This window comes from Mobula birostris, chromosome 8 (genome assembly GCF_030028105.1).
Source record: "Mobula birostris isolate sMobBir1 chromosome 8, sMobBir1.hap1, whole genome shotgun sequence".
Lineage (NCBI taxonomy): Eukaryota > Metazoa > Chordata > Chondrichthyes > Myliobatiformes > Myliobatidae > Mobula > Mobula birostris.
In genome coordinates, this window is record NC_092377.1 from 111,788,941 (window position 1) to 111,849,888 (window position 60,948).

At 46.0% G+C, this 60,948-nt stretch overlaps 1 protein-coding gene across 2 annotated transcripts; it reads left to right on the forward strand.

Annotated features, from left to right (window-relative positions):
* Positions 1-12,942: 12,942 nt before the first annotated feature.
* Positions 12,943-60,735, forward strand: LOC140202281 (solute carrier family 22 member 2-like). 2 transcript variants are annotated; one of them, XM_072267168.1, is made up of 11 exons: positions 12,943-13,436; positions 18,702-18,805; positions 18,900-19,054; positions 24,531-24,699; positions 25,277-25,391; positions 26,146-26,252; positions 34,074-34,288; positions 40,303-40,411; positions 43,820-43,932; positions 48,624-48,723; positions 58,366-60,735. In XM_072267168.1, exons 1-11 carry the CDS (start codon positions 13,026-13,028, stop codon positions 58,451-58,453), a joined length of 1,686 nt encoding a protein of 561 aa, XP_072123269.1. In that variant the 5' UTR covers positions 12,943-13,025; the 3' UTR covers positions 58,454-60,735. The 2 variants fall into 2 exon arrangements, with proteins under 2 accessions (XP_072123269.1, XP_072123270.1); XM_072267169.1 differs by lacking the exon at positions 48,624-48,723.
* The last annotated feature ends 213 nt before the right edge of the window (positions 60,736-60,948 follow it).

Sequence of the window (60,948 nt, forward strand, 5' to 3'; positions counted from 1 at the left end):
TTAAAACTCTAGTTGATTTATACTCCTGGTTAACTCCAATGTAAGGCGAGAGACGGACACTGGAGTTAGGCAGACAGATATGGGGCTTTTGAAAGAAAGGTAAGAAAGGTCATTTTGTGAGGAAGGCAAATGCAATGTTAACATTCATTTTAAGAGGACTAGACTATAAAAACAAAGATGTAATGCTGAGGCTTTATAAGACATTCGCGAGACTTGGAGAATTGTGAGCCCTTATTCAACAGGGCATGTGCTGACGTTGGAGAGAGTTCAGAGGAAGTTCACCTAAGTTATTCCAGGAATCAAAGAGTTATTGTATGATGAGCTTTGGATGTCTCTGCGCCTGTACTTGCTGGACCTTAGAAGAATGAAGGGGAATCTCATTGAAACCTATTGTGTGTGGAGAAGATGTTTCCTTCTATAGTGAGGGGTTCTAGGACCAAGGGCACAGCCTCAAAATAGAGGGACATCCATTTAGAATAGAGATGAGAAGAAATTTCTTCAGTAACCAACCATTCCTACAATGGTCAATCTAACTACCCCCCAGCAGAAACACGAACACTTCCAAATATGGAATTAGCAGTCGTTAGCTTTTTTAATCTCTTACCATATTTACCTCCATTACCCTTCCTTGCTTCACTCTTTATTTAAAAAAAACTTGCCCCACATTTCCTGAGAACTTTTCCCCTCTAACCTTCAGTGCATGCCCTCTAGGTTTGGACATTTTGACTCTGAGGAAAAAACTACCTGCTGCCTACTCTGTCTATGCCTCTCATAGTTTAAAATTTCTCGCAGCCTCTGCCACTCTAAAGAAAACAACCATATTTCATCCTATCTCTCCTTATAGCATTCTAATTTGGGCAGTGTCTTGGTAAACCTTTTCTGCACCTCTTCACCTCCTCCATAGCCTCCACATCTTTATTATAACAGGGTGACCAGAATTGAATGCAATACTCAGATGTTTACAAATGGAAAAAGGAAAGTGAAGATGTTAAGAATCTGAAATAAAATCAGAAAATGCTGGAAACTCAGCAGATCAGCACCTGTGGAGAGAGAAAGATTCATAAATTTGGCTCTGTTTTTCTATCAGTATAGCCTGTTCTGCTGGGTACATGCTGCAGCCCTATGATAAACAATGCATTGCACAGACAAAGTGTAATCTGCCTCGAAGTGCTACTTTACAGAATTTGGTCTTGCCCTATCAGAGATATTACCTTTGTTCAATCTATTCTCTCCCCTCATTTTCTCTGCTGATGAAAATGATCTTCCTAAGTCTGTAAAAGGGTTTATGGGTCCGCATCATGTACTGTTTTTCCCTCTACAGAGGCTGGCTGACGTGCTGAGTGTTTCCATTCCGTTTATATTGGAGTATTTATAATGAGGTGTTAAGTGTGTTTCTACACACAATCTGCTAAAAGTGGAACAGCAAACACTTCAGTCTACAGGACTATCTAACTGGCCTTATGCCAATCTGACCTCAACATCTGGTACCAGTGAAGTGGCAAACTGGGGCATTTTCACGTCTGGCACCAAATACTAACCAATGCAGCATCTGGGTGCATTAACAGACACACAGTCCGGAACTTATAGAAAGCAGTAAATAGAACTGAGGCTTTTAAACACATGTTGAAAATAGAATAGCATAGAGTTCCTTCAGCTCTTGATGTTGTGCCAAACTAATTAAGCTAATGACTGCTAATTCCTCCCACCTGCATGTGGTCCACATCCCTCCATTCTCTGCAAATTCATGTGCCTCTGCTTTTGTTCCCGTGTATGTACTGTACATATCAGTAGCCTGACACTTCTCTCAGAAGTAGAGTTGCTTCAGTAATTATGTGTATGAATCAACCTGCTTACCTAATTAAAGCAACATACCAAAGTGAAACTGGCTATTGATCTGTTTTGTTAAGCCTTACTTGGCTTAGCAGTTTTAGTTGGGTGAATCTCTGCAGGCTTCGAGTTGTGACTTTTGGGTTTCACACCTCAACCAGACACCAGTTACCCCTCACACTCCTCTCACTCAATATATCTGTTGTTGGAACTGGGAGGACTCAACATCAACAAATTGTTTTCTCCCAAAAGGAGCTGCAACAGGGTCCAGATGATTATCTTGAAACAGCCTGTGGATTGCAAACCTTGTACGAACATAATGTAACACACAGTCGCAGTGTGGCACGCGATGAGCCAAAATGGTGATGAGCCCACCCCATACACGATCCCAACATGGCACATGACCCCACCAGCATGGCAATGACCTGACACAGAGCTCCTGATCCTCTCATGCCACCCTGCCCTGTTACCTTTGCAGTGTCCCTGACCCCACATAAAGGGTGTAAAATCCAGGAGCAGAAGTGTCCTTCACAGCAGTGATGACCGCTGGCAGTAGGAGACCAGCCACTGGAGGGCTAGTTCGTGAAGGACGCCTCTGTCCCAGGGGCTCCTATCACTGTCCCAGTACTGGTTCTGGGTTCTCTCCCAGCCCGATCACATGACTATCCCATCACACTTCCCACTGGGGCTCCTACACCCAGTTCCATCACCCCTTGCTGATCCCCACACCTCCCCTAGTGGTCAGGGCCTGCCTGGCCTCTTGGCTGACTGTAGCATATGCCTTTCCGTTCATGCAGCCCCTCCCCATTTTCAGTCAGCCTTCGTAGGTCCTTTCTCCCCTTTCTGGAATAATCCATTTGGCTAGTTTACCTACTCAGTCTGCACTGTTAGACCTGCCCGTATCTGGAACCTAGATCATGGCCTCACTTGTTTTCTTTGAAGCACTACACTCATTTAATCACATTACAATGACAGTTAGATAACATTCACAAAATTATCCCTCATTACACAGTCCGAAACTTAACGAGGTGGGGGATGCAGGGAGAATTCTGAAGACCCTCCAGAAACTCACCAGATGGCTTTACTCTTGAGCAACACACAAAGAATGCTGGAGGAACTCAGCAGGTTAGGCAGCATCTATGGAAAAGAGTAAACAGTCGACATTTCAGGTCGAAACTCTTCTTGGTTGGTGCAACTGTAACAAAACCCAATTTCCCTCGGGATCAATAAAGTATGACTATGAGTATGACTATGACTATGAAGAAGAGCATTGGCCTGAAACATCGATCTCATTTTCATTGATGCTGCCTGACCTGCTGAGTTCCTTCAGCATTTTGTGTGTGCTGCTTTGGATTTCCAGTAACTGCAGTTTTTCTCTTGTTTTGCATTATTCTTGTTGATCCCCATCTGCACCCAGTGGCCACTTTGTTTTGTGCCTCCTGTGCCTGATAAATGGCCACTGAGTGTATGTTTGTTGCTGTAGCCCAGCTTCTTCAAGATTTGACATGTTGTGCATTCAGAGAGGCTCTTCTGCACATCACTGTTACAGTGCACGATTATTTGAGTTACTCTCACCTTCCTTGAATCAGCTTGAATCAATCTGGCATTCTCCTCTGACCTCTCTCATTAATAAGGCATTTTTGCCCACAGAACTGCCACTCACTGGATGTTTCTGGTTTTCACACCATTCTCTGTAAACTCTAAAAACAGTTGTGTGTGAAAATCCCAGACAATTCACAGTTTTTGAGATACTCAAAGCACCAGGTCCAGCACCAACAATCAACCATTCCAGGATCAAAGTCGCTTAGATCAGGGGTCCCCAATCTTTTTTGCACTGTGGACCGGTTTAATATTGACAGTTTTCTTGTCAATATTCGGACCGGCTGACCGGGGGGTAGGGTTGCCAACTTTCTCACTGTGTTTACCCCAAGAAAGACTACCATGACCATGAAGCCTTGCGTGGGCACCTGTGTGCGCATGCGTGACGTGCACATACATTACGTGCGCATGCGTGTACGTGCTGATTTTTTTCTACAAATGGTTTTTGGCGATTCTGCTCAGTGAAACTACACTGTACATACATTATTTCTACTTTATATGGGCTGTGTATTTATCGTATCATTCCTGCTTTTACTATATGTTGGTGTTATTTTAGGTTTTATGTGTTACTTGGTATGATTTGGTAGCTTATTTTTTGGGTCTGGGAACCCTCAAAAATTTTTCCTATATAAATCGATGGTAATTGCTTCTTCACTTTACGCCATTTCGACACAAAAGGTTTCATAGGAACGCTCTACCTTAGTGAGGGAAGTACGGGACAAGGGCGGTCCCATATAAGACAAACCAATTTAGCCCAATATACGGGATGTCCTGGCTAATACTGGAGAGTTGTAACCCTGGGGAGGGTGTTAATCACGACCAGAATATAGGTGATAAGTCAACTATAAGTCACTTATAAATTGCTAATACACTCAATTTCGTTTCTAAAAGGGTTTATCTAAGGAATTTAATATTAAACACACCACATATTTTCCCCGTATGAACATATAAAATCATTGCAACACACCAATATCGCTGAATCAGTGGGAGCCCTGGGTTTGTTTCCCTGCAACAAGACGGTCCTATCAAGGGGTGATGGGAGACGGCGATACTCGAGGGGGGTTCCTTATGTCCAGTCTATTCCGCAATTTAGTTTTCGTTGCATTCATTGCAGAAAAGCCCACTTCACAGAGATATGTTGGAAATGGAAGCAATGTTTTCAGTGCTTTTGTGGCTATCTCAGGATATTCAGCCTTGACATTTGATCCAGAATCCCGGCAGAGATGTTATGTCAAACATACTTTTCAGCCCTCTGTCATTTGCAAACTCGAGGAGTTGATCTTCTTCCCGCGCTGACATGAATGACACATGCGTAATGACCTTGCGTGCGTTCAAGTTCAACAGTGGGCGTGGCAGGGAATGAGGAAAGGTGCAGCTGACTCATATCGCCAAATCATACCGTTTCCTCGTGGCCCGGTAGCGCATGCTTTGCGGCCCGGTAGTTGGGGACAACTGACTTAGATCACATTTCTTCCCCATTCTGATGTCTGATCTTAACAACATCTTGACCATGTCTACATGCTTTTATGCATTGAGTTGCTGCAACATGATTGGCTGATTAGATTTTTGCATTAACTAGCAGGTGTACAAGTGTATGTGGAAGATGAAATTCCACACAGGAAAAAAAATCATTTGCTTGCCTTTTCCATGGTTTTGTTTCAACATTTATACACTCTACCACTTCACAATGCTGCCAGGGGCTGGTACACAGATTGCAGTTCCCTTATTTATCACATGCTCATTGGAACGTGCAGTAAAATGCATCATTTGCATTAACAAGTAATACAATGTACAATACGCTGGGGGCAGCCCACAAGTGTCGCCATACACTCCGGCACCAACGTAGCACGCCCACTGTGTTCAGCACAACAATACAGCAGGAAAACAAGCCCCTTCCCACCTTCCCACCCACAGACCGTCCCAACTTCAAGACAAGCCAGGCCTCCACACTCCATTGGACTCGCAGACTTAGACTTCTGACTTCCCCAGTAGACTCACACAGTTCATTCCAAACTTTCCTTTCATTTATACCATCCTCAAAATTCCCACCTTCTCTGTCATTTATTTATTTATTTTTATTTAATTTGAGATATAATTCAGAACAGGGCTTCTGGCACTACAAGCTGAGCTGACCAGCAACCCACCTATTTAACCCTAGCCTAATCACAGGACAATTTACAATGATCAGCTAACCTACTATCTGGTATGCTTTTGGAGTGTGGGAGAACTACGGAGCACCTGGAGGAAATCCACGCGGTCACAGCAAAAATGACAAATTCCTTACAGGTAACAGTGGAATGAAACTCCAAATTGTAATGACATCACGCTAACCATAACGTTACCATGGTGTCCAATCTTTAGGTTTTTTGGGCGGAAAGGAGTTATTGGTGTTTCAGGTAAGTGCAGCAGTTATTGCTGATCGCTAATACCCCTGGATAAAGAAAGCACTTCAGAGGTTAGTTCCGAGTCAGCCAGGTCAGTGTACTCTGAATGACACCTTGGCCAGTTTGGATAAGGATGGCAGATTTTCTTCCCTAATGGAGGCCAGAGATGTGCCTACCATCTCACAAAACACAGGAGGAACTCAGTTGGTCAGCCTACATCTGTGGAAGGAGATGGACCGTCAACAGTTCGGGTCAAGACCCTGAAAGATAGATGGGAGAAGGTCAATATGAAGATGTGAGGGAAGGGATAAGTGGATTCTGGTGAAGAGGGGTAAGAGAAAGGTGGAGGTGGTGAGACTGAGCAGTGATCAGAGGAGGCAACAACAGACTACAAGGTCCAATCTGGAGGTGGGCAAATGGAAAATGCAAGAAAATTGATACATTAATATTCCCAAGGGTTACGGACTTCAAGCAAAACTCAATGGGATGAGCAGCACCCAGTGTGACAGGGCAGGGTAGGAGGAAAATGTTGATGTTTAGGTCGAGACATCAGAACTCCCTTCTGTCGTTTTTACTTCCCTGCTTGGCACCTGCCGTGGTGATGAGGCATTCTGCCAAATGCCTTTGATAATCAGCTGGGAAGTCACCCCACAGGATGTACCCATATCCTTTACCTGCAGGGCGTTCTGCACCCAGCATACTTGATGAACTTGTGATCAAAGGTGTTTTGCCAAAAATCGTTTCTGCAAATGAGAGGCTGTGTGTCAAAGTCCAACTGGAAGGAACATGGTGCAGCGGAGCTCAAGCCCATGAGGTAGAACCCTGGCATACGGTGACACTTGGAGTTTGTGTACTTCACTTCCACTCACAGCTTGGCACATAAAGATGGCCATCAGGGCAAGGTACAATTCTTCTCCCATTCTCTGGACTCCAGAGTCAGGAGACTTGTGTGATGGCATTGCGTTCTGTGTCCATCAAGCTCTAAACTCAGAAGAAGACTGTAAGCCCTAACTGTTATAGGACCTTCTCTATAGGGAGGTTATACTGTATCACCTACTCTTCAAGGACTAGGTTACTTCCCAGTCTGCTCTGTAGAGCAAGGTCTCACTGCTAGTACCCAATATCTGAGTGGTGGGTCTCTCCTTCCTACCAAGGAGGGTGTACTTCCAGCTAATGAGGTAGTGTAAGCGCAGTTTATTTAATTTTTTAACGACGCACATTTAAGCTTAGAAAAAATAATTCTTGACGCACACTTGAAATTCAGACGATTTCTAACATGAAGTATTTCTGAATTGCAGAAGATTTATAAACTACAAAGGACTGCCAAACGCAGGTCAAATTCTCACAAATGAGAAGGACATACCAGTGTGCTTCAAATGAAGGAGCCGTTGTTGTCGGTCCTTTTTGCACTTTGTGGCATATCTGGCAGGATTGTTTGCTATTTCCTAAGCATTTGTCTACTTTTTTAAGAGGCCGAGTTGCTATCTTGATGCTCAACCTAGCACGGATGGAAGGCGTGCAAGGGGCCGGCCAGATCCGAACCTCTGGCCCACTCGCCTCTAAGTCCCGTGCTGATATCGCTACATCACCGGTCAGCGAGATGCATGAGTCATCTGTTGCAAAAACCCAAAGGCGGAGGAATAAATTCGTGTTCTTGTCTCTGGCATTCCTAACATTCTTACTTGTTTTTCATCTAGCTGATATCAGCTGCATGTGATGTTTTTCAGTTCCATTCTCAGGCCAAGTGAGTACAATGTTTAATTAGGTTGGAGTGGGCTCCATTGCTCTCTTGATTAAATCATGGGTTAATGAGAACCTTGTTGTTTACATATTTACAACAAGAGGCTGAGCAATCAATATTGGTTAGAATCACCAAGCAGCTCTTTCCCTCCCAACCACTTTCTGCTTTCCACAAGGATCACTCCCTGTGCGACTCCCTTGTCCATTCGTCCCTCTCCACTGATCTCCATCCTGGCAAGCAGAACCAGTGCTACACCTGTCCCTACACTGCCTCCCTCACTATCATTCAGGGCCCCAAATAGTCCTTCCAGGTGAGGTGGCACTTCACCCGTGAATCTGTTGGGGTTATGTACTGAGTCTGGTGCTCCTGGTGTGGCCTCCTATATATCAGTGAGACCCGACGTAGATTGGGAGACCTCTTCACCGAGCACCTACACCCTAACCCTCTGAACACCAGAAAAAGCAGGATTTCCCAGTAGCCACACATTTTAATTCCACTTCTCATCCACATTCTGATATGTCAATCTATGGTCTCCTCTACTGTTGCAATGAGGCTACACTCAGGTTGGAGGAGCCTCACCTTATACCCTGTCTACATAACCTCCAACCTGATGACATGAATGTCAGTTTCTCGAGCCTCTAGTAAAGGCCACGCCCCCTTCCCCATCCCCTTTTCCCTCTCTCACCTTATCTGCTTGCCTCCCTCTGGTGCTCCTCCCCCTTTTCTTTCTTTCATGGTCTTCTGTCCTCTCCTATTAGACTCCCAATTCTCCAGCCCTGTATCTCTTTCACCAATCAACTTCCCAGCTCTTTAGTTCCCCCTTCTCCCTCCTAGTTTCACCTTTCACCTTGTGGTTCTCCCTCCCCTCCCCCACCACCTTCTTACTCTGACTCCTCATCTTATTTTCTCCAGTCCTGCCGAAGGGTCTTGGCCCAAGATGTCGACTGTACTCCTTTCCATAGACGCTGCCTGGCCTGCTGATTTCTGGTCTGCCTGGTTGCTTGGTTAGAACTATAAGTTGTTAAAAACTTTCACCGCTGGATAGCTCATGCTGCTGTGCTCGAAAGCTGAGGTTTGCAATAAACCCCTTGGGCCCCGCAAAGTGAACATTGGTGACCCATCGGATGTGCTCACATGAAACAACAGATGGCTTGGCTGATGGTCATGCCATGGTAGATCGGAATTCCCACACCTATAACCAAATGCAGCTCACGCCAAGACCAGCTCATATTTGATTACCGAGTATTTGCCTGCCTCTGAGAAGGAATGTCACCTCCATGGTCCCAGCCTTTTGTCTTAGCTTGGTTATCCATCCCAGTCAATTCCCCAGCTCTTCTGGGCGAGATTCCCAGCACCTTCCGACAGTCATACTTAGTGGTGAATGGGACAGAGGATTGATTGGGCCAGTTACTGAAGGACATGGCTTCACTCTTCCTGTATTGCGCTGTGGCCCCCAAGGTCAGCTCAAGGTGACCATAGATGTTGAATCAATGGCCTAACCATGGGTCTGAGGGGAATTTGGTGATGTCTCTCATATACAGCAAAGCTTTTGATTTGAGTGTTGCCCTCTGCCTGCAGTCTTTTTTTTCTTATCTTAGCAATATCTTTTATTCATAATGATATTTACAGAAAATATCAGTGACATGTTTCCCCTGTGCATTGTGCATTGTTCCCTTGTTGAGTGTAGTCACAGAATTGTTCAACAGTCTCTACAGTCAAACTGACCAATAATTGACAAGGAGTCTCCAAGAATTAAACATTAATCTCGAGTAGAATGTGGTACAATTATTACAATATTGTTTTCAATATATTTGAAAAATTCTGTTAATTATAAAAGATTGGGGGTGGGATGGGATGGAGGATGTTTGCAATGTCTGTCAAGAATCACCCAATCAGGTGAAGAGAGGTGAAGATGGATGTAGTGGCTGACCAATGTATGGCTGTGAGGTGGGCTTGTTGGAGGCAGAGAGCTGGTGTAATGAAGTCACTACCAACCAAGAGTTAGCAATAGTAAATGCCAAGGTTTCAGAATTAACTGCATGGAACAAGTGCAGAATTTACAGCTGAGGCCAGAATGCTCCCCAAACTCTCTTACTGCCCATCCCCGCCTGATCTGGATGCCGAGGCTGCACTCAGGGCTGTGTGCTGAGGGGCAGCAGGTACTCAGGGAATGGGCTGTTGACCTCATTTGACGGGGATGAAGGCCAGGATGGAACCTGACCATCGCTTAAAGCCAGGGCTGTAATTTAAATATTTATCATTGTCTCTGATGCGTATTTGGAAATATTTGAAAACATCAAACTGGCAATAAATATTTAAAAGTACAATTAATTGAATGTATATTAAGACACTAAGAAATAATTAATCATGTTAAAATAAAAGTTAACTGAGCTATCTTTTCCCTGCCATCTCCTTCCCAGGAGCGGCTGTGTAGATGATGGTGAGGGCTGTGGTAGGGTACAGCACATTTCCCACCATGATGCTACTCAGCATTTATTTTGGTCTGTCAGAGTACCTGACTTACCCAGGTTCTGTTCCTGGGGTCTTTTGTTTGCTAAACGGTGGGCAAATTGTGACAGGAGATGGTTCCCTTTCTCTATTACTATACTTAATTGCAGTGCAGTTTACTTGCGAATGTGCGGTGTATACTCTTGGCAGCAGTGTAGTGGTTACTGTAATGCTTCTGCAGTGCCAGCGACTTGGGTTCACTTCCCAGCGCTGTCTGTAAGGAGTCTGCACGTTCTTCCTCTGGCCGCGTGGGTTTCCTCTGGGTGCTCCGGGTCCTTCTCACAGTTCACAGACGCACGGATTAATAGGTTAATTGGTCACATGGGTGTGATTGGGCGAGAAGAGACTGTTACACTGCTCTATCTCTAAATAAATATAAATACATGGGAATGAGGGAGAACGGAACAAACGTGATTCTTCCTTTGGGAGCAAGTGTGATCCTAATGGGCTGAATGAGCATTTTTTTGTGTTGTTATGTCAGTAATTTTATACCTGAGATTAAGAAAGGTATTTTTGATGGTTAAAATAATTAACTTTGTTACATGCCAAGATGTCTTGTGAGCCACGAGGCATAAAATTCTTGTGGTGTACTGTTTAATTTCCAGATTCAAGTTCAAATTCATTGTCATTCAGCCAAACCCATGTCTCCAGCTAAATAAAGCATGGTTCCTCTGGGACCAAGGTGCAAAACACAGTATATATTTCACATACAACACACAAAATAGCATTAACAGATAATAGAAATATTCTGTTGATGTACAAGTTGACATAAAGTACATATACAACATATAGCTAAATATATGACGGTATAATGCTACTGGCATCGCCATAATGTGTAGTCCTTCTCCTTATACTAGGGTACTTTCTGCCTGATCTTAGGAAGTCAAAGAAATTATGGGATGGATGGGATGGGTCCTTGACAATGCTGAGGGCTCTGCAAATCTGGTATATGTCCTGGATGGGAGGGAGGGAGACCCCAGTGATTCTCTCAGCAGTCCTCACAGTCCTCTGCAGGGTCTTGCAGTCAGATGCCTTGCAATTCCCATACCGGATGGTGATACAGCTGGTTAGGACTCTCTTGATGGTGCTCAGGAACCTCAAGACCCACGTCACCAGATTCAGGAACAGTTATTACCCCTCAACCACCAGGCTCTTGAGCTAAACAGGATAACTTCACTTATCATTGAAATGTTTCCACAACCTACAGACTCACTTTCAAGGACTCTTCGTCTCATGTTCTCGATATTTCTTGTTTATTTGTTTATTATTATTATTTCCTTTTTAAAAATATTTTATTTGCATAGATTATTGTCTTTTGCACACTGATTGAAAGCCCAAGTTACTGATAACTGTATCAGTCTTTCATTGATACTGTCATGGTTATTATTCCATTATGGATTTACTGTGAATGCCCACAAGAAAATAAACCTCAGCGTTGTATACAGCATAGACATACTTTGATGATAAATTTACTTTGAAATGTTTGAACCAACACCTCCAGGCCCTTCCTGTTACGGGTGACCAGAATTATATATGGTACTCCATGCAGCCCAACCAAAGTGTAATATATTGAATTGAATTGACTTTTTACTTACATCCTTCATATACACAAGGAGTAAAAATCTTTATTTTATGTCTACGTCTGAACGTGCAATGTGCAATTTATAGTAATTTGTGCTAAATAGTATGTACAGCAGGATAGTAGGTATAACATAGAAATACAGTTGTGTCAGCATGAATTAATCAGTCTGATGGCCTGGTGGAAGAAGCTGTCCCGGAGCCAGTTGGTCCTGGCTTTTATGCTGCGGTACTGTTTCCTGGATAGTAGCAGTTGGGGTGACTTGGGTCCCCAATGATCCAACGGGCCCTTTTTACGCACCTATCCTTGTAAATGTCCTGAATTATGGGAAATTCACAACTACAGATGTGCTGGGCTGTCCGCACCACTCTCTGCAGACTCCTGCAATTAAGGGAGGTACAGTTCCCATACCAGGCAGTGATGCAGCCAGTCAGGATGCTCTCAGTTGTGCCCCTGTAGAAAGTTCTTAAGATCTGGGAGCTTACATCAAACTTCTTCAAACATCTGAGGTGAAAGAGGTACTGTTTTACCTTTTTCCCCACACAGCCAGTATATACAGACCACGTGAGATCCTCAGTGATGTTTATGCTGAGGAACTTAAAGCTGTTCACCCTGTCAACTCCAGATCCATTGACATCAATAGGGGTTAGCCTGTCTCCACTCCTACTGTAGTCCACAACCAGCTCCTTTGTTCTTGCGACATTGAGGGGAGAGGTTGTTTTCTTGACACCACTGCAAGGCGCACTTCCTTACCCTTGTACTCAATCCCCCAGGCAATGAAGGCATGCATGACCTAAACCACCTTCACCACCCTATCTGCCTGCATGGCCACTTTCAGGGTAACTTTGAACTTGGATCTCAAGATCCCTCCAGACATCAAGGCCGTTAAGGATTCTGTCATTAACTGTAGACATTACATTTACATTTACCTCCCCAAAATGTGACAACTTACATTTGCTTAAATTCTTATCTGCCATTTCTCTGCCCATACTTGCAGCTGGTCTATATTCTGTTGTATCGTTCGACAGCTCTTTAAGCTGTCCTAAACTCCACCAATATTTGTGTGCTCTGAAAACTTACTAGTTCACCCATCAAGTAATGGATATTTTTTGGATTTTTTTTTACAATGTCAGTGCAATGTAAAAGTACTGAAATGTGATTGCTTCTTGTTTGTTTGTAAGTCTGACCTAACCTAACCCTCCTTAATAAGGCAAGTATCTGTTCCATTCACTTATTAACCTGAATAAACCACTGATTTACACTGAGCATTTGTAGACCTTTGCTCTCCTGTTAGCTGTCCATAAACAGGTCATTTGTAATGTGGTCTGTTGGTGGACAACACAGCCCCTCAGAGCTTTCCTCGACTGCAGTCTGACCCTCCTTCACCATGGCAACATTTGATGATGTCCTTGTAGAAGTTGGAGGTTTCGGTCCATATCAGAGCAGAGTGTTCCTCCTGATGTATCTGAGCTCAGCCTTGTTCTCCTGGCTATACTTTGGCTTTGTGTTCCTAGCTGTTACTCCTGACCACTGGTGCAGGAGCCCTGGGGCATCAGAACTTAGGGAAAAATGCAACTGGTCCCTGAACCAGGAAAAGAACTATACACTCCCTGCAGGACGTCCTGGCATCTCCTCGTACAGTCATTGCAAGAGGTTTGACCTGGATTGGAACTCTTCCTCGATCAGCTGTGACAATCCACTTCCCTTTGCCTGGAATCACTCTCGAGATCTCCCTGTTACGACGTGCCAGGATGGGTGGGAGTTTGAGAACGGCTCAGTCTCCAGCATCGTGACTGAGGTAGGTTTCAGCTTTGGTCAGAGGTCAGACTCGATATAGTGGTGAAAGACAGACTCGCTTTTCAATGACACTCTTCCGATTTATTTATCACATGTACATTGAAGCATCCAGTGAACCAACCCAACCTTGGGTCATCCCACACAGTTTATGTCGTTTGGCTAACAACCAACTCAATCTCCGGTCATCTCACACAGTTTGCATCTGGTGAGAGCACTGCCACAGCTGTAATATAGGAAACGCAATAGCCAGTCTGTACAGAGTAAGATCCCATGAACAACAATGTGATAGTGAGCAGATTATTTTTATTAGTGCCTTTGGTTGCAGGACAAACTTGGGAAGGGGCACCTGGAAAATCTGCATTTTCTTGTAGTGGTGGGTAGACTTCTGATGGGACCTCTGTTTTACCCCTCTCAAACTTGTGTTCAGATCCTTCCTCCGCCTCACTGCTCCCAATCCCTAGGGCACAATAATTATGTGGCATCTCAGTGTTTCCCTGGTTCTTTGTTTTCCTGTCCTGTGTTCTGCGGACACAGTGTTGGAGATGTCCAGAACCTAATCTCTGGAACTTCCTTTAGTGTGTCCTCCTGGCTAAAGTTACTCTCTATCTCCTCTTCTCCAATCCAATCCTCTCCAATCATCCACCTTAAGGCTAATTGCATTAGTGTTAAACAGTACTGCGAAGTATCTTGTGATGTCTTCAGCATGGTATGTGAATGTTGGGTGAATCTGTGGAATTCATTGCCCCAGGCACACGTGGAGGCCAAGTCACTGGGTATAATTAAAGCAGAGATTGATAAGTTTTTGATTGGTAAGGGTGGCCAAGGTTACAGGGAGAGGGTAGGAGAGTGGGTTTGAGATAATAAATCAGTCATGATGGAATAGTGGAGTAGACCCAGTGGTTCTGCTCCTATGTCTCTTGATTTTATGGAAGTGGTTAGACATTCACTTCTCCAAGACCTTGCCCAGTGACCTAGAGATCCATGTTGGCTGGAGTCAGAGCCTCATGGTTTGATTCTTGATGTGGTCACCCATGCCAAACAGAGGAAAGCCAGACTAAGGGTGGCCCACTGGTTCGGGGGCTCGTCTCAGGGCTAACAACCCTGACCGGTTAAAAAAAATTGTTATGGAAACGATGGAGATGGAGGACCTTCACTGTTGCCCTACGTGCCAGCGGTGTAATGGGCAGTAAGTAAGATGTTCAGTACTGATTTGGACATGTGGGGTGGGGTAGTTGGAAAGCAAACAACTGAAGATGCTGGAAGTCCGAAACAAAATCAGAAAACACTAACACTCAGCAGGTCAGGACCAGGCAGCATCTGTGAAAAGAGAAACAGTTACCTACCTGTGAACTTGATACCACATAAGTGAGGAGAATGCTCGAAAGCTAAAGAAACGGATTCACATTAAGAGAGAAAAAGATTTTGGTTGATTGACTCAAAAGTTTACCCAGAGGATGTTTGCAGTGTACAAGTTATTGCATTCTGTTGCTTTCTGAATAACTCCAACTTTTGAATCTCACTTTTCAACTTCCCACTAGATAGGCCAATCAGTTTAACATTAATGACAGAAAACACAAGGGAGCATTGACTGAGATAAAGTTAATTGTCATAACATTAAGCATGGGTTAATATAGGACAGCCAGTATATCTCCATTGTTTGATAAGGGTAACAATGATATTTTCCTTAGACAAGTGTCCTGTTATTTGATTTTGATTTTGATTTGAAACATCAACAATTTACTCCAGCAACCTCAGCCCCCACCATAGATGCTGCTTAACACACTGAGATCCTTGAGCAGAATTTGTTGTTCCAGATTCAAGCATCTGCAGACTCTTGTGTGTAGTATTGTATTTTGTTGAATTAAACCAGGGCCAGACTTGCACAGTAAATGGCAGGACCCTGGGGAGTGTTGTAGAACAGAAAGATTTTGAGGTACAAATTCATAGATCCCTGAAAGTGGTGAAGAAGACATTTGCATGCTTGTCTTCGTCAGGTAGGCTACTGAGTATGAGAGTTGGGACATCATGTTACATCTGTACAAGTTACTGTGAGACCACACTTGGAGTTAGTGTGCACTTCTGGTCACCTAGTTATAGGAAGGATGTTATTAGGCTGGAAAAGGTGCAGAGAAGGTTAATAAGGTCCAACAGGCTTGAGCTGGATGGGCCTGGTCTGTCTTCCTTGAAGTATAGGATGCTGAGGGGAGACCTTTAGGCATTGGTGCAGAATTTGGCCCATTGAACCTGCTCCACCATTCCATCATGGCTGATTTATTATTTCCCTCAACCCCATTCTCCTACCTTTTCATCGTCAGTTTTAATGTCCTTACCTATCAGCCTCCACAGCCATTTGTGCTAATAAATTCCACAGATTTACCACCCTCTGGCTAAAGAAATACTTTCACCCCTCTGTTCTAAAGAGATGTCTTTCTAATCTGTGTCCTCTGGTCTTAGACTCTCCCACTATAGGAAACATCCTCTCCACATCCACTCTATCTAGGCCTTTCAATATTTGACAGGTTTCAATGAAATTGCCCCTCATTCTTCTAAACGCCAGTGAGTACAGGCCCAGAGCCATCAAACGGTCCTCATACGTTAACCCTTTCATTCCTGGGATCATTCTCATGAACTTTCTCTGGACCCTCTCCAATGCCAGCACATCCTTTCTTAGACAAGGGGCCCAAAATTGCTCAACTGCCGTATAACCAATGATTTATAATACCTCAGCATTACATCCTTGCTCTCTTATTCCAATCCTTTCGAAATGAATGGTAACATTGCATTTACTTCCTTCCCACCTAATAGAGGTATCTAAAATCGCAAGGGGGCATTGATAAGGTAATCCCTGGGATTACAGAGTCTAAAACCAGAGGGTAACGAAAATTATTTTAAAATTCATTCTGTGTTCTTTCCTGGTTCAGCTCAGGGAATTTGCATATGCATTCACAAATGAAAAAGGAGGCACTGCACACGTGTTAAGGGTCACATGGAATCACGAGATTAGAACTGGAACAAATGTAATACAGAAAGAAAAATGAATGATTACTCAAGTAATACAAAACAACAACATAACACTTATCATCCACTTATTAAGCTGAGATTTGAAATGTCGAAGGGGAGCCACAGATCTGACAACCCTTCATGTGGCCTTTTCTCTCTACATCTATCTATCACTCTCTATCTCTAACTTTTCTCTCTGCATCTATCTATCACTCTCTATCTACAACTTTTCATACTGGCTCTAGTCATGATTCAGTTTAAGAGACGATTCCCCCTTGCACAAAGAAAGTGCCCCTTTTTATACCCTTGAAGGTTCCTTCAAAACAATAATATAATTATCACCCCAGTACTTTTCTATCCCTTAGTGGTAACTGCTGCACGTCCTTATCTCTTATGACCTTTGACACAGACAGATAGTTTAGGAAAATGGAGACAAATGGTTTGTAAGGCAGTAAATTATCATTATCTCATCTCGGGGACGTGCACATCTCTGGACTAGTACCACATTTCAAGCTAACACCATTTTGTCTTCGAACTTCCATTTTATTTTGGCATTTCCAAGGAAGAATTATAATTAATTCATTCCTTACAAGGGTATGGAGTTAAAATGAGAGGGGTAAGATTTAAAAGGGAGCAAGATGTGGGTATGTAGGATGAGCTGCCAGTGGAAGTGAGGGAGGAGGGTGGAGAATTGCAATGTTTAAAATGCATTTAGACAGACACATGGACAGGAAAGGTTTAGAGGGATATAGGCCAAATGTAGGCAAATGGTACTAGATCAGGTAGACACCCTGGTCAGCGTGGATGATTTAGGCTGTTTCTGAGACATATAGCTTCATGACTATATGTTGGAGTGACAATCTCAAAACTGAGAATGATCTTCACTGTTTCCGGTGTTCCATTTACTTGTAAGAGATAATAAAAGCACTGGTGGTAAGTTTGCCAGACTCCTCAGAGGGACAGCCTTATATCCTTCAGGAGGCAGTTGCACCCAGTAGATTGACTGTTTCAAATTGGGTCTGTGGCCGGGGATGAGAGGGTGTGCCTCTGAGTGAGGCAAGGAGGGGAATCTCACAGGTGGTTCTGGTGGAGCCTCAGCCTTTGAGCTTGCTCAGTAGGTCTGAGATTTTTCTCCCTGTGCGGATGAGAGTGGGGGCTGTAGGAAGGATGAGCAACCGAACTGTGGCACTGTGTTTAGGGAGCCATTCATAGGGTACCATGGTGGTGCAGTGGTTAACGTTTCTTACGGACAGCATCATAGTTGAACTTTGAATTCTGAGTTGTAATAGCATTGCACCAATCACTATGCTATACCACTATCTAGACCCCTCATAATTTTGTACTCTCCCCTCAATCTCCTCTGCTCTAGGAATAAAGTCCAAACCTACTCAACCTTTCCCTACGGCTCAGGACCTCAACATCCTTGTAAATTTTCTCTGCACTCTTTCAATCTTATTGATATCTGCCCTGTAGGTAGGTGATCAGACTGCCTACATTACTCTAAATTAGGCCCCACTAATGTCTTTATACAATTTCAATAACATACCAACTCCTGTACTTCATACTTTGTTTTATGAAGGCCAATGTGCCAAAAACTTTAATTATGACCCTCTTGACCTGTGGTGTCACTGTCAAGGACTTATGGATCGGTATTCCCAGATACCACTGTTCTACTGCACTCCTCTGTAACCTACGCTGGTCACCCATGTCTGTCCTTCCAAAGTGCAACACCTCACAATTGTCTGTATTAAATTCCATCTGCCGTTTTTCCAGCTGGACCAGATCCCACTACAAACTCTGACAGCCTTCCTCGCTGTCCACTATGATCCAATCTTGGTGTCATTTGCAAATTTGCTGATCCAGTTAACTACATTATCATCCAGACTATTGATATAGATGGCAAACAACAGTGGACACAGCACTGATCCCTGCAGCAGACCACTAGTCACGGGCTTTCAGTCAGACAGGCAACCATGCTACCACTTTTTAGCTTCTCCTGTGAAGCCAATATCTAATCCTAAATGCCAAGTGACTGAGCCTTCTTGACCAACCTGCCATTTCGGGATTTGTCGTAGGCCTTGCTTATGTTTGAACGCATTACACAGAATCATTACAACATAGGTAAATGACCTGTCCCTGTTCTGTAAAACTCAAACGCCTTTACTCTTTGCACTTAGGAGATGTTGGTACCCCTGTCAGTTTAGGGTGGCACGTGGCTGTGGAACTTATGTGTTTCAGTGATGTTATTTGTGTAATTCCACAACAGTTTGAGCTGGTGTGTGCTGACGCCTGGAAGGTGGACCTCTCTCATGCTTGTCTGAACCTGGGCTTCATGCTTGGAACGATAATCATGGGCTATGCAGCGGACATGTACGTATGGACCAACGCATGCCTCATACATTGTGTTAGTCCCCGGGTGTGGGAATGGGATATTCATCATTCTGTCCACAACTTCTACCTGCAGATTTGGTCGCAAGTCCTGCTTCTTGTTTGCAACCTTTGTGACCACAGCCTCGGGTCTCCCACTGGCCTTTGCTCCAAGCTACCCTTGGTTTGTGATTCTGCGCACTCTACAGGGGCTCTTCAGTCGGGGAGGATACCTGTCTGCCAACATCTTAAGTAAGAACCTCGCTCTGTGATATGTAGATGTCAGGGATCCTCAGCAGATGATGACAATCTTGAAAAAAAATTACTGCAAACTGAAATTTAAAAAAAAACCCAGAAAATGCTGGAAATACTCGGCAGGTCAGGCAGCATCAATTGAGAGGGAAAAACACTGTTAAAGTTGTAGATCATTGACTCTGAGCTCCTTTATCACTGCTAAATTTCATGAGGAGAAAATGGTGTGGTTTGATTTAAACTTGATTTATGGTAAAATACACATTGGATTCCGGTTAATTGGGACACATTGGGACCAGTACATTTTGGCCCAATTAAATGGCTGTCATAGTTAGCTGGAGTTTCATGAAAGTAGTGAAAAAGGTATAAAAAAAAGACAAACTACCATTTAAATAACAAATTATGTATTTAAATGAAACACAGAAGAAATTAGAACACTACCAATGCAACTAGAGTATTATAAAACTGCGTATTACTCCCTAATACTTATCAACAGAGGAATTCATCTGGTGTGCACTGCTGTTACGGGGTGTCCAGCGAGGGGCAGCACCTCTGATGAAGGGGCTTGTCATGCCCATTCTGGGCCAGCTCACTCACCCTTGGTTCTCAGCTCTCACCTGTGGCAGCAAGTAGCTACTTGTGTGCAACAGCAGACACACTCTTGTTGCACCTCTTCCACAGACAGGCTAAACCTGGTGAGGGTAACTGGCAGGCCTTGTACCCCAGTGAAACTGGGACGTGTCTGTCCTAACATACAAGTCAGATCCAATGGACTGGGTGGATGAGAATCAACAATGAAATCCAACTGTCAAGGTGGCGGTTCTGCAATGCTTCATGGAGAGTGAAGGGTGTGACACAGCACAGAAAAAGTTGTGGTTATCCACTGCAGCCAGACTGTAGTTTGTGTCGACTACTCACACCACTAGACCTGAACCTCCGAGGTGGAGAGAGTGGAACTATCCTAGTGCATTGGCTTTTCCACTTCAAAAACTCTCCTGCACAGGTTTCACTGGCATCGTCAGATATGACAGGTAACTAATGCACTGCCATTATATTTTGCTTGACTGTAACTGAACTAAATCAGTGCAGATAATGGACTGCCTTCATACAATGCCTTCGATGATTGCATCCTCCAGATCTTCACTTTCATTGTAACATTCAAGATGATTGTCAATACCTTCAAATTCTTCATAGTTTCTAACTTGTTGAAGTAGTGAAACCGTTTCATTTTCACTCCCAGCTCTTCTGCATCTCCAAGCCTGAATGCTTGAAACTGCAGTGAGCAAAACAGTTCTAAATTGTCTTACTGCTTACTTCTTGCTATGTTTAGTGACAAAAATAACTACTTTTTAAACACAAACACCCACAATGCCGCTATTTCAAAACGGTCTGCTCTAAGCATTGTGTAGACCACAAAAGTTCACATGAAGTATGCTAGTTAGAAACTGTCCAGCAACAGTCTCCTGTCCCAATTAAGCAGCAAAGTATCCCAAATAAATGAAGGGAATTCCAACTATTTTCTAGATTAATTTTTGTTCTTTCAGAGTAATCCCAAATAAGTGGCTCCCCTTATCAACCAATGGACTGAATAAACAGAATCCACTGTATATACAGTAAGAAAAAGAAGTGCAAAAACCTTTCACATTCTTTAGGCTTTCTATTCTAGAACATCAGAGATGTCCTCCTCTTTCAAATAATGGCATTTCTCTTCCACCACCATTGACACTGATTGACACGCTTTTTTTCCATATCCCATACATCATCCTCTTGCCTTCATAACAAGGACTGAGTTCCCCTTATCCTTACCTACCACCCTATCAATCTCTATATCCAGCACATCTGCCATCTTTAACTGCTACCACCTCCAATGGGATCCTACCTCTAAACGCATCCTTCCGTCTCCCCCCAACTCTCCGTCATCCACCGGGATCACTGTCTACATGACACCCTTGTCCACTCATTTCCCTCACCCCCAAATGATCCACCACCCGGCACTCTCCACAGCTACCCCTCCTCCTCCCTCACCACCACCCAGGGCCACAAACAGTCCTTCCAGGTGAGGGGACACTGAGAGTCTGCCAGGGTCATCCATTGTATCTGGTGCCGCCTCCTCAGCACTGATGAGACCTGACGTGGATTGTGGGACTCCTTGGTCTCTGCCTTTGCTTTGCCCACTGTAAATAGGAAGGACCTCCCTGTTGGCTCTCCATTCCCAGTATGACACTACCTGTCCATGGTCTCCTCTACTGCCATGATGAGGCTAAGCTTAAGTTGGAGAAGCAGCACCTCAGGTAGCCTCCAACCTGATGTCATAAACATCGATTTCTAACTTCCAATAATTACCCCTTGCCCCTTCTCTCTTTTTCCATTCCTTTTTCTGGTTCTCTTCTCACCCCATCTCTTCTCCTCACCTTCCCATCTTCTCCCTCTGATGTCCCTCCTCCTTTCTTTTCTTCCACGGTCCACTCTCCTCTGCTATTTAATTCTTTCTTCTTCGACCTTTTACCTCTTCCACCTATCACCTACCAGCTTCTTATTTCAACCCCCCCCCCCACTTAAACATTTTCCCCCTCACCGGGTCTCACCTATCACCTGCCAGCTTGTACTCTTCCCCTCCCCCTCCTTCTTATTCTGCTTCCAACCCCCTTCCTTTCCAGTCCCGATGAAGGGTCTTGACCCAAATATTTATAGTTTATTTTCCTCCAGAGATGCTGCCTGATGAATTAAACTAATCCCTTCTGGTGGTGGCATCCGTTAGTCTCGCGAGACCATGGATCTGCGCCTGGAAAGTCTTGCTTCAGTTGTGCCGTCGCGGTGAGGCAACACTGGAGTGTCCTCTCCAGGGCACAGGCCTGGCCAAGGTTGTCTAGAAGACCGGCAGTTGCCCAAGCAGCAAGTCTCCCCTCTCCCGACACCGATGTTGTCCACGGGAAGGGCAAGCGCCGATACAGCTTGGCACCAGTGTCGCCGCAGGAATTGCCAGAACGAGGTTGAAGGCAACGTCGGACTACCTTAGGGACTCCAGCTCCGGATTTGTCCTCAGGGTTTACTCCCGAAGCCTTTCTTGTGAGTGGGTATGGCCGCAAGGCAGCGGAGGTTTGAAATCAGAGTTTTCCCTCTCTTAGATAGACTGTCTTCCCAGGCTGACGAGCTCCATCTACCCGAAGCACTGGTTTTAAGGCCCCAGGACCCACCTTCACCCCTTCTCCTGTCAGTAGAAACAGTTCTGCCGGGCTTAGGGGCTAAGCCCCACAAGAAGGCCAGGAGTTGGACTTGGTTGTCAGAGGCTATTTGAGGCGCATGCCGTGAGGAGAACTTTCAGGTAGTGGGAGCTTGTCCCCACTCCCACTCCTCGGCTTGACAACCTTGGCTTTCTAGCATCTGCAGAATATAAGATAGAGGAGGAACTGGAGTAAGTAGAATGGAGGCTGCCGTATACAGTCATAGGGTATTATAGAACAGGGACAGGTCCTTTGGCTCATCTAGCATGTGCTGGGCTGGGTTTTCTGCCTAGTTCCTTCTGCCTGCAGTCAGACCGTTACTCTCCATATCTCTCATCCATGTGCCTAACCAAACTTTGCCTTAAAAGTTACAGTTGAACCCTTATCTAATACTTATGCTAGCAGCTTATTCCACACTTGCATCACTCTTGAGTGAAGTTCATCCTCAAATTTCCTCAAATCCCTTCTACCTACACAGTATCCATACCCCTCCATTCTCTGCACATTCCTAGGAGCCTCTGAAGTGCCTCTATCACATTTGTGTCCAATGCCACCCGGGCAATGAATTTCAGGCCATCACCACTCCTTGCAAAAAAACTTGCCCCTAACATCTCCTTTGAATTTATCCCTCTCATGCCTTCCAGTAATGGACATTTTGACCCTGGGCAAAAGATACCTGCTGCCTACACTCTATCTATGCCATTTATAATCCTATAAACTTCTATTAGGTCTCATCTGAGCCTCTGACCAACAAGCTAGCCCCAGATTCCCTGTAATCCTGTGAACTATGATTCACTGCCTCATCCCATCCAGTCACGTGGCTGGTGACCCAGTGGCTGATTTCCCTTCTAGTCACGTGATTGGTGCTCCATTCCCAGTCATTCACAGAGCCCAGAGCTCATGCATTAAGTTTTTTTATTGTCGTTCAACTGTACACATGTATACCACCAAACAAAACAACCTTCTTCTGGAGCAAGATGCTCACCACAGTACATATAACTCACACACAACACATGAAGAGATAGTACCAGAAGTCAATTAACAACTAATAAAATATATTCTAGAAGATTGATCCTTAGCATGAGGTGCATTTACGACACATATTAATTGAACTGAATTCTTACATTCTTCACATACATGAGGAGTAAAAATCTTAACATAACGTCTCCATCTAAATGTGTAATGTGCAATCATAGTAATTTATAGTAATTTATAATAAATAGAACAGTCAGTGTAATATAGAGTACACTCAAATCAGCGTGAATTCATCAGCCTGATGGCCTGGTGGAAGAAGCTGTCCCGGAGCCTATTGGTCCTGGCTTTAATCCTGTGGTACCGCTTCCTGGGTGGTAACAGCCGGAATAGATTGTGGTTGGGATGGCTTAGGTCCCCAATAATCCTACAGGCCCTTTTTACACACCTGGCCTTGTGAATGTCCTGAATCATGAGAAGTTCACAACTACAGATGCGCTGGGCTGTCCGCACCACTCTCTGTAGAGTGAACAGTGTAAAATTACTGGCATTTCATATGTGATGGCAGGGAGTTTATTAGTCTCACAACCTGGGGGAAAGAAGCTGTTTCCCATCCTAACACTCCTTGTGCTAATGCTACAGTATCTCCTGCCTGATGGTAGGGGTCAGAGAGATTGTGGAGTGGATGGCAGGGATCTCTGACAATACTGAGTGCATTGATAAATAGAGAGTTAAACGGAGCTACTAGAAGTTGCTCAAAATATGGTCTCATCCTTCTGCAGATCATTTGGGAATGTGACAATGGGACCTGGAATTTGGAAGCACCAGGTCCCACCATTTGATGACTTTCTACTCTTAATCTTCTCTGCCATGGTATCAACAGGAATGTTTATACACTGTACTTGTAAATCTAAAAATCCAGGCACCTCAAAGATTGTATATAAGTCACTATTAAGTTGTCCAAGGATTGTAGCGGGTCCCTCCCTGAGAACAGATGTTGTGGAGGAAGTGGGAATGGTGTAGAGGGGTTAAATGCCTTGAACTAATGTTGTGGCAGGCAGATTATAACTAGTGCTGGAAGCGTCAGTGAGTTTGGTAACCAAGCTCCCTAACACCTGTTCAATCCTCACAGCTGCTCAGATGGATACCAATCTCATCCTGGAGGTTCAATGTCCACTTTCTCTCGGCCAGGTGTGGGAGAGGTGGAGGGATGGTGGGGGTTCTCTCTGGATCCATTTCACTGCTACCTGTCAGCTCCACACACCCCATGATTTTTCTTGCAGTGACAGAACTGGTTGTGCCCAAACACAGGAGGCAGGCGGGCATTCTGAACCAGATGGCGTTCAGTTTTGGCATCATGGTCCTTCCGGCAGTGGCCTACTCAGTTCCGGCCTGGAGAAGCCTGCAGCTCATTATCACCATCCCAAACATCCTCTTCCTCACCTACTACTGGTAATGCATGAGGAGGGGTGGGTGTGATTGGTAATATGGGAGGGGGGAGCGTGTCTTTACTATTGGCAATGTTGTGGGGGTGTGGTTAGTTACTAATGATAGTGCCTGGTGAATGTGTGATAGGGGTGGTTGGTTAGCTCTGGTAATGCCCAGGAGGGAGCAGCTGTTAACCAGTGGTAACTTTGAGGAAGGACTGGTTACTGCTGACGTTGCCTGTTGAGGTTGACTACTTAATCCTGGTAAAGGATAGGGTGGTTGGGATGGTACCAGTATTTTCTTGGGCAGTATTGTTTGAACTACTGAAGCATACTGGATGTTACTAGTTAATATTGGTAATGCCTAGTCTGGGTGGCTATGTCTGAAGGGAGAGGCTAGTCACCACTAGTAACATCTGGTTGGGATGACTGGTGACCTGGTAATTTCTGATAGGGACATTGGTAATCTTGGGTGGGGAGATTGGTTACCATTAATGGCATCTGAAGAGATAACTGGCTGCCTTGGGTAGTCTCTGGTTTGGGTGATTGTTACCACTGGTGGACCCTAGCCCGCTGCTTACCAGGACGTATGATGTTGGCAGGCTGATCCCGGAGTCTCCCAGGTGGATGTTGTCCCGGGGGAAGGAGGCGGAGGTGATGAAAGTTCTCCAACAGGTCGCAGCGACGAATGGGTCCCGCCTGACCCAGACGGCCCAGGTGAGTGTTGTGGGAGGGGATGTTCACAAACTTCTTTAGCATGGGGAGGTCTGGCGGCTCCTAGTCACTGAAGAACAGGGTGGGTGCAGAGGCCAGTAATGTGAGATAGTCCCCATGGAGACATCCCAAGTTCTCATTCAGGGCTCTGCTGGGGATTTTACAGAAGATGCCACTCCAGTTTTGTACCAAATTGGGACTTCTGCGGTGGGATCTGCCTCCTGTTCCAGGAAGGCTGCAACCCTGAAACCACCACCACCCCCCCCTTACCTGCCACACTGGGTCACAGGACCCCATAGTGCACAGATCAGCCACGGCTACAGCAGATTCCTGGCTGGGCCAAACCAGAGATGAGTTCATCCCGTCAGACAGGGCTGGTCCCACCCCACCCCCCAGCAAGGCTGACAGGAAAACCCCACCTCTCCCCTTGCCAGTGCGAAGGGACGACCCATCCCATCATCTGGAGAGATGAGATGGCCTACCCCACCCGCCACATCTAGGGGAGACAGTGTGACACACTCCAACATCCAGGGACCCATAAAGGGCTGAGAATCTCTCCTTCCGTGGCGCAGGGCAAGTATTTGGCGTCGATCGGGTTGTGGGTTGGTATAGGAGGACACTCGACTTCGCACCCCTACACAGAGCCACTCTTTGTAACATTGTTGTCCCCTGGGGTGGTGCACACATTCCTCGGCACTTCAGGCATGTTCCCTTACACCACTGTCCCACTAATGCCTGAGCCTCTGTCTCCTTTCAGACCATTACGATGGAGGAGGGTGACGGACATGCGACCCGACCGTCTGTACTGGACCTGTTTAGGACCCCGCGGATAAGGAGACACACTCTCATCTTGATGATAAACTGGTAAGATTAAGAGGTCTGCATGGCCATGCAGAGGGTTTAGGGCTTCCATGCAGAAACGGGAAAGAATTGAACCCTGATCATGATTGCTGGTGCTGTAAAGTGTTACGCTGACCGCTATACTGTCCTGCCGACACTACTGTGTCCTGTGACTGAATGATGTCAAGTAACTGCAGAACTGCGCTTCTCTGTCACTCTGCCCAAACCCATGTTACTAAGCTGATCTTGGCAGCATTCTTTACCAAGAGGGTGGTGAATCTGTGGAATTCATTGCCACGGACGGCTGTGGAGGCCAACTCATTGTGTATGTTTAAAGTGGAGGTTGGTAGGGTCTTGATTATAGGGAGAAGGCAAGAGAATGGTGTTGGGAGGGCTAATGAATCAACCATAATGGAATGGCAGACCAGATTTGATGGGCCGAGTGGTCTAGTTCTGCTCAAATGTCTTATGGTAACTGTGATATCAAAATCAGGATTGCTCTGCTGTGGTTAATGTGACTGTAACCTTGACTACACATTTTCATCCACCTCTACAAGCACCCCCTCCTTCGATTACATCCACCTCTTTATGTGCTGATTCAGCCTCTCTCACTTACACCGCATTTAATGTGGCACAAGAAACACCAATTCTCAGCTAACGGGGCCTTTGGTTCAATCTTGGCATCCGGAGCTGTCTATGTGGAGCTTGCACGTTCTGCCTGGAAACATTTGGGTTTCAAGTCAAGTCGAAGTGAACTGTGGTGTTTTGTTGCTTTGGTAGGGTTAGAATTGTGTAGGTCAGGTTCACAAACCTGGTGGCATGAGGAAAAGACACGCAGGTCAGTAAGTCAATTGGCCACTGTAAATTGCCCCATATGTCTAGGTGAGTGGCATGAGGGAAGATTCAACATTCAAGTTTATTTATCAAATGCATCGTTTGTGTTAACAACCAACACACCCAATGATGTACAGGGGGCAGCCCGCAAGTATCAGCACACCTTCTGGTGCCCACAGAGCAGCTGTGATTGCAGTGAGAGAAGATTACAGATGGTGGAATGGGATTGTCCTGTAAACCAGCATAGATTTGATTTGCTAGATATTCTCTTAAAATATGAGGGATTTTGAAATATGTCCTGATTATCATCTTGTAATATAATTAAGGAGTTAACGGCAGGCTGAAAATGGACGAGTTAAAACCTTGGTGAGATGTAGTTAGAAGATTCTGCTGTCCCATTTAATTGGGTTACAAGATCTGCATTATTTGGATTTTGTTCTTAATATGTCAGCAGTTATGATTTTGGTTAGTAATTATTTATTGTTGCAATTTGGGTTTTGAGTGCGATAAAAGTTCATTGAATTTGTTATACTCAGCTTTTGAAGAAGTTGATGGCAAGCACTGTGTGTGTGCAATGTGAAATAAGCCGAAAAATTACAGGCTAGTGAGTCTGGTGATAGTAATTTGTCAGTTATTGGAAAGTATTCTAAGAGACCAGATATATAAGTATTTGGACAGACAGGAACTGATTAGGGATAGTCAACATGGCTTTGTTCATGATAGGTCATGTCTAATGTATCTTATAGCATCTTTTGAGGAGATAACCAAGAAAATTGATGAAGGAAAGGCAGTGGGAGTAGTTTACATGGACATTGGCAAGGCCTTTGACAAGGTCCCATAAGGTCAAGAAGGTTGGGTCACTTGGCACCAGGGTGAGGCAGTAATTTGCATTCAATGTGACTAGTCTTATGCTGCAGGGATTGGTGCTGGGTCCGTTGCTGCTTGTCATCTATATCGACGATCTGGATGATAATGTTGAAATGTGATCAGCTAGTCTGTGGATGACACCAAGATTTGGGGTTTAGTGGACCGCGAGAAAGGCTATCAAAGCTTGCAGAGGGACCTGGACTAGGTGGAAAAATGGGCTGAAAAATGACTGATGGAACTTAATGTAGACAAGTGTGAGGTGTTGCACTTTGGGAGGCCAAGCTAGGGTAAGAATTGTACAGTGGATGGTAGAACAAAGGGATCTGCGTATATAGATCCATAATTCCTTGAAAGAGGCATCACAGGTAAATAAAGTCATAAAGAGAGCACTTGGCACATTGGCCTCCAGAGATCAATGCATTGAGTACAAGTTGGGATGTTATGTCGAAGTTGTATTATACGTCAGTGAGGCCTAATTTTGAGTATTGAGTGCAGTTCTGGTTACCTACCTACAGGAAAGGTAACAATGAAATTGAAAAAGTACAGAGAAAATTTACAAGCATGTTGCCAGAATTGAAGACCTGAGTTCTAGGGAAAAGTTGAATAGGTTAATACTTCATTAAAATGAGGAGAGTTTGGATAGAGGTATACATAGTTATGAGAGGAATAGATTGATAGGAGTTCAATGATGGCCCAAGTGTAGAGGGAAGGACACAGACCCAGAATGAATAGTTCGCTGAGTTTTAATAAGAACTGTACAGAACAAAAGGGAAACAATAAATACTAGGCCAACAGGGCCACTAACTAAACACTCTTAAACTCACTAAAAACTAACACCATCACCGCCGTTCGTAAGTGGTATCATAGAACTAAATTAATACAGTTCCATTAACAGCATCTAACTAAATCACTAATTTTCTTTCTTGGAATGTGGACTAAGGTAAGCAAGGGCTGTTATCGCTGTGCTTCGATCAGGACTGAAAGAAAAGGAAGGGAGTTAAACACAGTTACAAAGAAACCCTAATTGACTGGAATGTCTGCATTCTCACGTGTGTGACTGCCGTCTTCTTTCAGCTGCCTGCCTGAGAGAACACCCAGACTCCGCAGCAGTGTCCGCGGCTGCGACAGGGCCTCCCTCCCTAGGTGTGTCTACTGAGGCACCAGAGGCCTGTGCCTGCTGGAAGTCCTGGATGAGATTCTTGTCTAGGATGTGTCGAGCTGGGACCCAAGAACATCCCTCTAGGCCACACTCCTCCCAATCAGCAGGCTCCTAGACACTGCCCCGTATCCAGCGAGATGCCAGGATGCACCATCCAGAATAGTCAAGGAACCTGTCCACCAAGTGGGCGGGAGGTGGTGGGAGAGAGACTGGAGCAAGGGGAGAGGTAGTCATTGGTTTGTGCTGGGGAACATGGAAAACTGGGTGAATCTTCATGGATGTTGATAGACATAGACTATGGGAGGCTCTGTTGATAACCACCTCAACTACAAATATTCCCATGTAATGTGGGGTCAGATTGCAGCTCTCTACTCTCAACGGAACATCTCTAAATGCCAGTCAGACTTTTTCCCTTGGCTTGTGAGACCTCAGTTGCTGGCGGAGATTATCAGCCTATCAGGCATATTGTCTCTGGGTGCACAGCAGAGAAGTCCTGACCCATCTCCATGTCTGCTTGTAGCACTGGACTAATTGTTCAGCAGCGATACTCCCACGCCATCTCTTGGACGGGGAAGAGTAGTGGCAGGAATCCCATGTGCCATTCAAAGGGGAACATGCTAGTGGAGGAGACAACTGCAGACAATCTCTGCCCAAACCAGTTGGGTGCTCCAGGTCCTGGGGTTGGAAGATACAGGTCAGAGCAGGGTTGTCACCTACTCCTGAATCACTCTCTCAGTCTGGCCATTAGATTGGGTGGTGGAAACCCGGTGAGAGATTGGCTGTGGCTCCCAAAAGAGAACAGAAAGCCTCCCAAAAATGGGATGTGGCCCTGGATCAGACACTATCTCCTGGGGGAAATTGTGCAGCTGAACCATAAGTGTGCCAGTCTCACAAGTTGGTGGGAGCTTGGGGAGAATGAAGTGGGCTGCCTTAGAGAACTGGTCCATAACTAGCAGAATGGTAGTGTTCCCATCGAATGGAGTGGGACCAGTGATGAAATCCACCAAGAGGTGAGACACAGGCAGTGGGCAGAGCAATTGGATTCTGATGTGACACCTTGTTTTGTGCACGAGCAGGACAGGCAGAGAGATCTTGGGACATAGATGGCCACCAAAATCATCTCTTTCTAAATTCCAGGATCCATTGAGTCCCCAGGTGGCTGACCTGATGGGAAGAGTGCGCCACTCCAACATTCTGGGACGCACCCCGGCAGGAACAAACAGCTGGTTGGGAGGTCCCCCACTTGGAACTGGATCTGAATGTTGGGCTGCTTTCACCTCTGTTTCCTTTCCCCAAATCACTGGAGCAGCCGTACATGTATGGGGAAGGATGGGCTCTTGATTGGCTTTGTCCTCAGAGGTGTCAAGCTTGTGGGAGAGAGCATCAGCCATGGTATTCTTGCTGTAGGTGAGGGTGAAATTGAACTGAGTGAGGAGAGCCAACAGGCTTGACAGGAGCTGAGTCCCTTGCTGTCACAAATGTAGGAAAAGTTTTTGTGATTTATGATTTGTGATTTGACCAGCTTGGATAGATATCTTGTTCAGTCTGTTTTTGTGCTATATAACTCTATTGCAGTGTAAGAAGCTAAAGAGGATCATAGAAGGAAAGGGCTAAAGATGAATGAAACTGAAGGCTAATGCCCTTTTCGAATGCCAGGGGAGGATGGGGGGAGGTGATGGGGCTGCTGATAATACTCCAGTGGATCTTTTCCTCACTCTCTTTCCATCAACACCCACTGCCTTTGCCCAGGCAATCACTGGAGGTACTGTACATCTCCTGCTCTTTCGCCTCTGCCCACCCAACCAACCACAGCTCAATCAGGTCCTTCAGGTGAAGCAGCGATTCCCTCACACTTCTCCCAATCTAGTGAACTGCTTTCAGTGCTCACAGAGTGGTCGCCTCTACATTAGAGAACCAAGCACAGACTGTGTGGTCACATGGAGATCCCCTGCATCAGGTCCAGGAAGGATCTGAGTCTTCAGTCTCCTGTCCTTCAATTCGCCATCTCATTCTCATGCTGATCTTATTGCCTTACTGACAAACACAAGCACTTTGCACATCACAGCCTTCCCAACTCAACAGCGTTCAATAATTAAAGGTAAGCAATGTTTCCACTTCTATTTCTGATTCCCAGTGATCCTGGTATTTCCCTGTGGTAAATATCCCATTTATATATCCAAAGGGTTAAATACAGGTGTGGAATAATGGTCTGCAAGGGCAGGTGCCCAGAGCACCAATGATCTTGTCAAAATTTGTCAGAGGGTGTATGTAACAGGGAATGGATTACTACAATTAATTGGGGAATATTCAGAACAAAATACATGGGTCTGTTCACACACTTCTGGAATGGATATAAGGGAACAAATCTTTCACAAAAAGCGGGCAGACCCAGGTGTAAATGCTGGCATTCACTTTTTGACTGTGAAGAAGTTGAAAGCTCCTATACACTGAACACAATTTCAAAAACCTGAACTCCCTCTTATATGAAGTATTAAGATTGGTGATACAAGTTGATTCATCATGTGTACATCGAAGCATAGAGTGAAATCTGTTTGTGTTAACAATTAACTCACCCGGGCCTGTGCTGGGAGCAGCCTGCAAGAGTCATCTCTGGCCTCCAGCGGACTAGCACTCAGACTCAGGCCCATAGGTATCAGACTTCAGCTTCCCTGGTGGACTCGCAGACTCAGCTCTGGCGACCAGGCTTTGACTTCCAGTCTTCGGATTTGATCCTCGGCATTGATCCGAGGACACGCTGATCTCCAAACACTAGGTCTTGAACTCTAGACACGGCAATTTCCGAAACCAATGATTCATTGGAACTCGCCCCTCCTACCTGAGTGGAACTCTGACTGAATCCACTGACTAACCTGGCCTGGCCTCTGATGCCCCCACATCCTGTAGTGTGATCACTGGAGATGAGTCTGATGTTCTCCTCAGGAGCTGTCTATCGGTGGGTCCTCAGGTGCCTGTAGAGGCCGATCTGGGATCTCCATATTCCGGTGCAGTGTGGGCATGAGAGAATGGTGGCTGTGGTCAGTGGTTGGGTCTTTTAGTAGTTCAGTCTCTCCTTTCACAGCTGCTGCTTGTTCTTTGAGCTACAGCGGAGGTTGGCCTCATGTAGCACATAGAAACATAGAAATCTACAGCACATTACAGGCCCTTCGGCCCACAATGTTGTGCTGGACATGTAAACTACTTTAGAAACTGCCTAGAATTTCCCTACCGCACAGCGCTCTATTTTTCTAAGCACAGCTCCCACTTGAACAGATTTCCTACAGGTTTATCTACTGAGAGCCATCTTCCCAACTTTTAGAAGCAATGTTGAAATCCTTCAGGCTGATTTTGATGATATCTTTGAAACATTTCCTTTGCCCATCAGGGGCTCACTGATTCCTGATCTGACTGGAAATGGTGTTGTCTGGGATACTCTGGTGAGGGTGGAGATTACTCTTGTGCTTGGAGTGAGAGAGGGTTTAGTGGTTCAATCAGCAATGAGTTTCTTACAGGGATTTATGGCCATTGTGCTTAATTCAACAAGGACACGGTCTTCTTGGAAATTTCAATTTGGTCAGAGGTGTAAAGTGAGCTGAATTCTCTTCAAGGCCAACAAAGAAGGGTTAATGCAGTTAAGCAAATTAATACTGGGATTATAATGTAAAGACTGAGAAGCTGGGAGAAATTTACAGATCCCATTTTTTACAGAAGGTTGTGGTCATAATCAGAATTAGGTTTAATATCACTGGATTGCTGGTATATATCATGAAATTTATTGGTTTGCAGCAGGAATACAGTGCAATATATAATAAAAATACATAAATTACAATTATGTATATGTAGTACAGTGCAAAAGTGTTCAGCACATACATGTAGCTAGGGTACAAGACTTTTGCACAGTACTGTAGTAATGTTATGTATTGCACCGTACTGGTGCTGCTGCAAAAGAAAACAAATTTCGTGACATATGTGAGTGATAATAAACCTGATTCTGATTTGGGTCTCTATTGTGGACTGAGAGTGGGCAGGCGACAGGGAGAGGGGCATCGTGGCTGGGAAAGGGGGAAGGGAGAGGGGAGGGAGTGGGAAGCACCAGAGAGACATTCTGTAATGATCAATAAACCAATTGTTTGGAATCAAATGACCCTGCCCGGTGTCTCAGGGCTGGGTGTATCTGCACCTGCACCGCTCCCCACCAGCTCCTTCTTGGCCACCAGTTTGTCACACGCACTATATATATCGTGCATAATGAAGAGAGAGAACTGATGGAGACCAAAGAACCAGGCAGGTGAATCTCTCAGGGAAGATCAGGCGAGATGGAACTTTTCTAATGACCTGATCACCAAAAAGCAGAAGGAGAGATGCTTTGGCCCAAAGGATAATCAATTATCAGACAGTCCCTGTGGTAGGATGTCCAGGAGCAACTGCTCCAGCCTTTATGGAATGTGGAGCGTGCTATCCTGTGGAAGGGTTGAAGGATGCATTCAGTGGAAGACGTGAGAGGGAGGAAGAGAATCACATTGGTGGGCTGATATTAAATTTTATTTAGAGAAACAGCACAGTAATAGTTCCAACGAGCCCGTGCCACCCTATTACACACATGTGACTAATGACCTACTAAACGGGACGCTTTTGGAATGTTGAGCACTCGGAGAAGACCCGTGCGGGCACAGGGAGAATGTACAGACTCCTTACAGATATTGGCAGGAATATCTGGTGGGAGGATTTTTGTGTGGAGCCTAAAGGCAGACAAAAGCTAGTTGGATCCAATTCTTGTTCTACAAAGACAACAGGACTGTGGAAATATAGCTGAAAGGAGGAAAATTGAGTGTGCCCAATTCTTTAATGGATTCAGACTCTGGTTTAGAACACCACACTCTGTGTTTTTCTTTAGTCAATCTAATGTGAGATAATTTTCCAACCAGCGTAAAGTGACCCGTATCTCATTTGTAGAGAGTCATTTACTGGCTGTACACTTTTCCCTCCAGGTTTGCCTGTGCTTTGGTGTACCAGGGGCTGATCATGTATCTGGGAAATATGGGTGGAAACATCTACCTTGACTTCTTCATCTCTGGAGCTGTGGAAATCCCGGCCTCAATCATCGTCCTTCTTGTCATCGAGCGAATTGGCCGGCGTCTTCCCTTTGCGACTGGTGGCCTGTTGTCAGGGGCTTCCTGCCTGATAGTGGCCTTCATCCCCGAGAGTAAGTACCTCTCTGACTGTAATCCCAACTGGGCTAATGAATTGGGATCCAGCATTCAATGGAGGGGGGGGCAAAAGTGCCTGTAACAGGGACTTTGCAATGTACCCCTACCACTTCACCAGTCTACAGCCTTACCCAATCTCACCATCCTTCTCACAGTCAACTCTGAAATTCTGTTCTGTACCATCAGCAAACTTTTGAGTATATTACATTTAATCTTCTCATCCAATTTATCTATGCAGATTATGAGTAGCTGGGGCCAGCCCAGCCCAGCTCACGGAGACCTGACCTGAAAACCATTCCTCAGTACACTATCCCCAATACCGTGTGCTCTACACTCAGTAGCCTCTTCATAATGCACCTCCTGGTCTTCTGCTGTAGCCCAACCACTTCAAGGTTCAACATGTTGTGCATTCAAAGAAGCTCTTCTGCACACCACTGTAGTCATGTGGGCTACAGTCACCTTCCTGCTTGCTTGAATCAGTCTGGCCATTCTCCATTGACCTCTCCCATTAACAAAGCATTCTTGCCCACAGAACTGGTGCTCACTGGATGTTTTAATGTTAGAAAACCTACAGCACAATACAGGCCCTTCAGCCCACAGAGTTGTGCCGAACATGTCCCTACCTTAGAAATTACTAGGCTTACCTATAGCCCTCTATTTTTCTAAGCTCCATGTACCTATCCAAAAGACTCTTAAAAGACCCTATTGTATCCACCTCCACCACCGTTGCTGGCAGCCCATTTCATGCACTCACCACTCTCTGAGTAAAAAACTTACCCCTGGCATCTCCTCTGTACCTACTCCCCAGCACCTTAAACCTGTGTCCTCTTGTGGCAATCATTTCATCCCTGAGAAAAAGCCTCTCATCATCTTATGCACCTCTATCAGGTCACCTCTCATCCTCCGTCGCTCCAAGGAGAAAAGGCCGAGTTCACTCAACCTATTCTCTTAGGGCATGCTCCCCAATCCAGGCAACATCATTCTAAGTCTCCTCTGCACCCTTTCTATAATTTCCACATCCTTCCTGTAGTGAAGTGACCAGAACTGAGCACAGTACTCCAAGAGGGGTCTGACCCGGGTCCTATATAGCTGCAACATTACCTCACCTCTCGGCTCCTAAATTCAGTTCCATGATCGATGAAGGCCAATACACCATACACCTTCTTAACCACAGAGTCAACTGTGGACTCGGACCCCAAGATCCCCCTGATCCTCCACACTGCCAAGAGTCTTACCATTAATACTAAATTCTGCCATCATATTTGACCTACCAAAATGAACCACTTCACACTTATCTGGGTTGAACTCCATCTGCCACCTCTCAGCCCGGTTTTGCATCCTATCAATGTCCTGCTGTAACCTCTGACAGCCCTCCACACTATCCACAACACCTCCAACCTTTGTGTCATCAGTAAGCTTACTAACCCATCCCTCCACTTCCTCATCCAGGTCATTTATAAAAATCAGGAAGAGTAAGGGTCCCAGAACAGATCCCTGAGGCACACCACTGGTCACCGACCTCCATGCAGAATATGACCCGTCTACAACCACTCTTTGCCTTCTGTGGGCAAGCCAGTTCTGGATCCACAAAGCAATGTCCCCTTAGATCCCATGCCTCCTTACTTATCAAATGCCTTGCTGAAATCCATATATACTACATCTACTAGTCTTCCTTCATCAATGTGTTTAGTTACATCCTCAAAAAATTCAATCAGGCTCGTAAGGCATGACCTGCCCTTGACAAAGCCATGCTGACTATTCCTAATCATTTTATGCCTCTCCAAATGTTCATAAATCCTGCCGCTCAGGATCTTCTCCATCAACTTACCAACCACTGAAGTAAGACTCACTGGTCTATAATTTCCTGGGCTATCTCTACTCCCTTTCTTGAATAAAGGAAAAACATCCGCAATGCTCCAATCCTCCGGAACCTCTCCCATCCCCACTGATGATGCAAAGATCATCGCCAGAGGCTCAGCAATCTCCTCCCTTGCCTCTCACAGTAGCCTGGGGTAAATCTCATCCGGTCCTGACGACTTATCCAACTTGGTGCTTTCCAAAAGCTCCAGCACATCCTCTTTCTTAATATCTACATGCTCAAGCTTTCCAATCTGCTGCAAGTCATCCCTACAATCACCAAGATCCTTTTCCATAGTGAATACTGAAGTAAAGTATTCATTAAGTACCTCTGCTATTTCCTCTGGTTCCATACACACTTTCCCATTGTCACACTTGATAGGTCCTATTCTATCACGTCTTATCCTCTTGCTCTTCACATACTTGTAGAATGCCTTGGGGTTTTCCTTAATCCTGCCCGCCAAGGCCTTCTCATGGCCCCTTCTGGCTCTCCTAATTTCCTTCTTAAGCTCCTTCCTATTAGCCTTATAATCTTCTTGATCTCTAACATTACCTAGCTCTCTGAACCTTTTGTAAGCTTTTCTTTTCTCCTTGACTAGATTTATTAGTCTTTGTACACCACGGTTCCTGTACCCTACCATAACTTCCCTGTCTCATTGGAACGTAACAATGCAGAACTCCGCACAAATATCCCCTGAATATTTGCCACATTTATTCTGTACTTTTCCCTGAGAACATCTGTTTCCAATTTAAGCTTCCAATTTCCTGCCTGATAGCCTCATAATTCCCTTACTCCAACTAAATGCTTTTCTAACTTGTCTGTTCCTACCTCTCTCCAATGATAATATAAAGGAGATAGAATTATGATCACTATCTCCAAAATGCTCTCCCACTGAGAGATCTGACACCTGACCAGGTTCATTTCCCAATACCAAATCAAGTACAGCCTCTCCTCTTGTAGGCTTATCTACATATTGTGTCAAGAAACTTTCCTGAACACACTTAACAAACTGCACCCCATCTAAACCCCTTGCTCTAGGGAGATGCCAATCGATATTTGGGAAATTAAAATCTCCCATCACGACAACCCTGTTTCTCTATCTGCTCCTCGATATCCCTGTTACTATTGGGCAGCCTATAAAAAACACCCAGTAAAGTTATTGACCTCTTCCTGTTCCTAACCTCCACCCACAGAGACTCTGTAGACAATCTCTCCATGATGTCCACCTTTTCTGCAGCCATGACACTATCTCTGATCAACAGTGCCATGCCCCCACCTCTTTTGCCTCCCTCCCTGTCCTTTCTGAAACATCTAAAACCCGGCACTTGAAGTAACCGTTCCTGTCCCTGAGTCATCCAAGTCTCTGTAATGGCCACCACATCATATCTCCAAGTACTGATCCATGCTCTAAGCTCTTTCGCTTTGTTCACAACACTCCTTGTGTTAAACACTCCTTCGGTCTGAGTGCGTTCCTTCTCTACCACCTGCCTATCCTCCTTCTACAAGCTTTCTCTATTTGTGAGCCAACCTCCTCTTCCCTAGTCTCTTCAGTTTGGTTCCCACCCCCCAACAATTCTAGTTTAAACTCTCCCCAATAGCCTTAGCAAACCTCCCTGCCAGGATACTGGTCCCCCTAGGGTTCAAGTGCAACCCGTCCTTTTCGTACAGGTCACACCTGCCCCAAAAGAGATCCCAAAGATCCAGAAATCTGAATCTCTGCCCCCTGCTCGAGTCCCTGAGCCATACATTTATCCTCCACCTCATTCTATTCCTATACTCACTGTCACGTGGCACAGGCAGTGATCCCGAGATTATTTTTTTTTCACCATTTTCTGTAAACTCCAGAGAGTGCAGTTTCTGAGATACTCAAACTATCCCACGTGGCACCAACAATCATTCCACACTTAGATCACATTTCTATCCCATTCTGATGTTTGATCCGAACAACAAATGAATCCTTTGACCTTGTCTGCATGGTTTTATACATTGAGATACTACCATGTGATTGGCTGATTTGCATTAATAAGCAGGTGTACCTAATAAAGCGGCCATTAAGAACATATGTCTGATTTACAGAGTCACAGAGCACTACAGCACAGAAGCAGGTCCTTTGGCCCGTCTACTCCATGCTGAACTGTTATTCTGCCTAGTCCCATCTGACCATAGCCCTCCATACCCCTCTTATCCAATGTACTTATTCGGACTTCTCTTCGATGTTGCAATTGAACCTGCACCTGCTCTGCTGTCAGCTCGTTCCACAATCTCACCACCCTCTGAGTGAAGAAGTCCCTCCTCAGATTCCTCTAAAAAATATCACCTTTCACCCTTATCCTATGACCTCGTTCTAGTCTCACCCAACCTCAGTGGAAAAAGCCTGCTTGTATTTGCCCTATTTTCACCCTCATAACTTTGTATACCTCTAAACTCCTTTTATATTCTTTGTGTTTGAAAAATATCATTGATTCTTTGACTCATCTCCAATACAAGTTCTGAAGAAGTGTCTTCAACATGAAGCATTCACCCTGTTTCTCTCTCCACAGATGCTGCCTGACCTGCTGAGTGATTCTAACCTCTTCCATTGTAACTCTAGTCTAAGTTGTTACAATCCCATTCACTATGTTCCTTAATTTAGGAAGCAGCTCTCCAATATGGTGACTTAGTCCTTTGGAAAACTGATTTATTTCTCAATTATGCGCAATTTGTACAATTATATAGGGCAATGATGAAACTGCATCTGGAGAACTGTGCATGGAATTGGTCTTATTATTTAAGGACAGATGTTGATGAACTGGAAGGAATATCGAGAAGATTTAAAGGTTTACTGGAACAAATGTTGGAATGAGGCTTGGGCTTTCAGAGGAAAGTCTGGACAACATAGTTAGTTAAAGTGCAAGTTGAGTTTATTGTCGTCTATACAGGTAGAAAAATGCACAGGTGCAATGAAAAACTTACCTGGAGCAGCCTCAGTGGCACATAGCATCAGATACACGACACTGTCTAGAAAACATGAATCAGCATAAATTGTATGCAACTTAAAGAGCCCAAAAATTCAATTGTAGTGAAAAGTTATTAAAGTGATCATGGTTTTACTCTGCTCAGGTAATGATTAGAGTTTTGCAAGTTGGTTCAAAAACCAAATGGTTGAAGGGAATTAGCTGTCATCAGCCTAGTGGTGTGGGACTTAAGATTTCTGTATCTCCTTCCCGATAGCAGAGGTGAGAAGATGTCCTGGCCCGGTTGGCGGTGATCTTTGATGATAAATGCTTCTTTCTTGAGGCACTGCCTCCTGTAGATAGTCCTGATAGTGGGGAGGAATGTGCTGAGTATATTGCTGAATGTGCCGTGGTGTACTGGGCCGAGTCCAGTATTCTCTTCAGCTTCTTATGGTCTTGCACTTGCGCTTACTGTACCAGACCATGATGTAACAAGCTGGGACACTTTCAACAGAACAGCTGTAGACAAGCCAAACCTTCTTAACCTTCTAAGAAAGTAAAGACACTGGTGCATCTTCCTCACGGTTGCATGTCAGGACAGGTCACCCAATATGTGAATACCCAGGAATTTAAAGTTGCTGACCCTCTCCTCCACTGATCCCCCAATGCAGATGGGTGCATATGTGCTCCCTTTTCCCTTCCTGAAGTTAGCAATCAGTTCTTTAATGTAGGATTGCACCTCTGGAAGTGTGAGAGGAGACTTGCTTGAAATATAACAAATCCTGTGGGGTCTTGACGTGGTGGATGTGGAGAGGAAGATTCCTCTGGTGGAGTATCTGGATCTAGCCATCACAGAAGTTGTCCATCTAAGATGGAGTTCAGATGAAAGGTTTTTCTCTCTGAGGGATGTGAGTCTTTGGTACACTCTTCCTCAACAGGCCTTGGAAGCAGAGTTATGAAAATCATTAAGGCAGAGGTAGTTGAATTCTTGATAAGCAAGAGGGTGAAAGGTTGCCATTGGCAACAAAGGGCTCTGATTCATAACTACCAAGATTCCTTTAGGAGAAAACTCCTGTATTTCTTTCAGTTTGTCAGACGTGTGCTCACTATTACAACTCATCTCATAAAATGAGCTTTAGTCAAAGGGAACTCGTGATATTTTGAAATTTCCTCAGAAGCCATGACAATTTGTAAGATGTACATATTTCTTTCACTGCAGATGTCTTATGGCTGAAAACTGTCATTGCATCCTTGGGCAGACTAGGAATAACTGTTACCACGGAAATGGTGTGCTTTGTAAACATGGAGCTGTACCCCACATACTTACGGTAAGAACCAAGGATTTAAGTATTGCAGATGCTTCAAATTGGCAACACTGAACAGAAAATGCTAGAAACATTCAGCAGGCCAGGCAGCAAATGTCGAGAGAGAAACAGAAACTTTATGTTTCAGGTTGAAAATCTTTTACTCAAACAGGGAAGATTTTTCTGAGGATGTTTCTAACATTCTGGAACGGTTGATCACAGCTCACATGAGCTCAGACTGAGCTGGCCATCTGTACTGGTCGCTCTCTGGCAATATGTAAGATCATTATCATCTCTTGGTTTAAATCACCAAAATTATGCTGAACAAGAGCTATGAAATTATTATAGAAGTGACACCAGTAAGATTTCAAAAGGGGCACAATACTTCCTAGTGGGAAGTGTTAGAATACACTTAGTGGCCACTTTAATTGGTACCTCCTGTACTATTCTCTTCAAACTCGAGATGCAGGGGTTCCCAAACCATTTTTATGCCATGGACCCCTACCATTAGCTGAGGGGTCAAGAGACTGCTGTGCAGGAAAATCCTAGGAAATCAGCAGTTTCTGAGTTACTGAAATCACCTCGTCTGACAGCAACTATCATTCCTCGGTCAAAGTCACTTAGATCACATTTCTTCCCCATTTTGGTCTAAGCTGAACCTCTTGACCATGTCTGCATGCTTTTATGTATTGGGGTGTTGCTCACAATTGGCTGATTAGATACTTGCATTAGTGAGCAGCTGCACAGATGTACCTGATAAAGTGGCTAGCCATGTATTTTCTTAGAGTGCTGATGAAGTATTTCCCATTGGGAACCGATGGATTATTCCCATAGGAATTGAGACAATGTTTCCTTGGGGAATTGATGGAATGTTTCCCTGTAGGATTTGATGGAGTATTTCCTGAGGAATTAATGGAATATTCCAATTGGGAGCCTTCTACAGGTCTGTTTGTAAATCCAGTTTCCCCAACACTTTCAGTGCTCTCCATAGAGCACTGCAGCTGGAGTGGAGGTCCCAAACACTGGTGAAATGCAGAACAGGTGAAGGAAAACAGACTGTGTGAAGGAGGAGTGGAAAGAGGACTGGAATGTAGAGATTATTTTGAAACTCAGGGTGTTGGGGTGGCGCTGGGAGCCAGGTGGAGACATATGGGGTGGTGTTTGGATGTCGAGATCTTGATCAGGGCTGGAGGAGATTGAGGGTGGGTTGTGGAGATCAACGCTTTCTCAGTGGGATGAAAGTTAGATCTTCAAACTGTCCCAGGTCAGAGATAGAGTTGGTCCTGGTTCATGCTATTATGGTCATCAGCTATGGTCAACGTGAGCAGCCTCTTTGTCCCAGGCTGCTGCCACACAAGACTGAAGGGAAGAAACTACAGTTCATACACACAAAATGCTGGAGGAACTTAGCATTCCTCTCCATGTATGCTCTCTTCCATACTGAGTTCCTCCAGCATTTTGTGTGGATTTACTCTGGATTTTCAGCATCTGCTGAACCTCTTGTATTTATAAACTACAGTTCACTACCGCCTTACAGAAGGGTTGTGTACGTAAAAACCATCTGTTTCACAATTTACCATTGACAAAATCTTTTGTTTCTCATCAGTTATCTTTTTCCTCACATAAATTCCTTAAGAGTTATAGAAAATGATGAATTTACAAAAGGCATGTGATAAAGATGTCAGGTACTGGAGATATCCATTTAATGTGAGAGGAGGAATGTTTAAAGGAGGTATGAGTTGCAAGATCCTTAACATAGGTGTGTGCCTGAAATGGGCTACCAGTGTCGGTGGTGGAGGAGGCACCTGCAACAGAGGTGTCTAAGAGGCTGGTATACGGACACAGGGACTACACAGGGTACGGAGGGGTATTGACTACATAAGTCAGAGGGGCGTTGCTTGAATTTGGCAACACAAGAAAGACTGCAGATGCTGGAAATCTGGAGCAATGCACAAAAAGTGCTGGAGGAACTCAGCAGGTCAGGCAGCATCTAAGGAGGGAAATGGACAGTTGACATTTCAGCTCAAAACCTTTTGCCTGGACTGGCATACAAAATCACTGAGTTCCTCCACCGTTCTTGTTTGCTGCTCTAAGTTCACTTGGCATCAGGTTTGGAGTAGACATCGTTGACCAAAGAGCTGCTGTGCTTCCTTTGCAATTATATTTATATGACAAAACCAGAAAGGCTTGGCAGCAGATGTATTTCGTGCATGAGTTGGTAAAATTCCATCTCCCCCAGAACATCCTGGTGCAATTCTATACTGCCATCATAGAGAGCATCCTCACATCTGCCATTACTGTTTGGATGATGCAGCATCCTCTTATAATACATTGAACCTACAGTGAACTGTCAGGTCAGTCGGAAAGGTCATTGGCTGCAGTCTACTAACACCGCAGAAACAAAAGACCATCTTAATGAGCTCAGGACGAAGGAACAACTTTATTCACCATGCGTAACAGCGATTTGCATCTTCAGGGTGTGACATGCAACATAAAACAACATTCATCAATTACAAAGAATAAGGAATAAAATGAAAAGTAAAGTTAGAAGTTAAGTGTGGATATGGATTAAAATGTGCATAAGCACATGAGATTGGCCAGTGATGTAGTGGCATCACATCGAATCCGGCCAGCTCCTTGCCTGCTTTCCATTCGGGCTGGTTTGAGCATCTAACTAGCAACTTGACATCATAAAAAAAGGACAAAAATGCTAAAGAAATAGCAAGGTTGCCACCCAATGCACCACAAGGCGTGGAAAGGAATGACCAAAAACAAATACATAAAATCCCAGCATGTATTTACAATGTAAACAGCATTACAAAAAGTGGTTTAAAGTGTTTACAGTGCAGTGTAGTGATTGAGGTAATAGATAGAGGGGGTTGGGGTGGGCTAACTAGAAAGGTTGATCAGATTAACTGCCTGGGGAAGAAACTTTTAAGATAGTGTGAAGTTTTGTTTTAATAGTGCTTTCTGGAAGGGAGTTTTTGGAAAAGGCACAAGGTGGGTAGTGTCGGCAATGATTTTTCCTGCCCGTTTCTTTGTCCTGGACACATGTAAGTCCTGCGGTGATGGCAGACTGTAACCAGTGACCTTTTCTGCTGACCTGAGAGTTGACTGTAGTTTTTGTATACAGTGAGAGGATGCTGCACCAAACCAGACAGTAATGGCTGATGTGAGGATGAACACTGTGATGGCAGTGCAGAATTGCTGCCTTATGTTGTGAGGAAGATAGAGAAGAGGGCACAGTTCACGCTCCTCTTCCCGGTCCATAAGCCACAGCTGGAGGCACACGATGTGTGAGCAACAGATGAGGATAAGGTTGGTACTTGGACACCTTATGCTGGTAGTGAAAGAAATGTTGACTGGTGGGGGTTTTGGGAGGCTGGGAGAGCTGATGGCAAGGAGGGTAGTGAGACTTTGTTCTTGTGGCAGGAGCCTCGCTGTGTCGTTCTGTGCGTCGCTGTCCGACTTTGGCGGGGTACTCTCTCCCTTTGTCGTCTTCAGGCTGTCTGCTCTCTGGCGGAGAATGCCTCTGGTGGTTTTCGGTGAGTATGCAGCAGTCGAGGTCAGCCCTCGGGGCCACAGAACATCACCACTTTGTAGAAAGTGTGCCCTCACACCTGCAGAAACCTTCCCGCCAATACTCCCTGTGGAGATTTATCGACCTATCTTGGTTCTTCTGTCTGTACGACAGAAAGCTGAAAGAGTAACTGATCTCTGATCTCCTGATGCCTCATGTATCACATGAAATAACAGGACTTTAGATACTTGTGTGTGATTGTGTGTAAGACCATAAGGCCAAAATTAGGCCATTCCGCCCGTCAAGTCTGCACCAGCATTCCATCATGGTTGGTTTATTATTCCCCTCAAACCCATTCTCCTGTCTTCTCCCCATAATCTTTGAAACAAGAACATATCGACCTACACTTTAAATATACCCAATAACTTGGCCTCTTTAGCTGTCTATGATAATGAATTCCACAGGTTCACCACTGTCTGACTAAAGAAATTCCTCCTCACCTCTGTTGTAAACGGACCATCCTTTTATTCTGAGGCTGTGCTCTCTGGTCCTAGACTCTCCCCACTACAGGAAACATTCCCTCCACACCCACTTTAATAACGCCTTTCAATATTTGATAGGTTTCAACAGGACCACCGCTCTATTCTTCTAAACTCCAGTGAGTACAGATCCAAAGCCATCAGATGATCCTCATACGTTAACCCTTTTGTTCCTCACGATCCTGTCCAATCCCAGCCCATCTTTTCTTAGACAAGGGGCTGAAAACCACGAACAATAATCCAAGTGCAATCTGAAACATGCCTCATAGAGCATCAGTGTTAAATCCTTACTTTTATAATCTAGTCCTCCCAAACATAATGCTAACACTGTATTTGCCTTCCTTACCACCAACTCAACCTGCAAGTTAACCTTTGGGGTTCCCTGCACAAGGACTCCCAAGTCCCTTTGCACCTCCTATTTCTGAATTTGGTGTCTGTTTAGAAAATGGTCTATGCCTTTATTCCTTCTACCAAAGTGCATGACCATACACTTCCTTACATTGTATTCCTTATGCAGCTTCTTTGCCCATTCTTCTGATCTGTCTAAGTCTGTCTGCAGCCTCTCTGCTTCCTCAGCATTGCCTGCCCCTCCCCCCACCTATCTTCATGTAAAAAGATTCGGTCCAACACTGTGGAATACCACAAGTCACCAGCAGAAACCAGAAAAGGCCTCCTTTATTCCCATCTTTACCTCCTGCCAGTCAGACATTTTTATGTCCATGCTTGTATCTTTCCTGTAATACCATGGGCTCTTGTTTAACAGCCTCTTGCCCGGCATCTTGTCAAAGTCCTTCTGAAAATTCAAGTAAACAACATCCACTGACTCTCCCTTCTCTATCCTACCAGTGACTTTCTCAAAGAAGTCCATCAGCTTTGTCAGGCAAGATTTCCTCTTAAGGAAATCACGCTGACTTTGGCCTACTTTGTTATGCACCTCTTAATGCCCCAAAACCTCATCCTTAATAATGAACTCCTACACTTTCCTAACTACAAAATCAGGCTAACTGACTTATCATTTCCTGTATCTTTTTAAAGAGTGGAGCGACATTTATAATTTTGCATTCCTCTGCAATCATTACAAAACCTAGTGATCCTTGAAAGATCACTATTAATGTCTCCACAATCTCTTCAGTTACTTCTTTCAGAACCCTAAGGTGTAGTCTGTCTGGACCAAGTGACTTATCGACCTGCAGAACTTTACACCTCTTATTTCTGCATTTGCTCTCCACTTAGAAAATAGTCTGCACCTTTACTGCTTCTACCAAAGTGCATGACCATATGCTTCCCTACATTGTATTCCATTGGCCACTTCTTTGCCCATTCTCCTAATCTGTCTAAATCCTTCTGTAGACTCCCTACTTCCTCAACACTAACTGCCCCTCCATCTATCTTTGTATCATCTGTAAACTTGGGTTCAAAGCCATCAATTCTGTTATCCAAATCACTGACCACTAGTCACCAGCAGCAACAAGAAAAGGCCTCCTTGATTGCCATTCTTTGGCTCCTGCCCATCAGCCAATCTTCTATTCATGCTAGTATCTTTCCTGTAATCCCATGGGCTCTTGTTTAGCAGCCTCATGTCCGACACCTTGTCCTTTTGAAAATCCAGGTGAACAAGATCCACTGACTCTCTTTTGTTTATCCTGCCTGTACTTCCTCAAGGAATTCCCCTTCAGAAAACCATGCTGACTTTGGCCTACTTGATCATTGAGTCATAGAAAAGTACAGCATAGAAACAAGCCCTTCAACCCATCTAGTTCATGTCAAACCATTTTAAACTGCCTAGTACCAGTGATCTGCACCTGCACCATAACCCTCCACATCCCTCCCATCTGTGTACCTATCCAAATTTCGCTGAAGTGTTGAAATCAAGCTCTCATGCACTACTTGTTGGCGTGTGGCCAAGTGGTTAAGGCGTTCGTCTAGTGATCTGAAGGTTGCCAGTTCAAGCCTTGGCTGAGGCGATGTGTGTGTCCTTGAGCAAGGCACTTAACCACACATTGCTCTGTGACGACACCGGTGTCAAGCTGTATGGGTCCTAATGTCCTTTCCTTGGACAACATCAGTGGCGTGGAAAGAGGAGACTTGCAGCATGGGCAACTGCCAGTCTTCCATACAACCTTGCCCAGGTCTGCGCCCTGGAAACTTTCCAAGGTGCAAATCCATGGTCTCACGAGACTAACGGATACCGAAGAAGAAGATGCACTACTTGTGCTGTCAGCTCATTGCACACCCTCATGGCCCTCTGAGTGTAGAAGTTTTCCTTCATACTCCCCTTAAACATTTCACCTTTCACCCAGTAGACTCAGTAGAAACAGCCTACTTGCGTTTACCCTATTTATACCACTCATAAATTTGCATACCTCAATCAAATTTCCCCTCAATCTTCCATGTTTCAGGGAATAAAGTCCAACTTATTCCTTATAACCCAGGTCCTTCAGTCCCGGCAACATCCTTGTAAATTTTCTCTGTACTCTTTCAATCTTATTTACAGTACTTCTTTTCTGTAGGTAGGTGACCAAAGCTGCACACAATACTCCAAATTATTCCTTTCCATTTTTTTACTACTTCAAGATGACATCCCATCTCCTGTACAACACTATCTACCTGTGTCAATGTGCCAAATGTTTTGCTTACAACTCTATCTACCTGTGCTGTCACTTTCAATGAATTACTTACCTATATTCCCAGATCCCATTGTTCTACCACACTCCTCAGTGCTCTACTGTTCATTGTGTAAGACCTATCCTGGTTGGTCCTACTGAAGTGCAACACCTTGCACTTGTCTGCATTAAATTCCATCTCCCATTTTTCAGCCCATTTTCCCAGCTGGTCTAGATCTCACTGCAAGCTCAAATAGTCTTCCTCGCTGTGCACTACACCCCCAATCTTGGTGTCATCTGCAAATTTGCTGATCCAGTTAACTACATCATTATCCAGTTCACTGATACAGATGACAGATAACAACAGACCCAGCACCAATCTCAATGGCACTCCACTAGCCACAGGCCTTTGGTCAGAGAGGCAACCATCTACTAACAGCCCCTGACCTCTCCCACAAAACCAATGACTAATCCAATTTACTATCTCATCTTGAAGGCTAAGTGACTGAGCCTTCCTGACCAACCTTCCATGTGGGACCTTGTCAAGTGCTTGGCAAAAGTCCATGTAGCCAACATCCAACGCCTTGCCTTCATCAACCTTCTTGGTAACTTCCTCACAGAACTCCATGAGATTGGTTAGACATGACCTACCACACACAAAGCCATGCTGACTGTTTCTAATCAGTTCCTGTCTATCCAAACACTCATATATCTAGTCTTTCAGAATACCTTCCAATAATTTTCCCACTACTGACATCAGGCTCAGCGGCCTGTAATTCTATGGTTTATTCTTTCAGCCTTTCTTAAACAGTGGAACAATATTATCTATTCTCCAATCCAACGGTACCTCACCTGTCGCTAGGGCCCCTGCACTTTCTGCACTTGCCTTCCACAGGGTCTGAGGGAACACCGTGTCAGGCCCTGTGGACTTATCCACTCAAGACAGCAAACACCACCTCCTCTGTAATCTGCATATAGTTCATGACCTCACTGCTGCTTTGCCTTGCTTCAATAGACTCTGTGTCTGCCTCCTGATCAAATACAGATGTAAAAATCCCATTTAAAATCTTCCCCCATCTTTTTTGGCTCCATACATTCTAATTTTCCAGAAGACCAGTTTTGACCCTTGCAAACATTTTGCTCTTTACGTATCTGTAGAATCCCTTAGGATTCTCCTTCTCCTTGTCTACTGGGGTAACCTAATGCATTCTTTTAACATTTCTGATTTCTTTTTGAAGTGTTCTCTTACATTTCTTATAATCCATTAGTACCTCATTTGTTCCTACCTGTCTATACCTGCGTCGTACCTCATTTTTTTTTAAACCAAGGAGGTACATTGAAAACCAATGTTCCCTAAACCTATTATCTTTACCTTTTATTCTGACAGGCACATTCCTCGGGGACCGCTCCATGACCCATCTTGTTGACCCCATACCCCATTCTCCAATGTTGGAGCGTGTCCACAGCTTTCTGCAGCTTTAAGTGCATCATTTCACAAAAATGTCCAATTATAATGAGCTCAATGGGAACTTGACTTTCACCACCCTTTCCATGTCCTGTCTGTCCATTCCCAGGGGTATTTGGTTTGGTTTCTGGAGGTCTGGTGCTTCTCCTGCCTGAGACAAAGGGATTGAGTTTACCTGATACCATTGAGAAGATCGAGAACATCAGCTGGTGAGTGAGCACTGGTGAATATCCCAGCACACGGGCAATGATAGATTCACAACAAAACAAGGGCAAAAGGATAGACCAGTTGGCCTGTATGGCCTGCCCTCTATTCAATGTGGTCATGACTGATCTGCCTGAGGCGTCACCTCCCTTTCTGTGTCCTTTCCTCATCAGCCTCATTTCCACAGGTTGTCAGAGGTTTATCCATTTCCACTCACTGTCCAGCTTCCACAACATCCAGAGGCAGAGTTTTACACCCATTGTTCCTGCAGGTTGATCTGCCTTGTAGCAGGCATGACAATGTAGTAGGGTGGTTGGTGTGTAGGTTTAAATGGGTGGAGAGAGCTTTCGGTGTAGACGGCTGATAGCTGTATGGGTGTAGTAGGGTGGCGAGGGTGTGGGTGTGGTTGTAAGTGGGTGATGGGGGTGTGGTTGTAGTTGGGTTTGGGGTTGTGGGTGCAGTTGGGTGATGGGGGTATGGGTGTAGTTGGGTGATGGGGTTGTGGATGTTGCTGGGTAATGGGTTTGTGGATGTTTGGGTGATGGGGGTATGGGTGTAGATAGGAAATGGGTTTGAGGGTGTTTGGGTGATGGGGGTGTGGTTGTGTTTGGGTGATGGGGCTATGGATGTAGTTAGGTGATGGGGTTGTGGGTGTTTGGGTGATGGGGGTTGTGGGTGTGGTTTGGTTATGGGGTTGTGGATGTGGTTGGGTGATGGGTTTGTGGGTGTTTGGGTGATGGGGTTGTTGGTGTAGTTAGGTGATGGGGGTGTGAGTGTAGTTGGGTGGTGGGTCTGTGGGTGTTTGGGTGATGAGTTTGTGGGTGTTTGGGTGATGGGGGTGTGGTTGTGTTTGGGTGATGGGGCTATGGATGTAGTTAGGTGATGGGGTTGTGGGTGTTTGGGTGATGGGGGTTGTGGGTGTGGTTTGGTTATGGGGTTGTGGATGTGGTTGGGTGATGGGTTTGTGGGTGTTTTGGTGACGGGGGTGTTGGTGTTTGGGTGATAGGTTTGTGGTTGGGTGATGGGTTCGTGAGTGTATTTGGGTGATGGGTTTGTGTCTGTTTGGGTGGTCGGTTTGTGGGTGTTTGGGTGATGGGAGTGTTGGTGTAGTTAGGTGATGGGGGTGTGAGTGTAGTTGGGTGATGGGTTTGTGGGTGTTTTGGTGATGGGGGTGTTGGTGTAGTTGGGTGGTGATGGGGGCGTGAGTGTAGTTGGGTGGTGGGTTTGTGGGTGTTTGGGTGATAGGGGTGTCGGTGTTTGGGTGATGGGTTTGTGGTTGGGTGATGGGTTCGTGAGTGTATTTGGGGGATGGTTTTGTGTCTGTTTGGGTGATGGGGCGTGGTTGTAGTTGGGTGATGGGATTGTGGGTGTTTGGGTGATGGGTGTGTGGTTGTAGTTGGGTGATGGGCTTGTGGGTATTTGGGTCATGGGGTTGTGGGTGTTTGGGTGATGGGGATGTGGTTGTGTTTGGGTGATGGGGGTATGGGTGTAGTTAAATGATGGGTTTGTGGGTGCTTGGGTGATGGGTTTGTGTCTGTTTGGGTGATGGGGTTGTGGGTGTGGTTTGGTGATGGGTTTGTGGGTGTTTGGGTGATGGGGTGTTGGTGTAGTTGGGTGATGGGGGTGTGAGTGTAGCTGGGTGGTGGGTTTGTGGGTGTTTGGGTGATAGGGGTGTCGGTGTTTGGGTGATGGGTTTGTGGTTGGGTGATGGGTTCGTGAGTGTATTTGGGGGACAGTTTTGTATCTGTTTGGGTGATGGGGTGTGGTTGTAGTTGGGTGATGGGATTGTGGGTGTTTGGGTGATGGGGGTGTGGTTGTGGTTGGGCGATGGGGTTGTGGAAGTTTGGGTGATGGGGGTGTGGCTGTTTGGGTGATGGGGGTTGTGGGTGTGGCTTAGTGATCAGTTTGTGGGTGTTTGGGTGATGGGGATGTGGTTATGTTTGGTTGATGGGGTATGGGTGTAGTTAGATGATGGGGTTGTGGGTGTTTGGGTGATGGGTTTGTGGGTGTTTGGGTGATGGGTTTGTGGGTGTTTGGGTGATGGGGTGTGGTTGTGGTTTGGCGACGTGTGTGTGGGTGTAGTTGAGTGATAGGGATATGGGTGTAGTTCGGTGATGGGATCGTGGGTGTTTGGGTGATGGGGGTGTAGCTGTAGTTGGGTGATCGGGGTGTGAGTGTAGTTGGGTGATGGGGCTGTGACGGTAGTTGGGTGGTGGGTTTGTGGGTGTTTGGGTGATGGGGTGTTGTTGTAGTTTGGTAATGGGTTTGTGGGTGTTTGGGTGATGGGTGTGTGGGTGTGCTTGGGTGATGGGGTTGTGGGTGTTTGGGTGATGGGGGTCGTGGGTGTGGTTTGGCGATGGGTTTGTGGATGTGGTTGGGTGATGGGTTTGTGGGTGTTTGGAAGATTGGTTGTGGTTGTGGTTGGGTGAAGGTTGTGTGAGTGTGTTTGGGTGATGGGGGTGTGGTTGTGGTCGGGTGATGAGTTTGTGGGTGTTTGGGTGATTTGGATTGTGGGTGTGGTTTAGTAATGGGATTGTGGGTGTGGTTGGGTGATCGGTTTGTTGGTGTTTGGGTGATGGAGTTCTGGGTCTAGTTGGGTGATGGGGGTATGGGTGTGGTTGGGTGATGGGTTTGTGGTTGTTTGGGGGTTGGGTGTGTCGGTGAGGTTGGGTGATGGGGGTGTGGGTGTAGTTGGGTGATGGGGGTGTCGGTGTTTGGGTGATAGAGTTGTGGTTGGGTGATGGGTTAGTGAGTGTAGTTGGGTGATGGATTTGTAAGTGTAGTTGTGTGATGGGTCTGTGGGTGTAGTTGGGTGATGGGGTGTGGTAGTAGTTGGGTGATGGGCTTGTGGGTGTTTGGGAGATGGGGGTTGTGAGTGTGGTTTGGTGATGGGTTTGTGGGTGTTTGGCTGATGGGGCTGTGGTTGTGTTTGGATGACGTGGGTATGGGTGTAGTTGGGTGATGGGGTTGTGAATGTAGTTGGGTGGTGGGTTTTAGGGTGTTTTGGTGATGGGGGTGTCGGTGTTTGGGTGATAGATTTGTGGTTAGGTGATGGGGATACGGGTGTAGTTAGGTGGTGGGGATGTGGGTGTTTGGGTGATGGGTTTGTGTCTGTTTGGGTGATGGGGTGTGGTTGTAGTTGGGTGATGTGTTTGTGGGTGTTTGGGTGAAGGGGTGTGGTTGTGGTTGGGTGATGGTTTTGTGGGAGTTTGGGTGATGTGGGTGTGGGTGTCTTGGGGATGGGTATGTGGTTGTGTTTGGTTGATGGGGTTATGGGTGTAGTTATATGACGGAGTTGTGGGTGTTTGGGTGATGTGTTTGTGGGTGCTTGGGTGATGGGGTTGTGGGTGTTTGGGTGATGGGGGTTGTGGGTGTGGTTTGGTGATGGCGTTGTGGATGCGGTTGGGTGATGGGTTTGTGGGTGTTTGGGTGATGGGGTTGTGAGTGTAGTTGGGTGGTGGGTTTGTGGGTGATCAGGTGATAGGGGTGTCGGAGTTTGGGTGATTCGTTTGTGGTTGTCTTTGGGTGATAGGGTGAGGTTGTGGTTGGGTGATGGGGGTATGGGTGCAGTTAGGTGATGGGGTTGTGGGTGTTTGGGTGATTGGTTTTGGTTGTGGTTGGGTGAAGGTTGTGTGAGTGTGTTTGGGTGATGGGGGTGTGATTGTGCTTGGGTGATGGGTTTGTGGGTGTTTGGGTTATGGGGTTGTGGGTCTAGTTGGGTGATGGGGGTGTGGGTGTAGTTGGGTGATGGGGCTGTGAGTGTTGGGTGATGAGTTTGTGGGTGTTTGGGTGATTTGGATTGTGGGTGTGGTTGGGTGATCGGTTTGTTGGTGTTTGGGTGATGGGGTTCTGGGTCTAGTTGGGTGATGCGATTGTGGGGGTTTGGGTGATGGGTTTGTGGGTGTTTGGGTGATGGGGTTGTGGTTGCTTGGGTGATGGTGTTATGGGTGTTTGGGTGATGGGAGTCATGGGTGTGGTTTGGTGATGGGGTTGTGGTGTGGTTGGGTGATGGGTTTGTGGGTGTTTGGGTGATGGGGTGTGGTTGTGGTTTGGTGACGTGTGTGTGGGTGTAGTTGAGTGATAGGGATATGGGTGTAGTTCGGTGATGGGATCGTGGGTGTTTGGGTGTAGCTGTAGTTGGGTGATCGGGGTATGAGTGTAGTTGGGTGATGGGGCTGTGACGGTAGTTGGGTGGTGGGTTTGTGGGTATTTGGGTGATGGGGCTGTCGGTGTTTGTTTGATAGCATTGTGGTTGGGTGATGGGTTTGTGGCTGTTTGGGTGATGGGGTGTTGTTGTAGTTCGGTAATGGGTTTGTGGGTGTTTGGGTGATGGGTGTGTGGTTGTGGTTGGGTGATGGGGTTGTGGGTGTTTGGGTGATGGGTGTTGTGGGTGTGGTTGGGTGATGGGGATATGGGTGTAGTTAGGTGATTTGTTTGTGGGTGCTTGTGTGATTGGGGTGTCGGTGTAGTTGGGTGATCTGGGTGTGAGTGTAGTTGGGTGGTAGGTTTGGGTGTTTGGGTAATGGGACCGTCGGTGTTTGTTTGATAGGGTTGTGGTTGGGTGAGGGGTTTATGGGTGTTTGGGTGATGGAGTGTGGTTGTGTTTGGGTGATGGGTGTGTGGGTGTGGTTGGGTGATAGGGTTGTGGGTGTTTGGGTGATGGGTGTTGTGGGTGTGGTTCGGTGATGGGGATATGGGTGTAGTTCGGTGATGGGATCGTGGGTGTTTGGGTGATGGGGACGTCGGTGTAGTTGGGTGATCGGGGTGTGAGTGTAGTTGGGTGATGGGGCTGTGAGTGTAGTTGGGTGGTGGGTTTGTGGGTGTTTGGGTGATGGGACTGTCGGTGTTTGTTTGATAGGGTTGTGGTTGGGTGATGGGTTTGTGGCTGTTTGGGTGATGGGGTGTTGTTGTAGTTCGGTAATTGGTTTGTGGGTGTTTGGTTGATGAGGTGTGGTTGTGTTTGGGTGCTGGGTTTGTGGGTGTTTGGGTGATGGGGTTGTGGGTGTTTTTAGGTGAATGGAGTTGTGGGTGTGGTTTGTTGATAGGGTTGTGGGTACGGTTGGGTGATGGGGTTGTGAGTGTAGTTGGGTGGTGGGTTTGTGGGTTTTTGGGTGATGAGGTGTCGGTGTTTGGGTTATAGATTTGTGGTTGTGGTTGGGTGATGGGTTTGTGGTTGTAGATGGGTGATGGATTTGTGGGTGTTTGGGTGATGGGGATATGGTTGTAGTTAGATGCTCGGGGTATGGGTGTAGTTAGGTGATGGGTTTGTGGGTGTTTGGGTGATGGGGGTGAGGTTGTGGTTGGGTGATGGGGTTGTGGGTGTTTGGGTGATGGGGTTGTGGGTATGGTTGGGTGATGGGGTTGTGGATATGGTTGGGTGATGGGTTTGTGGGTGTTTTGGGTGATGGGTTTGTGGGTGTAGTTGTGTGATCGGGGTATGGGTGTAGTTAGGTGATGGGTTTGTGGGTGTTTGGGTGATGGGGTGTCAGTATAGTTGTGTGTTGGGGGTGTGGGTGCAGTTGGGTGGTGGGTTTGTAGGTGTTTGGGTGATGGGGTTGTGGGTGTTTGGGTGGTGAGGTTGTGGGAGTTTGGGTGATGATGGTATGAGTGTAGTTAGGTGATGGGGTTGTGGGTGTTTAGGTGATTTGGATTGCGGGTGTGGTTTGGTAATGGGGTTGTGGGTGTGGTTGGGTGATCGGTTTGTGGGTGTTTGGGTGATGGGGGTGTGGTTGTGGTTGGGTGATGGGTTTGTGGGTGTTTGGGTGATGGGGGTGTGGTTCTGGTTGGGTGATGGTTTTGTGGGTGTTTGGGTGATGGGATTGTGGGTCTAGTTGGGTGATGGGGGTATGGGTGTGGATGGATGATGGGTTTGTGGTTGTTTGGGTGTTGGGGGTGTCGGTGTAGTTGGGTGATGGGGGTGTGTGTGTAGTTGGGTGATGGGGCTGTGAGTGTCGGGTGATGGGTTTGTGGGTGTTTGGGTGATGGGGTTGTGGGTATGGTTGGGCAATGGGTTTGTGGGTGTTTTGGGTGATGGGTTTGTGGGTGTAGTTGTGTGATCGGGGTATGGGTGTAGTTAGGTGACGGGTTTGTGGGTGTTTGGGTGATGGGGTGTCAGTGTAGTTGTGTGTTGGGGGTGTGGGTGTAGTTGGGTGGTGGGTTTGTGAGTGTTTGGGTGATGGGGTTGTGGGTATGGTTGGGCAATAGGTTTGTGGGTGTTTGGGTGATGGGTTTGGGGGTATGGTTGGGTGATGGGGTTGTGGGTATGGTTGGGCAATGGGTTTGTGGGTGTTTTGGGTGATGGGTTTGTGGGTGTAGTTGTGTGATCGGGGTATGGGTGTAGTTAGGTGATGGGTTTGTGGGTGTTTGAGTGATGGGGTGTCAGTGTAGTTGTGTGTTGGGGGTGTGGGTGTAGTTGGGTGGTGGGTTTGTGAGTGTTTGGGTGGTGGGTTTGTGGGTGTTTGGGTGATGGGGTTGTGGGAGTTTTGGGTGATGGGTTTGTGGGTGTTTGGGTGATGGGGTGTCAGTGTCGTTGTGTGTTGGGGGTGTGGGTGTAGTTGGGTGGTGGGTTTGTGAGTGTTTGGGTGATGGGGTTGTGGGAGTTTGGGTGATGATAGTATGGATGTAGTTAGGTGATAGGGTTGTGGGTGTTTGGGTGATTTGGATTGTGGGTGTGGTTTGGTAATGGGGTTGTGGGTGTGGTTGGGTGACCGGTTTGTGGGTGTTTGGGTGATGGGGGTGTGGTTCTGGTTGGGTGATGGGTTTGTGGGTGTTTGGGTGATGGGATTGTGGGTCTAGTTGGGTGATGGGGGTATGGGTGTGGATGGATGATGGGTTTGTAGTTGTTTGGGTGATGGGGTTGTGGGTGTAGTTGGGTGATCGAGGTATGGGTGTAGTTAGCTGATGGGTTTGTGGGTGTTTGGGTGATGGGTTTGTGGGTGTTTGGGTGATGGGGTTGTGGGTATGGTTGGGCAATGGGTTTGTGGGTGTTTTGGGTGATGGGTTTGTGGGTGTAGTTGTGTGATCGGGGTATGGGTGTAGTTAGGTGACGGGTTTGTGGGTGTTTGGGTGATGGGGTGTCAGTGTAGTTGTGTGTTGGGGGTGTGGGTGTAGTTGGGTGGTGGGTTTGTGAGTGTGTGATGGGGGTGTGTGTGTAGTTGGGTGATGGGGCTGTGAGTGTCGGGTGATGGGTTTGTGGGTGTTTGGGTGATTTGGATTGTGGGTATGGTTTGGTAATGGGGTTGTGGGTGTGGTTTGGTGATGGGGTTGAGGGTATGGTTGGGTGATGGGTTTGTGGGTGTTTGGGTGATGGGTTGCGGTTGTGGTTCAGCGACATGTGTGTGGGTGTAGTTGAGTGATGGGGATATGGGTGTAGTTTGGTGATGGGATCGTGGGTGTTTGGGGTGTGGGTGTAGTTGGGTGATGGGGGTGTCGGTGTTTGGGTGATACATTTGTGGTTGGGTGATGGGTTAGTGAGTGTGGTTGTGTGATGTGGTTGTGGTTGTTTGGGTGATGGGGTTATGGGTGTTTGGGTGATTTGGATTGTGGGTGTGGTTTGGTGATGGGGTTGTGGTGTGGTTGGGTGATGGGTTTGTGGGTGTTTGGGTGATGGGGTGTGGTTGTGGTTTGGCGACGTGTGTGTGGGTGTAGTTGAGTGATGGGGATATGGGTGTAGTTTGGTGATGGGATCGTGGGTGTTTGGGTGATGGGGGTGTCGGTGTAGTTGGGTGATGGGGCTGTGAGTGTAGTAGGGTGGTGGGTTTGTGGGTGTTTGTGTGAGGGGGGTGTCGGTGTTTGTTTAATAGGGTTCTGGTTGGGTGATGGGTTTGTGGCTGTTTGGGTGATGGGGTGTTGTAGTTCGGTAATGGGTTTGTGGGTGTTTGGGTGATGGGGTGTGGTTGTGGTTGGGTGATGGGTGTGTGGGTGTGGTTGGGTGATGAGGTTGTATTCGTGGTTGGGTGATGGGTTTCTGGGAGTTTGGGTGATGGGGATGTGGTTGTGTTTGGGTGATGGGGGTATGGGTGTAGTTAGGTGATTGGTTTGTGGGTGCTTGTGTGATTGGGTTGCAGGTGTTTGGGTGATGTGTTTGTGGGTGTTTGGGTGATGGGTTGGTGCCTGTTTGGGTGATGGGGTTGTGGGTGTCGTTTGGTGTTGGGGTTCTGTGTGTGGTTGTGTGATTGGTTTGTGGGTGTTTGTGTGATGGGGGTTGTGGTTGTCGTTGGGTGATGGGGTGTGGTTGCAGTTGGGTCATGGGTTTGTGGGTGTTTGGGTGATGGGGCTGTGGTTGTGATTGGGTGATGGGGGTGTGGGTGTGGTTGTGTGATGGGTTTGTTGGTGTGGTTGGGTGGTGGGGTTATGGGTGTAGTTGGGTGATGGGAGTGTGGGTGTTCGGGTGATGGGGGTATCAGTGTAGTTGGGTGATGGAGGTATGGGTGTAATTGGGTGATGGGGTTGTGGATGTTGTTGGGAAATGGGTTTCTGGGTATTTGGGTGATGGGGGTATGGGGGTGATGGGTCTGTGGGTGTTTGGGTGATGGGTTTGTGGGTGTTTGGGTGATGGGGTTGTGTGTGTTTTTAAGTGAATGGGGTTGTGGGTGTGGTTTGTTGATGGGGAGTGGGTGCAGTTGGGTGATGGGGTTGTGAGTGTAGTTGGGTGATGGGTTTGTGGGTGTTTGGGTGATGGGGGTGTGGTTGTGGTTGGGTTATGGGTGTGTGGGTGTGGTTGGGTGATGGGATTGTGGGTGTGGTTGGGTGATGGGTTTGTGGGTGTTTAGGTGATGGGGTTGTGGATGTAGTTGGGTGCTCGGGGTATGGGTGTATTTGGGTGGTGGGTTTGTGGGTGTTTGGGTGATGGGGATGTCGGTGTTTGGGTGATAGGGTTGTGGTTGGGTGATGGGTTTGTGAGTGTAGGTGGGTGATGGGTTTGTGAGTGTAGTTGTGTGATGGGTTTTTGGGTTTTTGGGTGTTTGGGTGATGGGGTGTGGTTGTTGTTGGGTGATAGGTTTGTGGGTGTTTGGGTGATGGGGGTGTAGTTGTGGCTGGGTGATGGGTGGGTGGGTGTGGTTGGGTGATGGGGATGTTGGTGTTTGGGAGATAGGGTTGTGGTTGTGGTTTGGGTGATGGGTTTGTGAGTGTTGTTGGGTGATGGGGGTGTGGGTGTACTTGGGTGATGGGGTTTTGGTTATGGTTGCGTGATGGGTTTGTGTGTCTCCGCTTCACCATCTATCCTCCCATCTGACTATCTCTGCATCTTAGTTCCCTGATCTTTCAATCTACCTCACTGTGACTTTTGGACTTGATGTATTTCTCTTCACTGCACTTAGACTGTATACTCTTCATTGCGTCTTTGCTTTTACTTCCTCAAGGTACTTGCATGTGGTATGATCTGTCTGGTTGTCTCGCACAGAAATGCATCTTGGTAGATATGATAACAATAAATCTATGCTTCTTGTCAGGTTGGGGTCTGGAAATCACCCTTGAGACTGAGTGAGGCAGAATGTCACTCCTCCCTCCACCCCCCCACCCCCCACACACAGAACACACATTGAAACAACACTGGAAGAGCCTTGAGTTGCGGTAGTCCCCTCCATCCATGACACGAAGCTGTGCGTGTTTACAATTCTGTGACAATTATTTCCTTGCTCCATCAGGTGGAAGCAAAATACTTCAGAAAGACCCTACCAGAAAGTTGTTCTTCATTCAACAACACCAACACATGGCGCCAACAGCAGTTCGTAAATAGGTCGGCCCATTAAGTTTAAGCACTAATGTCAGGTTCATATTTCTCTCTGTATTGTGTCATTAGGGGGGCGGGGTAGAGATGCGTCTCTACCAAAGGAGGTGTAAGGTGCTCCTTCCCTCCGCTAGCCTGCCGGTCACCCTTGGGAAAGGTGTAGCACCTGATTACCCCCGATCAGAGTCATGTGAGGCCATGGGAGCAGGTGGTGGATGGTCGTATGAGCAGCTAGTACGGATCACAAGACCTGGTTAAGCGACCACTGACACCAGGCAGACGATCTCTGAAGAATATTGATCATCGCTGGGGTCACCCGTCTTGTAAAGACACCACCCAGAAGAAGGCAATGGCAAACCACTTCAGTAGAACAACTTGTTAAGAACAATCATGGTCATACAACACGGCACATAAATAATGAACAACTGTGTCACACTCCAAATTATATGGGTTCCAATAAAGTAGTTAGGAGCTAATTTGCACTCGCTGGAGGTCTGGGGTGGGTGAACACAGGCTGACTTTAATCTTCAGAAGATTCAAATAAGCAGGTTTGTTTAAGTGGTGAATCATTTCTCCAGATGAAGGCAAGATGTGAGTAGGTTTAGTGATAGATTGAAGTTGTATGGCCTATGCACTTTCAAAAGGGAATTGGACAAGTACCAGAAAGGGTAAAAATCACAGGGCTATGCACACAAAGTGGAGCAATGCAGTGAATTGGATTCAACACGGGTAGGAAACACCAAACAAAAGCAAGTGGAGCCACTGGGCCTCTGTCAGGGAGGATGAACTGCCAGGGTACAGAGAAATAGCCACTGTTGGTGTCTTTATCTGTATGGGATAAGAGAACAGCACATTGGTAAAAAAACCATCAGAAACATCGGTTCGATCCTGACCTCGGCTGCTATCTGTGGGAATTTAGATTTCCTCCAGGTGCTCTGATTTCCTCCTACTAGCCAAAGGTGAGGATTCATGGGTGAGTTGGCTGCAGTAAATTGTCTCTAACCTGTGAGTGGGTGGAGGACTATGGGAGGAACTTCTGTCAGTTGGGGGGAGAATAAAGAGGGATCGATGTAAATGAACACCTCCAAATAACCCAACTCCTCTGCCCCAACAACACTACGACTCGGCAGTTAAAAGCAGGGCTTCAGAAGGTGGTACCAGTGTCTGACTCGATGATTACTCAATCACTAACTCTAACCACCGATTTTCATAAAATATTTCATGAGACTTTGCAAATGAGAATATATCTGTTAACTAGATAGAGGGAATGAATCATACTTTTATACATAACTTAAGTCAGACATAAAGTTTGCTGTAAATGTATCCAAGTGTTTACTGCTGTTTGCAGAATAATGGTACAGATGTTAGTTGTGATGTTAAAGGGGACAGAGAGCTCGTGGGAGGAGTACAGTGTCCAGAACAACAGCTGGGACGGTGTCTGTGTGTTAAGATACTCCCAGCAACCCCTACGTCCAAAGATCTGAAAGTAATCTGAAATTCATTAGCTGTCCCAAACCAGTGCTAATGCACTCTTCTCATGTGACCCCAGTTTGATTTGGGAGCTGTGGACATTAAGGAGACAAAATTCCTCACAGCTCTGACCTCAGGAAGTGGTCCCACAATACAACCCCCGATTTAGTCAGTTTTTAGTTTATTTTAGGAATGGTTTTGGGGACAGAGAGGGGAGTTAGAGGTCAGGTCAGGGTTTAGGGGAATTGGAGGATAGGACAGAGTCTAAGTCTAAGCCTCTGCTCTGTGTTTGAAGTCCAGTAGCCGACCAGTGTTATAGGCCTAGCATTCAGGGTCCCTTCTTCAACGGGTCTAATGATTGAGTCCTTGAGTTCAGGCCCTCATATATATCTGAGAGTCCTGGGTCAATACTGAAGATTGATGCCTAAAGATCAATTGGAGGTCTGGATCGAAGCCCATAGGTCAGTCGGAAGTCCAATAGTCAAGTCTCGATGGCTGGAGCCTGGGCCTGGGAATCTCTGTCAGTCCACTGGGGAAGGAGCAGCCCAATCTCTCTGAGTGTACTAGTGCACTGAGCCTGGAGGCTGAAAACTGCGACAGAGGGCTGTGTATGTACGTTGGTGGGAGGGAAGGAGGGAGGAATGGGGCTTGTTTCGCTGCTGTTGATTTGTTGCTTGTTGTGTTCTGTGTTGTTCTGTCGAGCATTGTGGGCCTGTTACATCGCCATAATGTGTAATGACACATGCGGGGGAGTGCTGGCTGTTCATACAAATGATGCAATGTACATGTGATAAATAAATCTGAATCTGACTCTCTACCTGGGGAGTGCTGTTACTGAATGACTGTATGCTACTGTGATAGAGCGGAATGCTAGGCTCTTCCCAGGGAGGTGAGAAGTGGCAGAGGGACCTGCCCAGGCTGCAGAAGGACTGTGTGGACAGGAGGCAATTTCCCCGTGCAAAGGGCCGACCATGGGAGGGGTCTGAGGGACCGTGAATGCCTTCTGCAAATGTCAGCACTTCGTGATTCC

Excerpts from the sequence above, each read along its gene's own strand:
- LOC140202281 (XM_072267168.1), top strand. The coding sequence starts at position 13,026 with ATGGCAACATTTGATGATGTCCTTGTAGAAGTTGGAGGTTTCGGTCCA. Across the intron at positions 13,437-18,701 it reads TCTCCAGCATCGTGACTGAG|TTTGAGCTGGTGTGTGCTGA; the intron begins GTAGGTTTCAGC and ends ATTCCACAACAG. Across the intron at positions 43,933-48,623 it reads AATGCCTCTGGTGGTTTTCG|GGGTATTTGGTTTGGTTTCT; the intron begins GTGAGTATGCAG and ends GTCCATTCCCAG.